Source organism: Salvelinus namaycush, unplaced genomic scaffold (genome assembly GCF_016432855.1).
Source record: "Salvelinus namaycush isolate Seneca unplaced genomic scaffold, SaNama_1.0 Scaffold1525, whole genome shotgun sequence".
NCBI classification, from domain to species: domain Eukaryota; kingdom Metazoa; phylum Chordata; class Actinopteri; order Salmoniformes; family Salmonidae; genus Salvelinus; species Salvelinus namaycush.
In genome coordinates, this window is record NW_024058259.1 from 1 (window position 1) to 61,526 (window position 61,526).

At 43.3% G+C, this 61,526-nt stretch overlaps 1 protein-coding gene across 2 annotated transcripts; it reads right to left on the reverse strand.

Annotated features, from left to right (window-relative positions):
* Positions 1-43,087: 43,087 nt before the first annotated feature.
* LOC120036925 (microfibril-associated glycoprotein 4-like) lies at positions 43,088-56,959 on the reverse strand. 2 transcript variants are annotated; one of them, XM_038983217.1, is made up of 6 exons: positions 56,887-56,959; positions 56,509-56,577; positions 51,913-52,104; positions 51,466-51,562; positions 51,144-51,311; positions 43,088-43,779 (listed from the first exon to the last, which is right to left on the reverse strand). In XM_038983217.1, the coding sequence occupies exons 1-6, from the start codon at positions 56,911-56,913 to the stop codon at positions 43,529-43,531; spliced, it is 804 nt and encodes a 267-aa protein (XP_038839145.1). In that variant the 5' UTR covers positions 56,914-56,959; the 3' UTR covers positions 43,088-43,528. The 2 variants fall into 2 exon arrangements, with proteins under 2 accessions (XP_038839145.1, XP_038839144.1); XM_038983216.1 differs by having other exon boundaries at positions 56,852-56,948.
* Between the last annotated feature and the right edge of the window lie 4,567 nt (positions 56,960-61,526).

Genomic DNA, 61,526 nt, shown 5'->3' on the forward strand with positions numbered 1-61,526 from the left:
GCCTAGCTAACGTAATTATCACCACAGAACTACTACCAGGCCTAGCTAACGTAATTATCACCACAGAACTACTACCAGGCCTAGCTAACGTAATTATCACCACAGAACTACTACTAGGCCTAGCTAACGTAATTATCACCACAGAACTACTACTAGGCCTAGCTAACGTAATTATCACCACAGAACTACTACTAGGCCTAGCTAACGTAATTATCACCACAGAACTACTACCAGGCCTAGCTAACGTAATTATCACCACAGAACTACTAGTAGGCCTAGCTAACGTAATTATCACCACATAACTACTAGTAGGCCTAGCTAACGTAATTATCACCACAGAACTACTACTAGGCCTAGCTAACACAATTATCACCACAGAACTACTACCAGGCCTAGCTAACGTAATTATCACCACAGAACTACTACCAGGCCTAGCTAACGTAATTATCACCACAAAACTACTACTAGGCCTAGCTAACGTAATTATCACCACAGAACTACTACCAGGCCTAGCTAACATAATTATCACCACAGAACTACTACTAGGCCTAGCTAACGTAATTATCACCACAGAACTACTACTAGGCCTAGCTAACGTAATTATCACCACAGAACTACTACCAGGCCTAGCTAACGTAATTATCACCTCAGAACTACTACCAGGCCTAGCTAACGTAATTATCACCACATAACTACTACCAGGCCTAGCTAACGTAATTATCACCTCAGAATTACTACTAGGCCTAGCTAACGTAATTATCACCACATAACTACTAGTAGGCCTAGCTAACGTAATTATCACCACAGAACTACTACCAGGCCTAGCTAACGTAATTATCACCTCAGAACTACTACTAGGCCTAGCTAACGTAATTATCACCACAGAACTACTACTAGGCCTAGCTAACGTAATTATCACCACATAACTACTACTAGGCCTAGCTAATGTAATTATCACCACAGAACTACTACCAGGCCTAGCTAACGTAATTATCACCACATAACTACTACTAGGCCTAGCTAACGTAATTATCACCACATAACTACTACCAGGCCTAGCTAACGTAATTATCACCACATAACTACTACTAGGCCTAGCTAACGTAATTATCACCACATAACTACTACCAGGCCTAGCTAACGTAATTATCACCACATAACTACTACCAGGCCTAGCTAACGTAATTATCACCACATAACTACTGCCAGGCCTAGCTAACGTAATTATCACCACATAACTACTACTAGGCCTAGCTAACGTAATTATCACCACATAACTACTACCAGGCCTAGCTAACGTAATTATCACCACATAACTACTACCAGGCCTAGCTAACGTAATTATCACCACATAACTACTAGTAGGCCTAGCTAACGTAATTATCACCACATAACTACTACCAGGCCTAGCTAACGTAATTATCACCACAGAACTACTACTAGGCCTAGCTAACACAATTATCACCACAGAACTACTACCAGGCCTAGCTAACGTAATTATCACCACATAACTACTAGTAGGCCTAGCTAACGTAATTATCACCACATAACTACTACCAGGCCTAGCTAACGTAATTATCACCACATAACTACTACCAGGCCTAGCTAACGTAATTATCACCACAGAACTACTACCAGGCCTAGCTAACGTAATTATCACCACATAACTACTACCAGGCCTAGCTAACGTAATTATCACCACATAACTACTACCAGGCCTAGCTAACGTTAGAGAACTGAAATACATAGAAAATTACACCTACACTTGTTTACTTGACTTTTACACTCTAGAAAAGGACTCGTTGCAGTAATTCTCTCTAGCGAGTTTTCTACCTGCACGCTGCAGGAGGTCAGATAAGTAGAGTGTTCTACCTGCACGCTGCAGGAGGTCAGATAAGTAGAGTGTTCTACCTGCACGCTGCAGGAGGTCAGATAAGCGAGTGTTCTACCTGCACGCTGCAGGAGGTCAGATAAGCGAGTGTTCTACCGGCACGCTGCAGGAGGTCAGATAAGTAGAGTGTTCTACCTGCACGCTGCAGGAGGTCAGATAAGTAGAGTGTTCTACCGGCACGCTGCAGGAGGTCAGATAAGTAGAGTGTTCTACCTGCACGCTGCAGGAGGTCAGATAAGTAGAGTGTTCTACCTGCACGCTGCAGGAGGTCAGATAAGTAGAGTGTTCTACCTGCACGCTGCAGGAGGTCAGATAAGTAGAGTGTTCTACCTGCACGCTGCAGGAGGTCAGATAAGTAGAGTGTTCTACCTGCACGCTGCAGGAGGTCAGATAAGTAGAGTGTTCTACCTGCACGCTGCAGGTGGTCAGATAAGTAGAGTGTTCTACCTGCACGCTGCAGGAGGTCAGATAAGTAGAGTGTTCTACCTGCACGCTGCAGGAGGTCAGATAAGCGAGTGTTCTACCGGCACGCTGCAGGAGGTCAGATAAGCGAGTGTTCTACCTGCACGCTGCAGGAGGTCAGATAAGCGAGTGTTCTACCTGCACGCTGCAGGAGGTCAGATAAGTAGAGTGTTCTACCTGCACGCTGCAGGAGGTCAGATAAGTAGAGTGTTCTACCTGCACGCTGCAGGAGGTCAGATAAGTAGAGTGTTCTACCGGCACGCTGCAGGAGGTCAGATAAGTAGAGTGTTCTTCCGGCACGCTGCAGGAGGTCAGATAAGCGAGTGTTCTACCGGCACGCTGCAGGAGGTCAGATAAGCGAGTGTTCTACCGGCACGCTGCAGGAGGTCAGATAAGTAGAGTGTTCTACCGGCACGCTGCAGGAGGTCAGATAAGTAGAGTGTTCTACCTGCACGCTGCAGGAGGTCAGATAAGTAGAGTGTTCTACCGGCACGCTGCAGGAGGTCAGATAAGTAGAGTGTTCTACCTGCACGCTGCAGGAGGTCAGATAAGTAGAGTGTTCTACCGGCACGCTGCAGGAGGTCAGATAAGTAGAGTGTTCTACCTGCACGCTGCAGGAGGTCAGATAAGCGAGTGTTCTACCTGCACGCTGCAGGAGGTCAGATAAGTAGAGTGTTCTACCTGCACGCTGCAGGAGGTCAGATAAGTAGAGTGTTCTACCTGCACGCTGCAGGAGGTCAGATAAGTAGAGTGTTCTACCTGCACGCTGCAGGAGGTCAGATAAGTAGAGTGTTCTACCTGCACGCTGCAGGAGGTCAGATAAGTAGAGTGTTCTACCTGCACGCTGCAGGAGGTCAGATAAGTAGAGTGTTCTACCGGCACGCTGCAGGAGGTCAGATAAGTAGAGTGTTCTACCTGCACGCTGCAGGAGGTCAGATAAGTAGAGTGTTCTACCTGCACGCTGCAGGAGGTCAGATAAGTAGAGTGTTCTACCTGCACGCTGCAGGAGGTCAGATAAGTAGAGTGTTCTACCTGCACGCTGCAGGAGGTCAGATAAGTAGAGTGTTCTACCGGCACGCTGCAGGAGGTCAGATAAGCGAGTGTTCTACCTGCACGCTGCAGGAGGTCAGATAAGTAGAGCAGAAGCCAAGTCACTTGTGTTGTTTGACTGTGTTCATAGCAACGTTCTGAATGAGGAGGGTAAAACCATTCATCTGCTGTTGGGTTCAGAAAGACACAGTCATTGTTGGTTTCCCTCTGATCTCTCTGTCAGAAAGACACAGTCATTGTTGGTTTCCCTCTGATCTCTCTGTCAGAAAGACACAGTCATTGTTGGTTTCCCTCTGATCTCTCTGTCAGAATGACACAGTCATTGTTGGTTTCCCTCTGATCTCTCTGTCAGAAAGACACAGTCATTGTTGGTTTCCCTCTGATCTCTCTGTCAGAAAGACACAGTCATTGTTGGTTTTCCTCTGATCTCTCTGTCAGAAAGACACAGTCATTATTGGTTTCCCTCTGATCTCTCTGTCAGAAAGACACAGTCATTGTTGGTTTCCCTCTGATCTCTCTGTCAGAAAGACAGTCATTGTTGGTTTCCCTCTGATCTCTCTGTCAGAAAGACACAGTCATTGTTGGTTTTCCTCTGATCTCTCTGTCAGAAAGACACAGTCATTGTTGGTTTTCCTCTGATCTCTCTGTCAGAAAGACACAGTCATTGTTGGTTTCCCTCTGATCTCTCTGTCAGAAAGACACAGTCATTGTTGGTTTCCCTCTGATCTCTCTGTCAGAAAGACACAGTCATTGTTGGTTTCCCTCTGATCTCTGTCAGAAAGACACAGTCATTGTTGGTTTCCCTCTGATCTCTCTGTCAGAAAGACACAGTCATTGTTGGTTTCCCTCTGATCTCTCTGTCAGAAAGACACAGTCATTGTTGGTTTCCCTCTGATCTCTCTGTCAGAAAGACACAGTCATTGTTGGTTTCCCTCTGATCTCTCTGTCAGAAAGACACAGTCATTATTGGTTTCCCTCTGATCTCTCTGTCAGAAAGACACAGTCATTGTTGGTTTCCCTCTGATCTCTCTGTCAGAAAGACACAGTCATTGTTGGTTTCCCTCTGATTTCTCTGTCAGAAAGACACAGTCATTGTTGGTTTCCCTCTGATCTCTCTGTCAGAAAGACACAGTCATTGTTGGTTTCCCTCTGATCTCTCTGTCAGAAAGACACAGTCATTGTTGGTTTCCCTCTGATCTCTCTGTCAGAAAGACACAGTCATTGTTGGTTTCCCTCTGATCTCTCTGTCAGAAAGACACAGTCATTGTTGGTTTCCCTCTGATCTCGCTGTCAGAAAGACACAGTCATTGTTGGTTTCCCTCTGATCTCTCTGTCAGAAAGACACAGTCATTGTTGGTTTTCCTCTGATCTCTCTGTCAGAAAGACACAGTCATTATTGGTTTCCCTCTGATCTCTCTGTCAGAAAGACACAGTCATTATTGGTTTCCCTCTGATCTCTCTGTCAGAAAGACACAGTCATTGTTGGTTTCCCTCTGATCTCTCTGTCAGAAAGACACAGTCATTGTTGGTTTCCCTCTGATCTCTCTGTCAGAATGACACAGTCATTGTTGGTTTCCCTCTGATCTCTCTGTCAGAAAGACACAGTCATTGTTGGTTTCCCTCTGATCTCTCTGTCAGAAAGACACAGTCATTGTTGGTTTTCCTCTGATCTCTCTGTCAGAAAGACACAGTCATTGTTGGTTTTCCTCTGATCTCTGTCAGAAAGACACAGTCATTGTTGGTTTCCCTCTGATCTCTCTGTCAGAAAGACACAGTCATTGTTGGTTTCCCTCTGATCTCTCTGTCAGAAAGACACAGTCATTGTTGGTTTCCCTCTGATTTCTCTGTCAGAAAGACACAGTCATTGTTGGTTTCCCTCTGATCTCTCTGTCAGAAAGACACAGTCATTGTTGGTTTTCCTCTGATCTCTCTGTCAGAAAGACACAGTCATTGTTGGTTTCCCTCTGATCTCTCTGTCAGAAAGACACAGTCATTGTTGGTTTCCCTCTGATCTCTCTGTCAGAAAGACACAGTCATTGTTGGTTTCCCTCTGATCTCTCTGTCAGAAAGACACAGTCATTGTTGGTTTCCCTCTGATCTCTCTGTCAGAAAGACACAGTCATTGTTGGTTTCCCTCTGATCTCTCTGTCAGAAAGACACAGTCATTGTTGGTTTCCCTCTGATCTCTCTGTCAGAAAGACACAGTCATTGTTGGTTTCCCTCTGATCTCTCTGTCAGAAAGACACAGTCATTGTTGGTTTCCCTCTGATTTCTCTGTCAGAAAGACACAGTCATTGTTGGTTTCCCTCTGATCTCTCTGTCAGAAAGACACAGTCATTGTTGGTTTCCCTCTGATCTCTCTGTCAGAAAGACACAGTCATTGTTGGTTTCCCTCTGATCTCTCTGTCAGAAAGACACAGTCATTGTTGGTTTCCCTCTGATCTCTCTATCAGAAAGACACAGTCATTGTTGGTTTCCCTCTGATCTCTCTGTCAGAAAGACACAGTCATTGTTGGTTTTCCTCTGATCTCTCTGTCAGAAAGACACAGTCATTGTTGGTTTCCCTCTGATCTCTCTGTCAGAAAGACACAGTCATTGTTGGTTTCCCTCTGATCTCACTGTCAGAAAGACACAGTCATTGTTGGTTTCCCTCTGATCTCTCTGTCAGAAAGACACAGTCATTGTTGGTTTCCCTCTGATCTCTCTGTCAGAAAGACACAGTCATTGTTGGTTTCCCTCTGATCTCTCTGTCAGAAAGACACAGTCATTGTTGGTTTCCCTCTGATCTCTCTGTCAGAAAGACACAGTCATTATTGGTTTCCCTCTGATCTCTCTGTCAGAAAGACACAGTCATTGTTGGTTTCCCTCTGATCTCTCTGTCAGAAAGACACAGTCATTGTTGGTTTCCCTCTGATCTCTCTGTCAGAAAGACACAGTCATTGTTGGTTTCCCTCTGATCTCCCTGTCAGAAAGACACAGTCATTGTTGGTTTCCCTCTGATCTCTCTGTCAGAAAGACACAGTCATTGTTGGTTTCCCTCTGATCTCTCTGTCAGAAAGACACAGTCATTATTGGTTTCCCTCTGATCTCTCTGTCAGAAAGACACAGTCATTATTGGTTTCCCTCTGATCTCTCTGTCAGAAAGACACAGTCATTGTTGGTTTCCCTCTGATCTCTCTGTCAGAAAGACACAGTCATTATTGGTTTCCCTCTGATCTCTCTGTCAGAAAGACACAGTCATTGTTGGTTTTCCTCTGATCTCTCTGTCAGAAAGACACAGTCATTGTTGGTTTCCCTCTGATCTCTCTGTCAGAAAGACACAGTCATTGTTGGTTTCCCTCTGATCTCTCTGTCAGAAAGACACAGTCATTGTTGGTTTTCCTCTGATCTCTCTGTCAGAAAGACACAGTCATTGTTGGTTTCCCTCTGATCTCTCTGTCAGAAAGACACAGTCATTGTTGGTTTTCCTCTGATCTCTCTGTCAGAAAGACACAGTCATTGTTGGTTTCCCTCTGATCTCTCTGTCAGAAAAACACAGTCATTGTTGGTTTCCCTCTGATCTCTCTGTCAGAAAGACACAGTCATTGTTGGTTTTCCTCTGATCTCTCTGTCAGAAAGACACAGTCATTGTTGGTTTCCCTCTGATGTCTCTGTCAGAAAGACACAGTCATTGTTGGTTTCCCTCTGATCTCTCTGTCAGAAAGACACAGTCATTGTTGGTTTTCCTCTGATCTCTCTGTCAGAAAGACACAGTCATTGTTGGTTTCCCTCTGATCTCTCTGTCAGAAAGACACAGTCATTGTTGGTTTTCCTCTGATCTCTCTGTCAGAAAGACACAGTCATTGTTGGTTTTCCTCTGATCTCTCTGTCAGAAAGACACAGTCATTGTTGGTTTTCCTCTGATCTCTCTGTCAGAAAGACACAGTCATTGTTGGTTTCCCTCTGATCTCTCTGTCAGAATGACACAGTCATTATTATATTGTTAGTTTAGTGGGAAATATGACAGATGTTGATTAGATGCATTGACAATATGGGTCAGTTTGGGTATTTAACTCTTAGTGTGTGTGTGGAGATAGCATGGCGTGTCTGTGACATCCAGGAGAAATGAAAGTGATCTAGTTGGTTAGAACGGTTTGAATTATTTGAAACCGTTGCTTTGATTGCCGTATTGCCCAACTTTGCAAACATGACTAGTCTTGTTTGGTGTTGGCAGGAACTGGGCCCTGCACTCTTCTTGTTCTGTCTGTCTGTCTGTCTGTCTGTCTGTCTGTCTGTCTGTCTGTCTGTCTGTCTGTCTGTCTGTCTGTCTGTCTGCTCTCTGTCTGTCTGTCTGTCTGTCTGTCTGTCTGTCTGTCTGTCTGTCTGTCTGTCTGTCTGTCTGCTCTCTGTCTGTCTGTCTGTCTGTCTGTCTGTCTGTCTGTCTGTCTGTCTGTCTGTCTGTCTGTCTGTCTGTCTGTCTGTCTGTCTGTCTGTCTGTCTGTCTGTCTGTCTGTCTGTCTGTCTGTCTGCTCTCTGTCTGCCAGTTCTCTGTGTCTGTCTGTCTGTGTCTGTCTGTCTGCCTGTGCTCCTCACCAACACAGTAGTTCTGGAATGATCCATCTTCCTCTCAGTACACTGATGCCACCTAGTGGAGAAGACATGAAATGCACTTTGATCCCATTTCTCTCTGATAGACGTCAACATGACTGAAGGAAACAAAGATGTGTCCAAAATGACACCCTATTCCCTACATCGTGCACTACTTTTGACCATAACCTCATGGGCCCTGTCCACCATATTCCCTACATAGTGCACTACTTTTGACCATAACCTCATGGGCCCTGTCCACCCAATTCCCTACATAGTGCACTACTTTTGACCATAACCTCATGGGCCCTGTCCACCCTATTCCCTACATCGTGCACTACTTTTGACCATAACCTCATGGGCCCTGTCCACCCTATTCCCTACATAGTGCACTACTTTTGACCATAACCTCATGGGCCCTGTCCACCCTATTCCCTACATAGTGCACTACTTTTGACCATAACCTCATGGGCCCTGTCCACCCTATTCCCTACATAGTGCACTACTTTTGACCATAACCTCATGGGCCCTGTCCACCCAATTCCCTACATAGTGCACTACTTTTGACCATAACCTCATGGGCCCTGTCCACCCTATTCCCTACATAGTGCACTACTTTTGACCATAACCTCATGGGCCCTGTCCACCATATTCCCTACATAGTGCACTACTTTTGACCATAACCTCATGGGCCCTGTCCACCCTATTCCCTACATAGTGCACTACTTTTGACCATAACCTCATGGGCCCTGTCCACCCTATTCCCTACATAGTGCACTACTTTTGACCATAACCTCATGGGCCCTGTCCACCCTATTCCCTACATAGTGCACTACTTTTGACCATAACCTCATGGGCCCTGTCCACCCTATTCCCTACATCGTGCACTACTTTTGACCATAACCTCATGGGCCCTGTCCACCCTATTCCCTACATCGTGCACTACTTTTGACCATAACCTCATGGGCCCTGGCCAAACGTAGTGCGCTGTACAGGAGATAGGGTGTCACCTGGGACGATGTCAATACTTCCCATTATTGGATTAGATTTCAGTCCACTGCAGCTCTGGAAGGATCCATCTCCACCCAGACAGGAGATGGTGCCTGAGACGCCAGTGTGTAGTGAAGGAGAGGGGATATATGTAACCTATCTCGTATAACCCTCTCTCTCCTATATCTATCCACCTAATGTTATAGCCCTGAAACCTATCTCATATAACCCTCTCTCTCCTATATATATCCACCTAATGTTATAGCCCTGAAACCTATCTCATATAACCCTCTCTCTTCTATATCTATCCACCTAATGTTATAGCCCTGAAACCTATCTCATATAACCCTCTCTCTCCTATATCTATCTCCTAATGTTATAGCCCTGAAACCTATCTCGTCTAACCCTCTCTCTCCTATATCTATCCACCTAATGTTATAGCCCTGAAACCTATCTCATATAACCCTCTCTCTTCTATATCTATCTCCTAATGTTATAGCCCTGTAACCTATCTCATATAACCCTCTCTCTCCTATATCTATCTCCTAATGTTATAGCCCTGTAACCTATCTCATATAACCCCCTCTCTCTCTCCTATATCTATCCACCTAATGTTATAGCCCTGTAACCTATCTCGTATAACCCTCTCTCCCCTATATCTATCCACCTAATGTTATAGCCCTGAAACCTATCATATAACCCTCTCTCTCCTATATCTATCCACCTAATGTTATAGCCCTGTAACCTATCTTGTCTAGCCCTCTCTCTCTCCTATATCTATCCACCTAATGTTATAGCCCTGTAACCTATCTCATCTAGCCCTCTCTCTCTCCTATATCTATCCACCTAATGTTATAGCCCTGTAACCTATCTCGTCTAGCCCTCTCTCTCTCCTATATCTATCCACCTAATGTTATAGCCCTGTAACCTATCTCATCTAGCCCTCTCTCTCCCCTATATCTATCCACCTAATGTTATAGCCCTGTAACCTATCTCGTATAACCCTCTCTCTCTCTCTCCTATATCTATCCACCTAATGTTATAGCCCTGTAACCTATCTCGTATAACCCTCTCTCTCTCTCTCCTATATCTATCCACCTAATGTTATAGCCCTGTAACCTATCTCGTCTAACCCTCTCTCTCTTATATCTATCCACCTAATGTTATAGCCCTGTAACCTATCTCATCTAGCCCTCTCTCTCCCCTATATCTATCCACCTAATGTTATAGCCCTGTAACCTATCTCGTATAACCCTCTCTCTCTCTCTCCTATATCTATCCACCTAATGTTATAGCCCTGAAACCTATCTCGTCTAACCCTCTCTCTCTTATATCTATCCACCTAATGTTATAGCTCTGTAACCTATCTCGTATAACCCTCTCTCTCTCTCTCCTATATCTATCCACCTAATGTTATAGCCCTGAAACCTATCTCGTATAACCCTCTCTCTCCTACTCAGATCATGTCAGCCATTTTGAGTGAACCCATGAGGTTACCAGTCACAGTGCCATGTTCAGAGGATGTAGTCCCGTTGTTATGATGCACTCAACCCACAGACTTGATCCTAGATCGTTCAGTAGCATGGTGCAGGTTCTCTGGATGACCACTAGAGGGACTCAGAGATCAACCCACAGACCTGATCCTAGATCGTTCAGTAGCATGGTGCAGGTTCTCTGGATGACCACTAGAGGGACTCAGAGATCAACCCACAGACCTGATCCTAGATCGTTCAGTAGCATGGTGCAGGTTCTCTGGATGACCACTAGAGGGACTCAGAGATCAACCCACAGACCTGATCCTAGATCGTTCAGTAGCATGGTGCAGGTTCTCTGGATGACCACTAGAGGGACTCAGAGATCAACCCACAGACCTGATCCTAGATCGTTCAGTAGCATGGTGCAGGTTCTCTGGATGACCACTAGAGGGACTCAGAGATCAACATTACAGTCATGAGGGTAACCGTTGTTGAAGAGTACCTTCTCTCTGAAAACTGTCTCACAAAACATACAACTACAATACAAATGTTTTATTTAACCTTTTTTAACTAGGCAAGTCAGTAAAGAACACATTCTTATTTACTTACTTAATTCTATAAAGGCTATAGCTAAGGACACAACAGCTTTTGACAAGGTAGTGACCTATCAAGCCTCAGTTAATGTCTGATCAGACACCGTGTTAAAACTGGACATCATGACTGTTTATCAGTTGATGTACTTACTATGACTGTGATATCTGGTTGTACCACCTAGCTATCTGTAGATGAATGTACTGACTATGACTGTGATATGTGGCTGTCCCACCTAGCTATCTGAAGATGAATGTACTAACTACTGTGATATGTGGTGTTCTGTTGGATCAGAGGCCTGTCCCCTATACTCTACCTCTGGCCAGGGCCCACAGGCTGTGTAGAGAGGTTTCTGTTGGATCAGAGGCCTGTCCCCTATACTCTACCTCTGACCAGGGCCCACAGGCTGTGTAGAGAGGTTTCTGTTGGATCAGAGGCCTGTCCCCTATACTCTACCTCTGACCAGGGCCCACAGGCTGTGTGTAGAGAGGTTTCTGTTGGATCGGTGTGTTTAGTATTATAACCTGCAGTACAGTAACAGTATAATACAGTGATTATCCAGCCTGGGGCCACATCATCTCAGTGTAATCTGCTGCTGCCAGAGGAAGCTCATTAAACACATAGGACCTGACAGAGCTGAGATCCCAAAGCTCTCTTTGATGTTAGAACTGTACTGTCTTTCTTTCACATCCAGAAATACCCAGAAGTCCTGTAATGCTGTGGATCCCAGTGCAGGGTGGTGAGGGACTTACAGAGACAGCAGGGATGAGCTTCTCTTTAGGTCTTCCTCTCCCCTGGTCTGTGACTTTAGTGTTACCTTCTAATCCTCTGTAGTAGCATTAGTAAGAGAAGCTCTTGTTTCTCCGAGGATTAGACAGCAGGCTCAGAGATACTGGGGTTCCTCTCTCTGGTTTTAACATCTCTGTTTCTCTGAGGATCAGACAGCAGGCTCAGAGATACTGGGGTTTCTCTCTCTGGTTTTAACATCTCTGTTTCTCCGAGGATTAGACAGCAGGCTCAGAGATACTGGGGTTTCTCTCTCTGGTTTTAACATCTCTGTTTCTCTGAGGATTAGACAGCAGGCTCAGAGATACTGGGGTTCCTCTCTCTGGTTTTAACATCTCTGTTTCTCTGAGGATCAGACAGCAGGCTCAGAGATACTGGGGTTTCTCTCTCTGGTTTTAACATCTCTGTTTCTCTGAGGATCAGACAGCAGGCTCAGAGATACTGGGGTTTCTCTCTCTGGTTTTAACATCTCTGTTTCTCTGAGGATCAGACAGCAGGCTCAGAGCTACTGGGGTTTCTCTCTCTGGTTTTAACATCTCTGTTTCTCTGAGGATTAGACAGCAGGCTCAGAGATACTGGGGTTTCTCTCTCTGGTTTTAACATCTCTGTTTCTCTGAGGATCAGACAGCAGGCTCAGAGATACTGGGGTTTCTCTCTCTGGTTTTAACATCTCTGTTTCTCTGAGGATCAGACAGCAGGCTCAGAGATACTGGGGTTTCTCTCTCTGGTTTTAACATCTCTGTTTCTCTGAGGATCAGACAGCAGGCTCAGAGCTACTGGGGTTTCTCTCTCTGGTTTTAACATCTCTGTTTCTCTGAGGATTAGACAGCAGGCTCAGAGATACTGGGGTTTCTCTCTCTGGTTTTAACATCTCTGTTTCTCTGAGGATCAGACAGCAGGCTCAGAGATACTGGGGTTTCTCTCTCTGGTTTTAACATCTCTGTTTCTCTGAGGATCAGACAGCAGGCTCAGAGATACTGGGGTTTCTCTCTCTGGTTTTAACATCTATGCCTTTATGCTTGGTGAAGTTATTATTACACTTTGGATGGAGTATCAATACACCCAGTCACTACAAATATACAGGCTTCCTTCTTTTCACCCTGTCATTTAGGTTAGTATTGTGGAGTAACTACAATGTTGTTGATCCATCCTCAGTTTTCTCTTATCACAGCCATTAAACTCTGTAACTGTTTGAAATTCACCATCGGCCTCATGGTGAAATCCCTGAGCGGTTTCCTTCCTCTCCGGCAACTGAGTTAGGAAGGACGCCTCTACAGAATACAAATATTCCAAAACATGCTTCCTGTTTGCAACAAGGAACTAAAGTAATACTGGAAGAAATGTGGCTAAGCAATTAACTTTTTGTCCTGAATACAAAGTGTTATGTTTGGGGCAAATCCAATACATTACATCACTAAGTGCCACTCTTCATATTTTCAATCATAGTTGTGGCTGCATCATGTTATGGGTATGCTTGTAATCGGTATGGACTAAGGAGTTTTTTAGGATACAAAAGAAATGGAATGGAGCTAAGCACAGGCAAAATCCCAGAGGAAAAACCTGGTTCAGTCTGCTTTCCACCAGACACTGGGAGATGAATGTTCCTTTCAGCTGTCTGCTTTATACCAGACACTGGGAAATTAATGTTCCTTTCAGCTGGACAATAACCGAAAACACAAGGCCAAATCCTAGATGGAAAACCTGGTTCAGTCTGCTTTATACCAGACACTGGGAAATTAATGTTCCTTTCAGCTGGACAATAACCGAAAACACAAGGAGTTACTTACCAAGAAGACAGTGAGTGTTCCTGAGAGGCCGAGTTACACTTTTGACTTAAATCTGCTTGAAAATCTCTGGCAAGACTTGAAAATGGTTGTCTTGCAATGAACAACAACCAATTTGACAGAGCTTGAAGAATTTGTTAAAAGATGAATATATATTGTACAATCCACGTGTGCAAAGCTCTTAGAGACTTACCCAGAAACACTCACAGCTGTAATCATTGCCAAAGGTGATTCTAACATGTATTGACTCTCTGTCCTTGCAAATCATTTACGTTACCTTGCTCCTGTTAGCATTTAGCTAATGTCCGCTATTGGGAATTCATTAGTACTTGGTTAGCATTTAGCTAATGTCCGCTATTGGGAATTCACTAGTACTTGGTTAGCATTTAGCTAGTGTCCGCTATTGGGAATTCATTAGTACTTGGTTAGTATTTAGCTAATGTCCGCTATTGGGAATTCACTAGTACTTGGTTAGCATTTAGCTAGTGTCCGCTATTGGGAATTCACTAGTACTTGGTTAGCATTTAGCTAGTGTCCGCTATTGGGAATTCACTAGTACTTGGTTAGCATTTAGCTAGTGTCCGCTATTGGGAATTCACTAGTACTTGGTTAGCATTTAGCTAGTGTCCGCTATTGGGAATTCACTAGTACTTGGTTAGCATTTAGCTAGTGTCCGCTATTGGGAATTCACTAGTACTTGGTTAGCATTTAGCTAGTGTCCGCTATTGGGAATTCACTAGTACTTGGTTAGCATTTAGCTAATGTCCGCTATTGGGAATTCACTAGTACTTGGTTAGCATTTAGCTAGTGTCCGCTATTGGGAATTCACTAGTACTTGGTTAGCATTTAGCTAATGTCCGCTATTGGGAATTCACTAGTACTTGGTTAGCATTTAGCTAATGTTCGCTATTGGGAATTCACTAGTACTTGGTTAGCATTTAGCTAATATCCGCTATTGGGAATTCACTAGTACTTGGTTAGCATTTAGCTAATGTCCGCTATTGGGAATTCACTAGTACTTGGTTAGCATTTAGCTAATGTCCGCTATTGGGAATTCAAAAGTACTTGGTTAGCATTTGTTAGCATATACTTTTTTTATTTGTTTACGTTTGGAAATAGATAGTGGCCCTTGTGTGCACTGTCTGTAATACTGTATACTCCGGGAGGTCTCTGGTAAAGGAACGGTATGAAGCTGTGTTAATGTAGATACTGTCTAGTGACAACAGTAGGATCGGTAATGTGACTAACTCACTGTCTGTAATACTGTATACTCCGGGAGGTCTCTGGTAAAGGAACGGTATAAAGCTGTGTTAATGTAGATACTGTCTAGTGACAACAGTAGGATTGGTAATGTGACTAACTCACTGTCTGTAATACTGTATACTCCGGGAGGTCTCTGGTAAAGGAACGGTATGAAGCTGTGTTAATGTAGATACTGTCTAGTGACAACAGTAGGATCGGTAATGTGACTAACTCACTGTCTGTAATACTGTATACTCCGGGAGGTCTCTGGTAAAGGAACGGTATAAAGCTGTGTTAATGTAGATACTGTCTAGTGACAACAGTAGGATCGGTAATGTGACTGACTCACTGTCTGTAATACTGTATACTCCGGGAGGTCTCTGGTAAAGGAACGGTATGAAGCTGTGTTAATGTAGATACTGTCTAGTGACAACAGTAGGATCGGTAATGTGACTGACTCACTGTCTGTAATACTGTATACTCCGGGAGGTCTCTGGTAAAGGAACGGTATGAAGCTGTGTTAATGTAGATACTGTCTAGTGACAACAGTAGGATCGGTAATGTGACTAACTCACTGTCTGTAATACTGTATACTCCGGGAGGTCTCTGGTAAAGGAACGGTATGAAGCTGTGTTAATGTAGATACTGTCTAGTGACAACAGTAGGATCGGTAATGTGACTGACTCACTGTCTGTAATACTGTATACTCCGGGAGGTCTCTGGTAAAGGAACGGTATAAAGCTGTGTTAATGTAGATACTGTCTAGTGACAACAGTAGGATCGGTAATGTGACTAACTCACTGTCTGTAATACTGTATACTCCGGGAGGTCTCTGGTAAAGGAACGGTATGAAGCTGTGTTAATGTAGATACTGTCTAGTGACAACAGTAGGATCGGTAATGTGACTAACTCACTGTCTGTAATACTGTATACTCCGGGAGGTCTCTGGTAAAGGAACGGTATGAAGCTGTGTTAATGTAGATACTGTCTAGTGACAACAGTAGGATCGGTAATGTGACTAACTCACTGTCTGTAATACTGTATACTCCGGGAGGTCTCTGGTAAAGGAACGGTATAAAGCTGTGTTAATGTAGATACTGTCTAGTGACAACAGTAGGATCGGTAATGTGACTGACTCACTGTCTGTAATACTGTATACTCCGGGAGGTCTCTGGTAAAGGAACGGTATGAAGCTGTGTTAATGTAGATACTGTCTAGTGACAACAGTAGGATCGGTAATGTGACTGACTCACTGTCTGTAATACTGTATACTCCGGGAGGTCTCTGGTAAAGGAACGGTATGAAGCTGTGTTAATGTAGATACTGTCTAGTGACAACAGTAGGATCGGTAATGTGACTAACTCACTGTCTGTAATACTGTATACTCCGGGAGGTCTCTGGTAAAGGAACGGTATGAAGCTGTGTTAATGTAGATACTGTCTAGTGACAACAGTAGGATCGGTAATGTGACTGACTCACTGTCTGTGTAGAAACCATCTGGTGCTGCCACCTCTCTGTTCTCCTCCAACTCTACCCCACTCACAGTTACATCCCAGCCAGGTAGCCAATGACAGCCTCTTTCTCTACGTGTTCCAACCAATCACAGCCTCCTCCTGCTCTTTTTACACATGGCACAGCTATGAGAGAGCCTCAGCCCCGCCTCCTCCTCATCATTAAATATTCACCCACTGCAGTCCCTGCCTCACTCTCTCAATCTCTCCGTCTCAGCCTCTGTCTCTAGCAGGGCCCATAGAGAATACGTACAGCGCTGCATGGGATGGCTGAGGATGACAACAATACATTACACTGTCTGTAGAACCAGTAATCTACCTATCCCCTCCTCTCTACCTGTCTGTAGAACCAGTAATCTACCTATCCCCTCCTCTGTCTGTAGAACCAGTAATCTACCTATCCCCTCCTCTGTACCTGTCTGTAGAACCAGTAATCTACCTATCCCCTCCTCTCTACCTGTCTGTAGAACCAGTAATCTACCTATCCCTTCCTCTGTCTGTAGAACCAGTAATCTACCTATCCCCTCCTCTGTACCTGTCTGTAGAACCAGTAATCTACCTATCCCCTCCTCTGTCTGTAGAACCAGTAATCTACCTATCCCCTCCTCTCTACCTGTCTGTAGAACCAGTAATCTACCTATCCCCTCCTCTGTCTGTAGAACCAGTAATCTACCTATCCCCTCCTCTCTACCTGTCTGTAGAACCAGTAATCTACCTATCCCCTCCTCTCTACCTGTCTGTAGAACCAGTAATCTACCTATCCCCTCCTCTCTACCTGTCTGTAGAACCAGTAATCTACCTATCCCCCTCCTCTGTATCTGTCTGTAGAACCAGTAATCTACCTATCCCTCTCCTCTGTACCTGTCTGTAGAACCAGTAATCTACCTATCCCCTCCTCTGTACCTGTCTGTAGAACCAGTAATCTACCTATCCCCTCCTCTCTACCTGTCTGTAGAACCAGTAATCTACCTATCCCCTCCTCTGTACCTGTCTGTAGAACCAGTAATCTACCTATCCCCCTCCTCTGTATCTGTCTGTAGAACCAGTAATCTACCTATCCCTCTCCTCTGTACCTGTCTGTAGAACCAGTAATCTACCTATCCCCCCCTCTCTACCTGTCTGTAGAACCAGTAATCTACCTATCCCCTCCTCTCTACCTGTCTGTAGAACCAGTAATCTACCTATCCCCTCCTCTGTACCTGTCTGTAGAACCAGTAATCTACCTATCCCCTCCCTCCTCTCTACCTGTCTGTAGAACCAGTAATCTACCTATCCCCTCCTCTGTACCTGTCTGTAGAACCAGTAATCTACCTATCCCCCTCCTCTGTATCTGTCTGTAGAACCAGTAATCTACCTATCCCTCTCCTCTGTACCTGTCTGTAGAACCAGTAATCTACCTATCCCCCCCTCTCTACCTGTCTGTAGAACCAGTAATCTACCTATCCCCTCCTCTCTACCTGTCTGTAGAACCAGTAATCTACCTATCCCCTCCTCTGTACCTGTCTGTAGAACCAGTAATCTACCTATCCCCTCCCTCCTCTCTACCTGTCTGTAGAACCAGTAATCTACCTATCCCCTCCTCTCTACCTGTCTGTAGAACCAGTAATCTACCTATCCCCTCCTCTGTACCTGTCTGTAGAACCAGTAATCTACCTATCCCCTCCTCTGTACCTGTCTGTAGAACCAGTAATCTACCTATCCCCTCCCTCCTCTCTACCTGTCTGTAGAACCAGTAATCTACCTATCCCCTCCTCTCTACCTGTCTGTAGAACCAGTAATCTACCTATCCCCCTCCTCTCTACCTGTCTGTAGAACCAGTAATCTACCTATCCCCTCCCTCCTCTCTACCTGTCTGTAGCTTGTTGCTCCATAAACTGTAGTCTTGACCTTCATACTCTTCCTCCTCCTCGTCTCTACCGTCAGATATGAGTATTTAACACTCACCTAGTTCCTCCTCGTCTCTACCGTCAGATATGAGTCTGAACACTCACCTAGCTCTCTCTCTGTCTCTCTCTCCCTGTTTGCACTGATCTGCACACAAGCATTTCCCCATCAGGAGCATCTCCGTCCCTCCCCTTCATCCTCCTCTCCCTCCTCCTCCCCCTCCTCCTCTCTCCCCTCCCTCCACCCCTTCCTTCCTTCCTTCCTTCCTTCCTTCCTTCCTTCCTTCCTTCCTTCCTTCCTTCCTTCCTTCCTTCCTTCCTTCCTTCCTTCCTTCCTTCCTTCCTTCCTTCCTTCCTTCCTTCCTTCCTTCCTTCCTTCCTTCCTTCCTTCCTCAATGAGCATCTTTGTTATCTCCTCCCCTCCTCTTCTCCTCCCCTCCCTTCCCCTCTCCTCTTCTTCCCTCTCCTCCCCTCTCCTTCACTCAGGCACTTCCAGCTGGTGGTGTAACACTGCCTCCCAGTCTCAGCTGCCTCTCTCTCTCTCTCTCTCCTTCCTACTCGATCTCTCGCTGCCCTACCTACTTCCCTTCCTCTCATTCCATTGCCTGTCCTGTCTGAGGGATGCTGCGTTGGGAGAAGGGAATGTGATGGGTAGTGGTTCAGGTAGGGCCAGGAGCCACATGAAGACATCAGCAGGCGAGAGGAGAGAGAGAGCTGGTTCTGTTTCTCTAGAGACTGATCTGGCCGTCTGTCTGCTGCCAGACTCCATCTTCCTCCTGGATACTACAACACTGGATCACACCACTCAGGGAGGAGCAGCTTGGTCTGTTTTATTTTCCCTGCTACCTACCTAGCTAGCTAGCTAGCGTTACTACCTCTGCTGCTGTCCTGAGAGAGAGCATCATCACACCATCACCACCCAGCCCTCCTCCCTGATACGACAGGAGCTGCTTCCAGACCTGGTAGGATACTATACTACAGAGAGTAGCTGCTTCCAGACCTGGTAGGATACTATACTACAGAGAGCAGCTGCTTCCAGACCTGGTAGGATACTATACTACAGAGAGGAGCTGCTTCCAGACCTGGTAGGATACTATACTACAGAGAGGAGCTGCTTCCAGACCTGGTAGGATACTATACTACAGAGAGCAGCTGCTTCCAGACCTGGTAGGATACTATACTACAGACAGGAGCTGCTTCCAGACCTGGTAGGATACTATACTACAGAGAGGAGCTGCTTCCAGACCTGGTAGGATACTATACTACAGACAGGAGCTGCTTCCAGACCTGGTAGGATACTATACTACAGATAGGAGCTGCTTCCAGACCTGGTAGGATACTATACTATAGAGAGGAGCTGTTTCCAGACCTGGTAGGTCCCTCCTGCTATCCTGCTCTATAAGGATATCAGCCAGCTCCATCACAGCTCCCCAGCACCATGGCTCAGGCTGCATCTCAGATCAAGAAGAGAGCGATTGTGGACACCTCCGTTGAGGACGAGAAGCTTAAGAAGAGGAAGATCAGACAAGCCCAACGGCAGCTGAAGAAAAAGGTACAGGAGAAGGAGAGGACAGAGAGAGGAAGAGGAGGAGAGGAGGAGGAGGAGGAACTGAGTTAAGCTCAGTGTCTCCCGGTGCTCTCATTCCTTTGTCCTGGTTCCTTTCCTCCACGGAGCTCGGCAGCATGCTTCACACCGTGTGGGTGGGCTCTTAGTGGGGAGCGGGACAGGCACGGGGGAGAAGCACGGGGGAGGAGGAGAGGCAGGGGAGGAGGAGAGACACAGGGGAGGAGGAGAGGAGGGGAGCGGGACAGGCACGGGGGAGAAGCACGGGGGAGGAGAGACATGGGAGGAGGAGAGACACAGGGGAGGAGGAGAGGAGGGGAGCGGGACAGGCACGGGGGAGAAGCACGGGGGAGGAGGAGAGGCAGGGGAGGAGGAGAGACACAGGGGAGGAGGAGAGGAGGGGAGCGGGACAGGCACGGGGGAGAAGCACGGGGGAGGAGGAGAGGCAGGGGAGGAGGAGGAGAGGAGGGGAGTGGGACAGGCACGGGGGAGAAGCACGGGGGAGGAGGAGAGGCAGGGGAGGAGGAGGAGAGGAGGGGAGCGGGACAGGCACGGGGGAGAAGCACGGGGGAGGAGGAGAGGCAGGGGAGGAGGAGAGACACAGGGGAGGAGGAGAGGAGGGGAGCGGGACAGGCACGGGGGAGAAGCACGGGGGAGGAGGAGAGGAGGGGAGGAGGAGAGACACAGGGGAGGAGGAGAGGAGGGGAGCGGGACAGGCACGGGGGAGAAGCACGGGGGAGGAGGAGAGGCAGGGGAGGAGGAGAGACACAGGGGAGGAGGAGAGGAGGGGAGCGGGACAGGCACGGGGGAGAAGCACGGGGGAGGAGGAGAGGCAGGGGAGGAGGAGAGACACAGGGGAGGAGGAGAGGAGGGGAGCGGGACAGGCACGGGGGAGAAGCACGGGGGAGGAGGAGAGGCAGGGGAGGAGGAGAGACACAGGGGAGGAGGAGAGGAGGGGAGCGGGACAGGCACGGGGGAGAAGCACGGGGGAGGAGGAGAGGCAGGGGAGGAGGAGAGACACAGGGGAGGAGGAGAGGAGGGGAGCGGGACAGGCACGGGGGAGAAGCACGGGGGAGGAGGAGAGGCAGGGGAGGAGGAGAGACACAGGGGAGGAGAGGAGGAGAGACACAGGGGAGGAGGAGAGACACGGGGGAGGAGGAGAGGCAGGGGAGGAGGAGAGACATGGGACAGTAGGACAGAGTTAGCAGGTGTAGAGAGACATGGGACAGTAGAGGGGACTGTGCTCTCTCAGTCTCTCTCAGCCTCTCTCAGCCATTCCCTCTCTCAGCCTCTCTCAGCCATTCCCTCTCTCAGCCTCTCTCAGCCATTCCTTCTCTCAGCCTCTCTCAGCCTCTTTCATTCTCTCTCTCAGCCTCTCTCAGCCATTCCCTCTCTCAGCCTCTCTCAGCCATTCCCTCTCTCAGCCTCTCTCAGCCATTCCCTCTCTCAGCCTCTCTCAGCCATTCCCTCTCTCAGCCTCTTTCAGCCTCTTTCATTCTCTCTCTCAGCCTCTCTCAGCCTCTCTCAGCCTCTCTCAGCCTCTCAGCCTCTCTCAGCCTCTCAGCGTCTCTCAGTCTCTCTCAGCCTCTTTCATTCTCTCTCAGCCTCTCTCAGCCTCTCAGCCTCTCTCTCTCAGCCTCTCCCAGCCTCTCTGTTGCTCCGTGTGGCATGGTGCTGCTTGTTTCCGTGGTATCAGCCTGAGGAATCCTCACCTGTTTATCAAAAGGTTTAGCGTGGTGGTGTGCTGTGTTGTAGTGTGGTGGATGGACTGCAGCGATGCTGGTTAGTAATATAGACGTAGCTCTCTGCCAGTAATACAGTATCACAGACACGCCTGCAGCCTCCAGGCAAATGAACAGGAGAGAGAGTTGAACAGGGCTGGTGGGTACGGCACGAGACATAGTGTGGTCTTCTATCTCCATGGTGTTCCATGTCTGTGATCTTCTAACTCCATGGTGTTCCACGTCTGTGATCTTCTATCTCCATGGTGTCCCACGTCTGTGATCTTCTATCTCCATGGTGTTCCACGTCTGTGATCTTCTATCTCCATGGTGTTCCACGTCTGTGGTCTTCTATCTCCATGGTGTCCCACGTCTGTGATCTTCTATCTCCATGGTGTTCCACGTCTGTGATCTTCTATCTCCATGGTGTTCCACGTCTGTGGTCTTCTAACTCCATGGTGTCCCACGTCTGTGATCTTCTATCTCCATGGTGTCCCACGTCTGTGATCTTCTATCTCCATGGTGTTCCACGTCTGTGGTCTTCTATCTCCATGGTGTTCCACGTCTGTGGTCTTCTATCTCCATGGTGTTCCACGTCTGTGGTCTTCTAACTCCATGGTGTTCCACGTCTGTGATCTTCTATCTCCATGGTGTTCCACGTCTGTGGTCTTCTAACTCCATGGTGTTCCACGTCTGTGATCTTCTAACTCCATGGTGTTCCACGTCTGTGGTCTCCTAACTCCATGGTGTTCCACGTCTGTGATCTTCTATCTCCATGGTGTTCCACGTCTGTGGTCTTCTAACTCCATGGTGTTCCACGTCTGTGATCTTCTAACTCCATGGTGTTCCATGTCTGTGATCTTCTATCTCCATGGTGTCCCACGTCTGTGGTCTTCTAACTCCATGGTGTTCCACGTCTGTGATCTTCTATCTCCATGGTGTTCCACGTCTGTGGTCTTCTAACTCCATGGTGTTCCACGTCTGTGATCTTCTATCTCCATGGTGTTCCACGTCTGTGATCTTCTAACTCCATGGTGTTCCACGTCTGTGGTCTTCTAACTCCATGGTGTTCCACGTCTGTGATCTTCTAACTCCATGGTGTTCCACGTCTGTGGTCTTCTATCTCCATGGTGTTCCACGTCTGTGGTCTTCTAACTCCATGGTGTTCCACGTCTGTGATCTTCTATCTCCATGGTGTTCCACGTCTGTGGTCTTCTAACTCCATGGTGTTCCACGTCTGTGATCTTCTAACTCCATGGTGTTCCATGTCTGTGATCTTCTATCTCCATGGTGTTCCACGTCTGTGGTCTTCTAACTCCATGGTGTTCCACGTCTGTGATCTTCTATCTCCATGGTGTTCCACGTCTGTGGTCTTCTAACTCCATGGTGTTCCACGTCTGTGATCTTCTATCTCCATGGTGTTCCACGTCTGTGATCTTCTAACTCCATGGTGTTCCACGTCTGTGGTCTTCTAACTCCATGGTGTTCCACGTCTGTGGTCTTCTAACTCCATGGTGTTCCACGTCTGTGATCTTCTATCTCCATGGTGTTCCATGTCTGTGGTCTTCTAACTCCATGGTGTTCCATGTCTGTGGTCTTCTAACTCCATGGTGTTCCATGTCTGTGGTCTTCTAACTCCATGGTGTTCCACGTCTGTGGTCTTCTAACTCCATGGTGTTCCACGTCTGTGATCTTCTATCTCCATGGTGTTCCACGTCTGTGATCTTCTATCTCCATGGTGTTCCACGTCTGTGGTCTTCTATCTCCATGGTGTTCCACGTCTGTGATCTTCTAACTCCATGGTGTTCCATGTCTGTGATCTTCTTCATGTTCACATTGTAATTTCCTCTTTGTCATATAGCTAGTGTGTGGTGTAAACAGACTCTTTGTCATATAGCTAGTGTGTGGTGTAAACAGACTCTTTGTCATATAGCTAGTGTGTGGTGTAAACAGACTCTTTGTCATATAGCTAGTGTGTGGTGTAAACAGACTCTTTGTCATATAGCTAGTGTGTGGTGTAAACAGACTCTTTGTCATATAGCTAGTGTGTGGTGTAAACAGGCTCTTTGTCATATAGCTAGTGTGTGGTGTAAACAGACTCTTTGTCATATAGCTAGTGTGTGGTGTAAACAGACTCTTTGTCATATAGCTAGTGTGTGGTGTAAACAGACTCTTTGTCATATAGCTAGTGTGTGGTGTAAACAGACTCTTTGTCATATAGCTAGTGTGTGGTGTAAACAGACTCTTTGTCATATAGCTAGTGTGTGGTGTAAACAGGCTCTTTGTCATATAGCTAGTGTGTGGTGTAAACAGACTCTTTGTCATATAGCTAGTGTGTGGTGTAAACAGACTGTCATATAGCTAGTGGTGTAAACAGACTCTTTGTCATATAGCTAGTGTGTGGTGTAAACAGACTCTTTGTCATATAGCTAGTGTGTGGTGTAAACAGACTCTTTGTCATATAGCTAGTGTGTGGTGTAAACAGACTCTTTGTCATATAGCTAGTGTGTGGTGTAAACAGACTCTTTGTCATATAGCTAGTGTGTGGTGTAAACAGACTCTTTGTCATATAGCTGTGTGTGGTGTAAACAGACTCTTTGTCATATAGCTAGTGTGTGGTGTAAACAGACTCTTTGTCATATAGCTAGTGTGTGGTGTTAACAGACTCTTTGTCATATAGCTAGTGTGTGGTGTAAACAGGCTCTTTGTCATATAGCTAGTGTGTGGTGTAAACAGACTCTTTGTCATATAGCTAGTGTGTGGTGTAAACTGGCTCTTTGTCATATAGCTAGTGTGTGGTGTAAACAGGCTCTTTGTCATATAGCTAGTGTGTGGTGTAAACAGACTCTTTGTCATATAGCTAGTGTGTGGTGTAAACAGACTCTTTGTCATATAGCTAGTGTGTGGTGTAAACAGACTCTTTGTCATATAGCTAGTGTGTGGTGTAAACAGACTCTTTGTCATATAGCTAGTGTGTGGTGTAAACAGACTCTTTGTCATATAGCTAGTGTGTGGTGTAAACAGACTCTTTGTCATATAGCTAGTGTGTGGTGTAAACAGGCTCTTTGTCATATAGCTAGTGTGTGGTGTAAACAGACTCTTTGTCATATAGCTAGTGTGTGGTGTAAACAGACTCTTTGTCATATAGCTAGTGTGTGGTGTAAACAGGCTCTTTGTCATATAGCTAGTGTGTGGTGTAAACAGGCTCTTTGTCATATAGCTAGTGTGTGGTGTAAACAGACTCTTTGTCATATAGCTAGTGTGTGGTGTAAACAGACTCTTTGTCATATAGCTAGTGTGTGGTGTAAACAGACTGTCATATAGCTAGTGGTGTAAACAGACTCTTTGTCGTATAGCTAGTGTGTGGTGTAAACAGACTCTTTGTCATATAGCTAGTGTGTGGTGTAAACAGGCTCTTTGTCATATAGCTAGTGTGTGGTGTAAACAGACTCTTTGTCATATAGCTAGTGTGTGGTGTAAACAGACTGTCATATAGCTAGTGGTGTAAACAGACTCTTTGTCATATAGCTAGTGTGTGGTGTAAACAGACTCTTTGTCATATAGCTAGTGTGTGGTGTAAACAGGCTCTTTGTCATATAGCTAGTGTGTGGTGTAAACAGACTCTTTGTCATATAGCTAGTGTGTGGTGTAAACAGGCTCTTTGTCATATAGCTAGTGGTGTAAACAGACTCTTTGTCATATAGCTAGTGTGTGGTGTAAACAGACTCTTTGTCATATAGCTAGTGTGTGGTGTAAACAGGCTCTTTGTCATATAGCTAGTGTGTGGTGTAAACAGACTCTTTGTCATATAGCTAGTGTGTGGTGTAAACAGACTCTTTGTCATATAGCTAGTGTGTGGTGTAAACAGACTCTTTGTCATATAGCTAGTGTGTGGTGTAAACAGGCTCTTTGTCATATAGCTAGTGTGTGGTGTAAACAGACTCTTTGTCATATAGCTAGTGTGTGGTGTAAACAGACTCTTTGTCATATAGCTAGTGTGTGGTGTAAACAGACTCTTTGTCATATAGCTAGTGTGTGGTGTAAACAGGACTCTTTGTCATATAGCTAGTGTGTGGTGTAAACAGACTCTTTGTCATATAGCTAGTGTGTGGTGTAAACAGACTCTTTGTCATATAGCTAGTGTGTGGTGTAAACAGGACTCTTTGTCATATAGCTAGTGTGTGGTGTAAACAGACTCTTTGTCATATAGCTAGTGTGTGGTGTAAACAGACTCTTTGTCATATAGCTAGTGTGTGGTGTAAACAGACTCTTTGTCATATAGCTAGTGTGTGGTGTAAACAGACTCTTTGTCATATAGCTAGTGTGTGGTGTAAACAGACTCTTTGTCATATAGCTAGTGTGTGGTGTAAACAGACTCTTTGTCATATAGCTAGTGTGTGGTGTAAACAGACTCTTTGTCATATAGCTAGTGTGTGGTGTAAACAGACTCTTTGTCATATAGCTAGTGTGTGGTGTAAACAGACTCTTTGTCATATAGCTAGTGTGTGGTGTAAACAGACTCTTTGTCATATAGCTAGTGTGTGGTGTAAACAGACTCTTTGTCATATAGCTAGTGTGTGGTGTAAACAGACTCTTTGTCATATAGCTAGTGTGTGGTGTAAACAGACTCTTTGTCATATAGCTAGTGTGTGGTGTAAACAGACTCTTTGTCATATAGCTAGTGTGTGGTGTAAACAGACTCTTTGTCATATAGCTAGTGTGTGGTGTAAACAGACTCTTTGTCATATAGCTAGTGTGTGGTGTAAACAGGCTCTTTGTCATATAGCTAGTGTGTGGTGTAAACAGACTCTTTGTCATATAGCTAGTGTGTGGTGTAAACAGACTCTTTGTCATATAGCTAGTGTGTGGTGTAAACAGACTCTTTGTCATATAGCTAGTGTGTGGTGTAAACAGACTCTTTGTCATATAGCTAGTGTGTGGTGTAAACAGACTCTTTGTCATATAGCTAGTGTGTGGTGTAAACAGACTCTTTGTCATATAGCTAGTGTGTGGTGTAAACAGGACTCTTTGTCATATAGCTAGTGTGTGGTGTAAACAGACTCTTTGTCATATAGCTAGTGTGTGGTGTAAACAGACTCTTTGTCATATAGCTAGTGTGTGGTGTAAACAGACTCTTTGTCATATAGCTAGTGTGTGGTGTAAACAGACTCTTTGTCATATAGCTAGTGTGTGGTGTAAACAGACTCTTTGTCATATAGCTAGTGTGTGGTGTAAACAGACTCTTTGTCATATAGCTAGTGTGTGGTGTAAACAGACTCTTTGTCATATAGCTAGTGTGTGGTGTAAACAGACTCTTTGTCATATAGCTAGTGTGTGGTGTAAACAGGCTCTTTGTCATATAGCTAGTGTGTGGTGTAAACAGACTCTTTGTCATATAGCTAGTGTGTGGTGTAAACAGACTCTTTGTCATATAGCTAGTGTGTGGTGTAAACAGACTCTTTGTCATATAGCTAGTGTGTGGTGTAAACAGACTCTTTGTCATATAGCTAGTGTGTGGTGTAAACAGACTCTTTGTCATATAGCTAGTGTGTGGTGTAAACAGACTCTTTGTCATATAGCTGTGTGTGGTGTAAACAGGCTCTTTGTCATATAGCTAGTGGTGTAAACAGACTCTTTGTCATATAGCTAGTGTGTGGTGTAAACAGACTCTTTGTCATATAGCTAGTGTGTGGTGTAAACAGACTCTTTGTCATATAGCTAGTGTGTGGTGTAAACAGGCTCTTTGTCATATAGCTAGTGTGTGGTGTAAACAGACTCTTTGTCATATAGCTAGTGTGTGGTGTAAACAGACTCTTTGTCATATAGCTAGTGTGTGGTGTAAACAGACTCTTTGTCATATAGCTAGTGTGTGGTGTAAACAGACTCTTTGTCATATAGCTAGTGTGTGGTGTAAACAGACTCTTTGTCATATAGCTAGTGTGTGGTGTAAACAGGCTCTTTGTCATATAGCTAGTGTGTGGTGTAAACAGACTCTTTGTCATATAGCTAGTGTGTGGTGTAAACAGACTCTTTGTCATATAGCTAGTGTGTGGTGTAAACAGACTCTTTGTCATATAGCTAGTGTGTGGTGTAAACAGACTCTTTGTCATATAGCTATAGCTAGTGTGTGGTGTAAACAGACTCTTTGTCATATAGCTAGTGTGTGGTGTAAACAGACTCTTTGTCATATAGCTAGTGTGTGGTGTAAACAGACTCTTTGTCATATAGCTAGTGTGTGGTGTAAACAGACTCTTTGTCATATAGCTAGTGTGTGGTGTAAACAGACTCTTTGTCATATAGCTAGTGTGTGGTGTAAACAGGACTCTTTGTCATATAGCTAGTGTGTGGTGTAAACAGACTCTTTGTCATATAGCTAGTGTGTGGTGTAAACAGACTCTTTGTCATATAGCTAGTGTGTGGTGTAAACAGACTCTTTGTCATATAGCTAGTGTGTGGTGTAAACAGACTCTTTGTCATATAGCTAGTGTGTGGTGTAAACAGACTCTTTGTCATATAGCTAGTGTGTGGTGTAAACAGACTCTTTGTCATATAGCTAGTGTGTGGTGTAAACAGACTCTTTGTCATATAGCTAGTGTGTGGTGTAAACAGACTCTTTGTCATATAGCTAGTGTGTGGTGTAAACAGACTCTTTGTCATATAGCTAGTGTGTGGTGTAAACAGACTCTTTGTCATATAGCTAGTGTGTGGTGTAAACAGACTCTTTGTCATATAGCTAGTGTGTGGTGTAAACAGACTCTTTGTCATATAGCTAGTGTGTGGTGTAAACAGACTCTTTGTCATATAGCTAGTGTGTGGTGTAAACAGACTCTTTGTCATATAGCTAGTGTGTGGTGTAAACAGACTCTTTGTCATATAGCTAGTGTGTGGTGTAAACAGACTCTTTGTCATATAGCTAGTGTGTGGTGTAAACAGACTCTTTGTCATATAGCTAGTGTGTGGTGTAAACAGACTCTTTGTCATATAGCTAGTGTGTGGTGTAAACAGACTCTTTGTCATATAGCTAGTGTGTGGTGTAAACAGACTCTTTGTCATATAGCTAGTGTGTGGTGTAAACAGACTCTTTGTCATATAGCTAGTGTGTGGTGTAAACAGACTCTTTGTCATATAGCTAGTGTGTGGTGTAAACAGACTCTTTGTCATATAGCTAGTGTGTGGTGTAAACAGACTCTTTGTCATATAGCTAGTGTGTGGTGTAAACAGACTCTTTGTCATATAGCTAGTGTGTGGTGTAAACAGACTCTTTGTCATATAGCTAGTGTGTGGTGTAAACAGACTCTTTGTCATATAGCTAGTGTGTGGTGTAAACAGACTCTTTGTCATATAGCTAGTGTGTGGTGTAAACAGACTCTTTGTCATATAGCTAGTGTGTGGTGTAAACAGACTCTTTGTCATATAGCTAGTGTGTGGTGTAAACAGACTCTTTGTCATATAGCTAGTGTGTGGTGTAAACAGACTCTTTGTCATATAGCTAGTGTGTGGTGTAAACAGACTCTTTGTCATATAGCTAGTGTGTGGTGTAAACAGACTCTTTGTCATATAGCTAGTGTGTGGTGTAAACAGACTCTTTGTCATATAGCTAGTGTGTGGTGTAAACAGACTCTTTGTCATATAGCTAGTGTGTGGTGTAAACAGACTCTTTGTCATATAGCTAGTGTGTGGTGTAAACAGGCTCTTTGTCATATAGCTAGTGTGTGGTGTAAACAGACTCTTTGTCATATAGCTAGTGTGTGGTGTAAACAGACTCTTTGTCATATAGCTAGTGTGTGGTGTAAACAGACTCTTTGTCATATAGCTAGTGTGTGGTGTAAACAGACTCTTTGTCATATAGCTAGTGTGTGGTGTAAACAGACTCTTTGTCATATAGCTAGTGTGTGGTGTAAACAGGCTCTTTGTCATATAGCTAGTGTGTGGTGTAAACAGACTCTTTGTCATATAGCTAGTGTGTGGTGTAAACAGACTCTTTGTCATATAGCTAGTGTGTGGTGTAAACAGACTCTTTGTCATATAGCTAGTGTGTGGTGTAAACAGACTCTTTGTCATATAGCTAGTGTGTGGTGTAAACAGACTCTTTGTCATATAGCTAGTGTGTGGTGTAAACAGACTCTTTGTCATATAGCTAGTGTGTGGTGTAAACAGACTCTTTGTCATATAGCTAGTGTGTGGTGTAAACAGACTCTTTGTCATATAGCTAGTGTGTGGTGTAAACAGACTCTTTGTCATATAGCTAGTGTGTGGTGTAAACAGGCTCTTTGTCATATAGCTAGTGTGTGGTGTAAACAGACTCTTTGTCATATAGCTAGTGTGTGGTGTAAACAGACTCTTTGTCATATAGCTAGTGTGTGGTGTAAACAGACTCTTTGTCATATAGCTAGTGTGTGGTGTAAACAGACTCTTTGTCATATAGCTAGTGTGTGGTGTAAACAGACTCTTTGTCATATAGCTAGTGTGTGGTGTAAACAGACTCTTTGTCATATAGCTGTGTGTGGTGTAAACAGGCTCTTTGTCATATAGCTAGTGGTGTAAACAGACTCTTTGTCATATAGCTAGTGTGTGGTGTAAACAGACTCTTTGTCATATAGCTAGTGTGTGGTGTAAACAGACTCTTTGTCATATAGCTAGTGTGTGGTGTAAACAGGCTCTTTGTCATATAGCTAGTGTGTGGTGTAAACAGACTCTTTGTCATATAGCTAGTGTGTGGTGTAAACAGACTCTTTGTCATATAGCTAGTGTGTGGTGTAAACAGACTCTTTGTCATATAGCTAGTGTGTGGTGTAAACAGACTCTTTGTCATATAGCTAGTGTGTGGTGTAAACAGACTCTTTGTCATATAGCTAGTGTGTGGTGTAAACAGGCTCTTTGTCATATAGCTAGTGTGTGGTGTAAACAGACTCTTTGTCATATAGCTAGTGTGTGGTGTAAACAGACTCTTTGTCATATAGCTAGTGTGTGGTGTAAACAGACTCTTTGTCATATAGCTAGTGTGTGGTGTAAACAGACTCTTTGTCATATAGCTAGTGTGTGGTGTAAACAGACTCTTTGTCATATAGCTAGTGTGTGGTGTAAACAGACTCTTTGTCATATAGCTAGTGTGTGGTGTAAACAGACTCTTTGTCATATAGCTAGTGTGTGGTGTAAACAGACTCTTTGTCATATAGCTAGTGTGTGGTGTAAACAGACTCTTTGTCATATAGCTAGTGTGTGGTGTAAACAGACTCTTTGTCATATAGCTAGTGTGTGGTGTAAACAGACTCTTTGTCATATAGCTAGTGTGTGGTGTAAACAGACTCTTTGTCATATAGCTAGTGTGTGGTGTAAACAGGCTCTTTGTCATATAGCTAGTGTGTGGTGTAAACAGACTCTTTGTCATATAGCTAGTGTGTGGTGTAAACAGACTCTTTGTCATATAGCTAGTGTGTGGTGTAAACAGACTCTTTGTCATATAGCTAGTGTGTGGTGTAAACAGGCTCTTTGTCATATAGCTAGTGTGTGGTGTAAACAGACTCTTTGTCATATAGCTAGTGTGTGGTGTAAACAGACTCTTTGTCATATAGCTAGTGTGTGGTGTAAACAGACTCTTTGTCATATAGCTAGTGTGTGGTGTAAACAGACTCTTTGTCATATAGCTAGTGTGTGGTGTAAACAGACTCTTTGTCATATAGCTAGTGTGTGGTGTAAACAGACTCTTTGTCATATAGCTAGTGTGTGGTGTAAACAGACTCTTTGTCATATAGCTAGTGTGTGGTGTAAACAGACTCTTTGTCATATAGCTAGTGTGTGGTGTAAACAGACTCTTTGTCATATAGCTAGTGTGTGGTGTAAACAGACTCTTTGTCATATAGCTAGTGTGTGGTGTAAACAGACTCTTTGTCATATAGCTAGTGTGTGGTGTAAACAGACTCTTTGTCATATAGCTAGTGTGTGGTGTAAACAGACTCTTTGTCATATAGCTAGTGTGTGGTGTAAACAGACTCTTTGTCATATAGCTAGTGTGTGGTGTAAACAGACTCTTTGTCATATAGCTAGTGTGTGGTGTAAACAGACTCTTTGTCATATAGCTAGTGTGTGGTGTAAACAGACTGTCATATAGCTAGTGGTGTAAACAGACTCTTTGTCATATAGCTAGTGTGTGGTGTAAACAGACTCTTTGTCATATAGCTAGTGTGCACATTTGTGGCCTGCTGGAGGTCATTTTGCAGGGCGCTGGCAGTGCACCTCCTTGCACAAAGGCGGAGGTAGCGGTCCTGCTGCTGGGTTGTTGCCCTCCTACGGCCTCCTCCACGTCTCCTGGTGTACTGGCCTGTCTCCTGGTAGTGCCTCCATGCTCTGGACACTACGCTGACAGACACAGCAAACCTTCTTGCCACAGCTCGCATTGATGTGCCATCCTGGATGAGCTGCACTACCTGAGCCACTTGTGTGGGTTGTAGACTCCGTCTCATGCTACCACTAGAGTGAGAGCACCGCCAGCATTCAAAAGTGACCAAAACATCAGCCAGGAAGCATAGGAACTGAGAAGTGGTCTGTGGTCACCACCTGCAGAATCACTCCTTTATTGGGGGTGTCTTGCTAATTGCCTATAATTTCCACCTTTTGTCTATTCCATTTGCACAACAGCATGTGAAATTTATTGTCAATCAGTGTTGCTTCCTAAGTGGACAGTTTGATTTCACAGAAGTGTGATTGACTTGGAGTTACATTGTGTTGTTTAAGTGTTCCCTTTATTTTTTTGAGCAGTGTATATATATATCTCTATACTACAGTCCTGTCATCGATCTACTGAGATACAGTACTGTATCAGCCCATCTGATTAACTAGTTAACTAGTCCCTTCATCGCTCTACTGAGATACAGTACTGTATCAGCCCATCTGATTAACTAGTTAACTAGTCCCTTCATCGCTCTACTGAGATACAGTACTGTATCAGCCCATCTGATTAACTAGTTAACTAGTCCCTTCATCTCTCTACTGAGATACAATACTGTATCAGCCCGTCTGGTTAACTAGTTAACTAGTCCCTTCATCTCTCTACTGAGATACAATACTGTATCAGCCCGTCTGATTAACTAGTTAACTAGTCCCTTCATCTCTCTACTGAGATACAGTACTGTATCAGCCCATCTGATTAACTAGTTAACTAGTCCCTTCATCTCTCTACTGAGATACAATACTGTATCAGCCCGTCTGATTAACTAGTTAACTAGTTAACTAGTCCCTTCATCTCTCTACTGAGATACAATACTGTATCAGCCCATCTGATTAACTAGTTAACTAGTCCCTCTGTTAAGCATCCCCTTCTTTGTTCAAGCTGAGCTGAAGCCCTTTCTCTCTGACCAGTAGAGAGGTTTGGAGGTTGGACCATGCAGGGCTCTCTCTCTCTAAAACAGAAGCACTGAGTGGAGGAAGAGACACTCTTAACACTATGACTGGCATGAATTATAGAACCCATCAGAGGAGATGAGACGAGGACAGAGGGAAGGAGAGGAGAAGAGAGAGGAGAGGAGCAAGGACAGAAGAGAGAAGGAGGATAAATGAGAGGAGAGGAAATAAGAGGAAAGGAAAGGAGCAGAGAGGAGGAGAGGAGGGTGAGGAGAGAGGAGGAGGGGAGGAAGGAGAGAGGAGGGGAGGAAGGAGAAAGAGAGGGAGAGGAGGGGAGGAAGGAGAGAGAGAGGGGGGCGAGGAGAGGAAAGGAGTGGAGAGGAGGGGAGGAAGGAGAGAGGAGGGCGAGGAGAGGAAAGGAGTGGAGGGGAGGAAGGAGAGAGGAGGAGGATAAATGAGAGGAGGAGAGGAAAGAAAAGGAGCAGAGAGGAGGGGAGGAAGGAGAGAGGAGGGAGAGGAGAGGAGAGGAGAGAGGGGGAGGGGAGAGAGGAGGGAGAGGAGAGAGGATGGGAGGAAGCAGAGAGGAGGGCGAGGAGAGGAAAGGAGTGGAGAAGAGGGGAGGAAGGAGAGATGAGGAAATGAGTGGGCAGGAGGGGAGGAGAGGAGAGAGGAGGGCGAGGAGAGGAAGGAGTTGACGGGAGGGGAGGAGAGGAGAGAGGAGGGCAAGGAGAGGAAAAGAGTTGACGGGAGGGGAGGAAGGAGAGATGAGGGCGAGGAGAGGAAAGGAGTTGACAGGAGGGGAGGAGAGGAAAGGAGTTGACGGGAGGGGAGGAAGGAGAGATGAGGGCGAGGAGAGGAAAGGAGTTGACGGGAGGGGAGGAGAGAGGAGAGGAAAGGAGTTGACGGGAGTAGAGGAGAGGGGAGGAGAGGAAGAGGAGCAGCCCCAACCTCACTGCTCCAGCACAACGCTCCACCATGCAGTGGAAACGAGGCTCTGTGATTGGTGCAGGGCCTGGCGGGGGGTAGAGAAGTATTCCACGCCCACGTACAGTAACACAGGGAGGGAGAGAGAGAAGAGGAAAGAGGGGGACAGAAGAGAGAAATGAGCTAGAGAGAGAGAGAGAGAGACAGAGAGAGAGAGAAGAGGAAAGAGGGGGACAGAAGAGAGAAATGAGCTAGAGAAAGAGAGAGAGACAGAGAGAGAGAGAAGAGGAAAGAGGGGGACAGAAGAGAGAAATGAGCTAGAGAAAGAGAGAGAGACAGAGAGAGAGAGAAGAGGAAAGAGGGGGACAGAAGAGAGAAATGAGCTAGAGAGAGAGAGAGAGACAGAGAGAGAGAGAGAGAGAGAGAGAAGAGGAAAGAGGGGGACAGAAGAGAGAAATGAGCTAGAGAGAGAGAGAGAGAGACAGAGAGAGAGACAGAGAGAGAGAGAAGAGGAAAGAGGGGGACAGAAGAGAGAAATGAGCTAGAGAGAGAGAGAGAGACAGAGAGAGAGAGAGAGAGAGAGAGAAGAGGAAAGAGGGGGACAGAAGAGAGAAATGAGCTAGAGAGAGAGAGAGAGAGAGAAGAGGAAAGAGGGGGACAGAAGAGAGAAATGAGCTAGAGAGAGAGAGAGAGAGAGAGAGAGAAGAGGAAAGGGGGGGACAGAAGAGAGAAATGAGCTAGAGAGAGAGAGAGAGAAATGAGCTAGAGAAAGAGAGAGAGAGAGAGAAATGAGCTAGAGAGAGACAGAGAGACAGAGAGGAGTGTGTGGTAATCAAGGTGCTGGTATTTTGGGGGAAACTGAATGTGAAGTCGTTTATCCTGCTGCAGGGCTTGTCTCTTTACTGCATCAACACAGAGAGAATAGAACTAACTAGGACAGCTTCAGCATTTACATAGAGGGGCTCATTATGATTACACTGTATCACTATCAAACACACTGAGGGTTCTGGACCCTTCTTAATGGGTTGATAACACGCTGTGTCACATGTTCAGAGGGTTCTGGATCCTTCTTAAAGGGTTGATAACACACTGTGTCACATGTTCCGAGGGTTCTGGATCCTTCTTAAAGGGTTGATAACACACTGTGTCACATGTTCTGTCGCGATAGCGGAGGTAAAGGACGCCGTTGTTCAGCCTGTCGCGATAGCGGAGGTAAAGGATGTCGTTGTTCAGCCTGTCGCGATAGCGGAGGTAAAGGATGTCGTTGTTCAGCCTGTCGCGATAGCGGAGGTAAAGGATGCCGTTGTTCAGCCTGTCGCGATAGCGGAGGTAAAGGATGCCGTTGTTCAGCCTGTCGCGATAGCGGAGGTAAAGGACGCCGTTGTTCAGCCTGTCGCGATAGCGGAGGTAAAGGATGTCGTTGTTCAGCCTGTCGCGATAGCGGAGGTAAAGGACACCGTTGTTCAGCCTGTCGCGATAGCGGAGGTAAAGGATGCCGTTGTTCAGCCTGTCGTGATAGCGGAGGTAAAGGATGCCGTTGTTCAGCCTGTCGTGATAGCGGAGGTAAAGGACACCGTTGTTCAGCCTGTCGCGATAGCGGAGGTAAAGGATGCCGTTGTTCAGCCTGTCGCGATAGCGGAGGTAAAGGATGCCGCTGTTCAGCCTGTCACGATAGCGGAGGTAAAGGATGCCGTTGTTCAGCCTGTCGCGATAGCGGAGGTAAAGGATGCCGTTGTTCAGCCTGTCGTGATAGCGGAGGTAAAGGATGCCGTTGTTCAGCCTGTCGCGATAGCGGAGGTAAAGGATGCCGTTGTTCAGCCTGTCGCGATAGCGGAGGTAAAGGATGCCGTTGTTCAGCCTGTCGCGATAGCGGAGGTAAAGGATGCCGTTGTTCAGCCTGTCGCGATAGCGGAGGTAAAGGATACCGTTGTTCAGCCTGTCACGATAGCGGAGGTAAAGGATGCCGCTGTTCAGCCTGTCACGATAGCGGAGGTAAAGGATGCCGTTGTTCAGCCTGTCGCGATAGCGGAGGTAAAGGATGCCGTTGTTCAGCCTGTCGCGATAGCGGAGGTAAAGGATGCCGTTGTTCAGCCTGTCGCGATAGCGGAGGTAAAGGATGCCGTTGTTCAGCCTGTCGCGATAGCGGAGGTAAAGGATGCCGTTGTTCAGCCTGTCGCGATAGCGGAGGTAAAGGATGCCGTTGTTCAGCCTGTCGCGATAGCGGAGGTAAAGGATGCCGTTGTTCAGCCTGTCGCGATAGCGGAGGTAAAGGATGTCGTTGTTCAGCCTGTCGCGATAGCGGAGGTAAAGGATGCCGCTGTTCAGCCTGTCGCGATAGCGGAGGTAAAGGATGCCGTTGTTCAGCCTGTCGCGATAGCGGAGGTAAAGGATGCCGTTGTTCAGCCTGTCGCGATAGCGGAGGTAAAGGATGCCGCTGTTCAGCCTGTCGCGATAGCGGAGGTAAAGGATGCCGTTGTTCTGGTTAGAGCCAGTTTGCTCTGTTCTGTGAAGCGTTGTACCAGATCTTCAGTTTCTTGGCAATTTCTCGCATGGAATAGTCTTCATTTCTCAGAACAAGAATAGACTGACGAGTTTCAGAAGAAAGATCTTTGTTTCTGGCCATTTTGAGTCTGTAATCGAACCCACAAATGCTGATGCTCCAGATACTCAACTAGTCTAAAGAAGTCCAGTTGTATTGCTTCTTTAATCAGAACAACAGTTTTCAGCTGTGCTAACATAATTGCAAAAGGGTTTTCTAATGATCAATTAGCCTTTTAAAATGATAAACTTGGATTATCTAACACAACGGGCCATTGGAACACAGGAGTGATGGTTGCTGATATTGGGCCTCTGTACGTAGATATTCCATGAAAAATCAGCCGTTTCCAGCTACAATAGTCATTTACAACATGAACAACGTGTACACTGTATTTCTGATCAATTTGATGTTATTTTAATGGACAAAATGTTTCATTTTCTTTAAAAAACAAGGACATTTCTAGGTGACCCCAAACTTTTGAACGGTAGTGTACTTGGAGAGCTCTAATTTGTCTCCACCCATTCAGCATCGTTCACACCCTCTTAAGCCCCACCCATCTCGTTAAGGATTCACAGAGCGAGTAGATTTCCAGACTAAAAGTGTTTCCTTGGGTGTCTGAGCTGTGTGCTGCTCGTTTAAACTGACAGCTTGGTGCTTTCTACATGTCAATACCTCTCACAAATACATGTAGTGATGAAGTCAATCTCTCCTCCACTTTGAGCCAGGAGAGGTTGACATGCATATTATTAATGTTTGCTCTCTGTGTGCATCAAACGGCCTGCCGTGCTGCCCTGTTTTGAGCCAATTGCAATTTTCCTAAGTCCCTCTTTGTGGCACCTGACCACACGACTGAACAGTAGTCCAGGTGAGACAAAACTGGAGCCTGTAGGACCTACCGTGTTGATAGTGTTGTTAAAAAGGTAGAGTAGCACTTTATTACTGACAGACTTATGCAGTCATTTCAGTCACTGTAGTAGCTGACGTTTATAGTGTTGAGTCATCCGCATACATAGACACAATGGCTTTACTCAAAGCCAGTAGCTTGTCATTAGAAAATATTGAAAAAAGTAAGGGGCCTAGACAGCTGCCCTGTGGAATTCCTGATTCTACCTGGATTATATGTGAGAGGCTTCCATTAACCTGTCTAGGACAGGGGTTCGGCTAGCGGAACTCCTCCCACATTCCACTGAAAAGGCAGAGGGCGAAATTCAAAAGATATTTTTTAGAAATATTTATCTTTCACACATTAACAAGTCCAATACAGCAAATGAAAGATACACATCTTGTGAATCCAGTCAACATGTCCGATTTTTAAAATGTTTTACAGCGAAAACACCACATATATTTATGTTAGCTCACCACCAAATACAAAAAAGGACAGACATTTTTCACAGCACAGGTAGCATGCACGAAACCAACCAAACTAATCAAGAACCAACCATACTAACCAAGAAACAACGTCATCAGATGACAGTCCTATAAGATGTTACACAATAAATCTATGTTTTGTTCGAAAAATGTGCATATTTGAGGTATAAATCAGTTTTACATTGCTGCTACCATCACAGCTACCATCAGATATAGCACCGAAGCAGCCAGAGTAATTATAGAGACCAACGTGAAATACCTAAATACTCATCATAAAACATTTCTGAAAAATCGATGGTGTACAGCAAATTAAAGACAAACATCTTGTGAATCCAGCCAATATTTCCGATTTTTTAAGTGTTTTACAGCGAAAACACAATATAGCATTATATTAGCTTACTACAATAGCCTACCACACAACCGCATTCATTCATCAAGGCACGTTAGCGTTAGCGAATAAACCAGCAAAAGATATTAATTTTCACTAACCTTCATAAACCTTCCTCAGATGACAGTCCTATAACATCAGGTTATACATACACTTATGTTTTGTTCGAAAATGTGCATATTTAGAGCTGAAATCAGTGGTTATCCATTATGCTAACGTAGCATCTTTTTCCCAGAATGTGCAGATATTTCTATTAGACTCTCACCTATTCTGACCAAATAGCTATTCATAAACATTACAAAAAAATACATGTTGTATAGGAAACGATAGATTAATTAGTTCTTAATGCAATCGCAGTGTTAGAATTCTAAAAATATCTTCATTACGACATAAGGCTTACGTTATGGCTAGAGATGCCCAAAACATGGGCGCAAAACTACTAGTACACAGTTCGACAGATATATGTAATAGCATCACAAAATGTGTCCTACTTTTGGTGATCTTCCATCAGAATGTTGTACAAGGGGTCCTTTGTCCAGAACCGTCTTTGTTTGGTATCAGAACGTCGTTTTTCCCTCTTGAATTAGCAAGCACACTGGTCAAGTGGCGCGAAGCTATCCTTCCTGAACATATGCAGACAAAGCAACACGCCTAACGTCCCGAAGAAATTTCAATAATCTAATAAAACTATATTGAAAAAACATACTTTACGATGATATTGTGACATGTATCAAATAAAATCAAAGCCGGAGATAGTATTCGCCTATAACGACAGCTTTTCAAAAGGCAATTACAGGTCCCTCCACGCGCCTTCCAGAAAACCGAAAATGGAGGACACGTCATTCCAAGAGGATTCATTCCATCTCAGACCAAGATAATCAACTCTTTTCTTCTCTCACTTCCTCTTGACATCTAGGGGAAGGTGTATGACGTGCACGTATAGTCATACGTATCATGCCCATTTATAGGCAGGTCCTTGAACAGAACATCGAATTCAGACTTTCCACTTCCTGGTCAGAAAGTGTGCTGCCAAATGAGTTCTGTTTTACCCACAGACAAAATTCAAACGGTTTTAGAAACTAGAGAGCGTTTTCTATCCAATAGTAATAATAATATGCATATTGTACGAGCAAGAATTGAGTACGAGGCCATTTAAATTGGGCACGAATTTCCCCCAAAGTGAAAACAGCGCCCTCTGTCCTCAACAGGTTAAAGAACACCCTCTGTGTTCTGTTAGACCGGCAACTCTTTATCCACATTATAGCAGGGGGTGTAAAGCCATAACACATTATAGCAGGGGGTGTAAAGCCATAACACATTATAGCAGGGGGTGTAAAGCCATAACACCCTCTGTGTTCTGTTAGACAGGTAACTCTTTATCCACATTATAGCAGGGGGTGTAAAGCCATAACACATTATAGCAGGGGGTATAAAGCCATAACACATTATAGCAGGGGGTATAAAGCCATAACACATTATAGCAGGGGGTGTAAAGCCATAACACATTATAGCAGGGGGTATAAAGCCATAACACAATATAGCAGGGGGTATAAAGCCATAACACGTACATTTTCTTAGCAGCAGACTATGATCGATAATGTCAGAAGCTGCACTGAAGTTTAACAAAACACCCCCCTCATTCTTTTTAATCATCAATTTCTCTCAGCCAATCATCAGTCATTTGTGTAAGTGATGTGCTTTTTGAATGTCCTTCCCTATAAGCGTGCTGAAAGTCTGTTTTTCAGGAAACTAGGTGTGTGTCGCAAGTCACAACTTCCCAGGAGAGCCATTTAATCAAATTGTTTTTAAATCAAAATGCATTTTTTGGCAGAAATTCCTTCTGGAACATGTGAACTTTCATGTGCCTTAATAACAAACGTGTATGCCATCTGTAAATATGAATAAAATTGATACATTTCGAGCCTTATTGGTTAAGCCACAGAGCTGCATAAGTGTTGCTCTCCATTTTCTGGAGGATTAAGTTTTGAAATCAGTAGAATTAGAGTCTGATAGCTAAGGAGATGGAGAAAACACCTTTCTCCGGATTACATCTTCAAACTAAGGGCATTGGTGGTATGGCATTCCTGACAGAGAGGTGTCCATCATGCATGATGATGTATATGGGTAAGATAGTCTAGCGTTAGCTAGCTACATTATCAGATATTACACATTTCTAAATTTGACAGGAAGTGGTTTATTTTCAAGCTGAAGTGTACTGTTAGCTAGCTAGCTAATGTTAGCTGGCTGGCTCACTAGCTAACGTTACGATTATGACATTATTATTCGTATCCCAGAGCCGTTTGCTTTGCTAGTTAGAGCCTAATGTTAGCTAGCTAACATTGAACCTGGTTGGTTAGCTCCCAGCAGATTGTTGAGCAGATTCATGCAGGATAGTAACGACATGATTTGTTCATTGTTGTTTAACTAGCTATTGTTAGCTGGCTGGCTTGTTAGCTAACGTTACGTGACGTGTGTGATCTTACATGTTGTTTACCTTGCCAGGTTCATTGTTTACCTAGCTAGCTAACATTGAACCTGGTTGGTTAGCTCCCAGCATATTCATACAGTGTAGTAACGACATGATTTGGCATTATGTTCATTGTTGTTTAACTATCTATTGTCAGCTGGCTGGCTTGTTAACTAACGTTACGTGACATTGTTTACCTAGCTAGGTTCATTGTTTACCTAGCTAGCTAGCTACATGTCCTAAGCTAAAGTGTACAACACCCGTTGAATATGGCCGGTGTCAGTAAATGTCTGCAAAAAAGCGTAATGAAATTCTTGCCAGCGGAGCTGGTTAGGCTGTGTTCATGTTATCCAGAGGTAAACAAATAATTGGCCAGAGCGTCAAGTGGGGGCTCTGAATGTTATATAAAACATCCCCATATTCTAGTAAAGGCATACATGTAGCTAATACTAGCCTCCTTCTGGCTTCAAAAGAAAAACAGGTCTTATTCCTAAAATAAAATCCCAACTTCAGCTTCAATTTTTTTTGTAAGTTGTTGAATATGCAATTTAAAAGAGAGGCCGTCATCAATTAGAATTCCAAGATATTTATATGAGGTTACAACCTCAATCTCCTTGCCCTGACAGGTAGTAATATGTTTGTATGTGACACATGTAGAAGTAGATGACAGTGCATCACACAGTGAGACCAAAACAAAGATCTACACACATGCAAGAGGCATTTCTCACTCAATTGACCTAATGTCGTGATGTATTTTTTTTTTAAGCCACTCAATAGGTCAATCTTGGAATTACTTCACCATCTTACCCACAAACTCAATTCAACACGGTTGCACATTGTTGGCTGAAGTCATCACACACATGTAACTATGCTAAAGTCCCATAGATAATAAACTGATGCTGTTTCAATATGGAGCTTAAAGTCATGTCTTTTTACCATGGCAACAAAGACCTTTGGTTCTAAACATTGCACAATAAACTGCGGGACAATTCATAATTTTGCAGGTACAGTATCTGTCTTTATTTCAAATGTTGGTGATCATAACATACAGTGGGTTGAGGTAAGAGACAGACAGAGGGTTAATTAAGGTAAGAGACAGACAGAGGGTTGAGGTAAGAGACAGACAGAGGGCTAAGGTAAGAGACAGACAGAGGGTTAAGGTAAGAGACAGATAGAGGGTTAAGGTAAGAGACAGACAGAGGGTTAAGGTAAGATACAGACAGAGGGTTAAGGTAAGAGACAGACAGAGGGTTAAGGTAAGAGACAGACAGAGGGTTAAGGTAAGAGACAGACAGAGGGGTAAGGTAAGAGACAGACAGAGGGTTAAGGTAAGAGACAGACAGAGGGGTAAGGTAAGAGACAGACAGAGGGTTAAGGTAAGATACAGACAGAGGGGTTAAGGTAAGAGACAGACAGAGGGGTAAGGTAAGAGACAGACAGAGGGTTAAGGTAAGAGACAGACAGAGGGTTAAGGTAAGAGACAGACAGAGGGTTAAGGTAAGAGACAGACAGAGGGTTAAGGTAAGAGACAGACAGAGGGTTAATTAAGGTAAGAGACAGACAGAGGGTTGAGGTAAGAGACAGAGAGGGTTAAGGTAAGAGACAGACAGAGGGTTAAGGTAAGAGACAGACAGAGGGGTAAGGTAAGAGACAGACAGAGGGTTAAGGTAAGAGACAGACAGAGGGGTAAGGTAAGAGACAGACAGAGGGTTAAGGTAAGAGACAGACAGAGGGGTAAGGTAAGAGACAGACAGAGGGGTAAGGTAAGAGACAGACAGAGGGGTAAGGTAAGAGACAGACAGAGGGTTAAGGTAAGAGACAGACAGAGGGTTAAGGTAAGAGACAGACAGAGGGGTAAGGTAAGATACAGACAGAGGGTTAAGGTAAGAGACAGACAGAGGGGTAAGGTAAGAGACAGACAGAGGGGTAAGGTAAGAGACAGACAGAGGGGTAAGGTAAGAGACAGACAGAGGGGTAAGGTAAGAGACAGACAGAGGGTTAAGGTAAGATACAGACAGAGGGTTAAGGTAAGAGACAGACAGAGGGTTAAGGTAAGAGACAGACAGAGGGTTAAGGTAAGAGACAGACAGAGGGTTATGGTAAGAGACAGACAGAGGGTTATGGTAAGAGACAGACAGAGGGTTAAGGTAAGAGACAGACAGAGGGTTAAGGTAAGAGACAGACAGAGGGTTAAGGTAAGAGACAGACAGAGGGTTAAGGTAAGAGACAGACAGAGGGTTAAGGTAAGAGACAGACAGAGGGTTAAGGTAAGAGACAGACAGAGGGTTAAGGTAAGAGACAGACAGAGGGTTAAGGTAAGAGACAGACAGAGGGGTAAGGTAAGAGACAGACAGAGGGGTAAGGTAAGAGACAGACAGAGGGTTAAGGTAAGATACAGACAGAGGGTTAAGGTAAGAGACAGACAGAGGGTTAATTAAGGTAAGAGACAGACAGAGGGTTAAGGTAAGAGACAGACAGAGGGTTAATTAAGGTAAGAGACAGACAGAGGGTTAAGGTAATAGACAGACAGAGGGCTAAGGTAAGAGACAGACAGAGGGCTAAGGTAAGAGACAGACAGAGGGTTAAGGTAAGATACAGACAGAGGGTTAAGGTAAGAGACAGACAGAGGGTTAAGGTAAGATACAGACAGAGGGTTAAGGTAAGATACAGACAGAGGGTTAAGGTAAGAGACAGAGATAGTTAAATGATGGGTCAGAGTCATATAATCCCCACTGCAGTCAGGGTTCTGTTGCTATGGTAACACTGCACATCAGAGTAGATCTGAGATCTTCTGTATCCTGCTGCACCTTCTAATCTCTGAAGACCCAAACACAGACCCTACTTAGAAATGGAAGACCCAAACACCCTACTAAAAAAAGATCCCCACCCCCCTTATAAATGGAATATGTGCATGTGCTGGAAATGTTTGTATGACAATAATTGTTATTGAAAAATCTGATTTTACAATTGTGTTAGAAATGATTGACTTCTATGCCGGGGCTGGTCTGATCTTCATGGTGATGGCTTTCAGGGAGTATGTATAGCCTTTCCATGTTTGCCAGTTGATGCCAATACCAAAGGTAGACTCGCCCCATGCATATATCCCATTGGGGTTAGTAAAATGGCAGTCGTTGTGCCAAAATCCTCCGTAGTAGACCTGGGCACAGTTGGCGGCATGAAGGTCCTGGTCTTTATCTAACGTTGTAAATTTCTGACCATTGTGATAAACCAGAGAATCTCCTGAGGAAAAGAACAGAGGAGATAAATAAGGACTCTAGGTAACCTAATGATAATACTTCCACCAGCTTTAGGTATGAACTAGTGATGCACCAATATGACATTTCTGGCCGATACCGATATCCGATATTTTCCTTGCCCCCCTTCCCCCCCCAAAAACAACGACGCAGATAACCGATATTATAAATGTTTGCGGCCTTTTAAGCCTTCTAGTACAGTTAAATAGTTAACACACACATGGGCGCAGCGGTCTAATGCATCTCAGTGCAAGAGGCGTCACTACAGTCCCTGGTTCGAGTCCCAGGCTGTATCACATCCGGCCGTGATTGAGAGTCCCATATGGTGGCGCACAATTGTCCCAGCATCGTCCGGGTTTGGCCGGGGTAGGCTGTCATTGTAAATAAGAATTTGTTCTTAACTGACTTGCCTAGTTAAATAAAGGTTACACACACACACACCACACTGACCAAAAAGTTATTTTGTTGGCATTTACGTATGTCCCCATTACCAGAAAAACGCAATAACAACCTATTTCTTTCACTTACTTGCTGTGCTGTTTCGTTGTTCATTTGTTCAGTCATTTCATTCTCTACCAGGATTTGTATGGAACGTCGTTTGGGTCTTTGCGTGTAAAAAAATATACTATTTAACACAATTGGACGTGTCAAATAACACTATTTGACGTGTCAATTAAGCTTGTTGACCAATCAGGACCTGAATATGACTGCAGTCACATAACAATTTAAGGCGTTCATCATTTTTTAAACGTAGTTATTACACATTGATTACACTATCACTCGTATTTCATATGTCACAACGATTCATCGATAAGTATGCTATGTATGAAGCTGGTAAAGTTGTCTCGCACACCTACAGTGTTGGTCATTTAAAAAAGCTAGCTCGCTCATGATGCAAACAATGTTCTTCCCCAAAAACATAAACAACATAATCTATTTCAATAGCTATAGTTCGCTAGCTAACATCTATTTCAGTAGCTATAGTTAGCTAGCTAACATCTATTTCAGTAGCTATAGTTCGCTTGTTAACATCTATTTCAGTAGCTATAGTTTGCTTGCTAACATCTATTTCAGTAGCTTTAGTTACCTAGCTAACATCTATTTCAGTAGCTTTAGTTTGCTAGCTAACATCTATTTCAGTAGCTATAGTTAGCTAGCTAACATCTATTTCAGTAGCTATAGTTCGCTTGTTAACATCTATTTCAGTAGCTATAGTTTGCTTGCTAACATCTATTTCAGTAGCTTTAGTTACCTAGCTAACATCTATTTCAGTAACTTTAGTTTGCTAGCTAACATCTATTTCAGTAGCTATAGTTAGCTAGCCAACATCTGTTTCAGTAGCTATAGTTAGCTAGCCAACATCTGTTTCAGTAGCTATAGTTAGCTAGCCAACATCTGTTTCAGTAGCTATAGTTAGCTAGCCAACATCTGTTTCAGTAGCTATAGTTAGCTAGCCAACATCTGTTTCAGTAGCTTTAGTTACCTAGCTAACATCTATTTCAGTAGCTATAGTTAGCTAGCTAACATCTGTTTCAGTAGCTTTAGTTACCTAGCTAACATCTGTTTCAGTAGCTTTAGTTACCTAGCTAACATCTGTTTCAGTAGCTGTAGTTAGCTAGCTAACATCTGTTTCAGTAGCTATAGTTAGCTAGCTAACATCTGTTTCAGTAGCTGTAGTTAGCTAGCTAACATCTATTTCAGTAGCTATAGTTAGCTAGCTAACATCTATTTCAGTAGCTATAGTTCGCTTGTTAACATCTATTTCAGTAGCTATAGTTTGCTTGCTAACATCTATTTCAGTAGCTTTAGTTACCTAGCTAACATCTATTTCAGTAACTTTAGTTTGCTAGCTAACATCTATTTCAGTAGCTATAGTTAGCTAGCTAACATCTGTTTCAATAGCTTTAGTTAGCTAGCTAACATCTATTTCAGTAGCTATAGTTAGCTAGCTAACATCTATTTCAGTAGCTATAGTTCGCTTGTTAACATCTATTTCAGTAGCTATAGTTTGCTTGCTAACATCTATTTCAGTAGCTTTAGTTACCTAGCTAACATCTATTTCAGTAACTTTAGTTTGCTAGCTAACATCTATTTCAGTAGCTATAGTTAGCTAGCTAACATCTGTTTCAGTAGCTGTAGTTAGCTAGCTAACATCTGTTTCAGTAGCTATAGTTTGCTAGCTAACATCTATTTCAGTAGCTTTAGTTTGCTAGCTAACATCTGTTTCAGTAGCTATAGTTAGCTAGCTAACATCTGTTTCAGTAGCTGTAGTTAGCTAGCTAACATCTGTTTCAGTAGCTGTAGTTAGCTAGCTAACATCTGTTTCAGTAGCTGTAGTTAGCTAGCTAACATCTGTTACCAGTAGCTGTAGTTAGCTAGCTAACATCTGTTTCAGTAGCTGTAGTTACCTAGCTAACATCTGTTTCAGTAGCTATAGTTATCTAGCTAACATCTATTTCAGTAGCTGTAGTTAGCTAGCTAACATCTATTTCAGTAGCTATAGCTAGCTAGCTAACATCTGTTTCAGTAGCTTTAGTTACCTAGCTAACATCTATTTCAGTAGCTGTAGTTACCTAGCTAACATCTGTTACCAGTAGCTTTAGTTACCTAGCTAACATCTATTTCAGTAGCTGTAGTTACCTAGCTAACATCTGTTACCAGTAGCTTTAGTTACCTAGCTAACATCTATTTCAGTAGCTGTAGTTAGCTAGCTAACATCTATTTCAGTAGCTTTAGTTACCTAGCTAACATCTGTTTCAGTAGCTTTAGTTACCTAGCTAACATCTATTTCAGTAGCTGTAGTTACCTAGCTAACATCTGTTACCAGTAGCTTTAGTTACCTAGCTAACATCTGTTTCAGTAGCTGTAGTTACCTAGCTAACATCTGTTACCAGTAGCTTTAGTTACCTAGCTAACATCTGTTTCAGTAGCTGTAGTTAGCTAGCTAACATCTGTTACCAGTAGCTGTAGTTAGCTAGCTAACTATATAGCTAGGTGTCATCATCTAAAATAACCCTAATTTATAAGACAGTTCTTATTTGATTATTCGTCGGACCCATCTATGTGAAGCTAGCCACAATAAGGATTAACCACAATAGTGGACTTTGCGGTTAGCCTTCAAAATAAAAGTATGTCATCATTCTACTATTTGTATTTATTTGCATCACTGTCAATGACATACTTTTATTTTGAAGGCAAACCGCAAATTCCACTATTGTGCCTAATCCTTATTGTGGCTAGCTTCACAACTCATAACCCTGTGTGGTTGAGCCTCACTAGCTAGCTAGCTGCCTGCTTATAACGTTAGCTTTGGGCAACAGGGTTAAGTGGCTGACTAGCTATTTATTTTCATGAACTGAAGTTCAATTTCAATAGGCGAACAACAAGTGGCAACCTAGCTAATACTAACTCACAAGGAATCCTAAATCATTGCCAAGAAAAATTAAAATGACTGCAGTTTCTACTGGTCATTGTTTTCAGGCTGGTTGTATTGGTGCTAGCTAAGTACCAAGCTAATGCTAGCTACCCCAGAAGTTGCGATCGACCAATGATGCTTTATTACCAACGCGGTATTGAAAACACATCGGTCATGCCCGGTGTTCGCTTGTTTGCAGAATTTTTTGTTCAGCTTTGACAGTGCTACTGTATCTTTTTTGACACACAAAGACCCAAACGGCGTTCCATAGTATGTATGTCATGAAGCTAATAGCAGTGGTGCTATTACTGTGTAACTTCGGTAGGGCAACATCTGAAAAATAGCGCCTACTTGGTAGTGTGTACCGGTGCTCGACCAGTCGACGAAAGCCAACATCACCCACTACAGAGAACAGTTGATTGTCAAGGGCAATGAATCCCATTATCTTGGCTTTCATGGATTTCGCCTTTGAGTTGTCTCTCTGAAATGTTCTTACTCTTTCAAATGACTGCCGGACTTGTTGTCTGCTCGATCCACACAGCAGACATTGCGGGCTAGGCTTGGAATGCTGTGTTGCACGTGTAGTGCAACATTTTACGTGGCGTCATTACGTCATGTATCTACTTTATATAGGTATGCACGTCACCTCTGACATCGGTTTTTCACATCAGCGTTAAACTAGACACCGGGCCGATACCGATGATGGCATTTTTAGTTAATATCGGCCGATTCCGATATGTTCACCGATAAATCTTGCATCCCTAGTATGAACCCTTGTTGACAGATTTTCTTGGACTATTTTCCTTGGAATTTTCTCTGGTACTATATTATGGTACTATACTCTAGTGCTATACTCTAGGACTATGTTCCAGTGCTATACTCTAGGACTATATTCTGGTACTATACTCTAGGACTATATTCTGGTACTATACTCTAGGACTATATTCTGGTACTATACTCTTGGACTATATTCTAGTGATATACTCTGGTACTATATTCTGGTACTATACTCTTGGACTATATTCTAGTGATATACTCTGGTACTATATTCTGGTACTATACTCTTGGACTATATTCTAGTGATATACTCTGGTACTATATTCTGGTACTATACTCTTGGACTATATTCTAGTGATATACTCTGGTACTATATTCTGGTACTATACGCTTGGACTATATTCTAGTGCTATACTCTAGGACTATATTCTGGTACTATACTCTAGTGCTATACTCTGGTACTATATTCTGGTACTATACTCTAGGACTATGTTCTAGTGATATACTCTTGGACTATGTTCTAGTGATATACTCTGGTACTATACTCTGGTACTATATTCTTGTACTATACTCTTGGACTATGTTCTAGTGCTATACTCTTGGACTATATTCTAGTGCTATATACTGGTACTATATTCTTGTACTATACTCTTGGACTATATTCTGGTACTATACTATAGTACTATATCCTGGTACTATACTCTTGGACTATGTTCTAGTGCTATACTCTTGGACTATATTCTAGTGCTATATACTGGTACTATATTCTTGTACTATACTCTTGGACTATATTCTAGTGCTATATACTGGTACTATATTCTTGTACTATACTCTTGGACTATGTTCTAGGGATATACTCATGTACTCATGTTGGATGACGTTCTGGTACTATACTATGGTACTATATTCTGGTACTATACTCTAGGACTATATCCTGGTACTATACTCTTGGACTATGTTCTAGTGCTATACTCTTGGACTATATTCTAGTGCTATATACTGGTACTATATTCTTGTACTATACTCTTGGACTATATTCTAGTGCTATACTCTGGTACTATACTCTGGTACTATATTCTGGTACTATACTCTTGGACTATATTCTAGTGCTATATGATGGTACTATACTCTGGTACTATACTCTTGGATTATATTCTGGTACTATACTCTTGTACTATATTCTGGTACTATATTATGGTACTATATTCTTGGACTATATTCAGGTGCAATATTCTGGTAGTATATTCTTGTACTATACTCTTGGACTATATTCTGGTACTATATTCTTGTACTATATTCGTGGACTATATTCTAGTGCTATATTCTTGTATTATATTCTTGGTCTATATTCAGGTGCAATATTATTGGACTATATTCTGGTGCCATATTCTGGTGCTATATTATTGGACTATATTCTGGTACTACAGTATATTCTGGTACTATATTCTGGTACTATATTCTGGTACTACAGTATATTCTGGTACTACAGTATATTCTGGTACTACAGTATATTCTGGTACTACAGTATATTATCGGACTATATTCTGGTACTACAGTATATTATTGGACTATATTCTGGTACTACAGTATATTCTGGTACTACAGTATATTCTGGTACTACAGTATATTCTGGTACTACAGTATATTCTGGTACTACAGTATATTATTGGACTATATTCTGGTACTACAGTATATTATTGGACTATATTCTGGTGCCATATTCTGGTGCTATATTATTGGACTATATTCTGGTACTACAGTATATTATTGGACTATATTCTGGTACTACAGTATATTATTGGACTATATTATGGTACTACAGTATATTATTGGACTATATTCTGGTACTACAGTATATTATTGGACTATATTCTGGTACTACAGTATATTATTGGACTATATTCTGGTACTACAGTATATTCTGGTACTACAGTATATTATTGGACTATATTCTGGTACTACAGTATATTATTGGACTATATTCTGGTACTACAGTATATTCTGGTACTACAGTATATTATTGGACTATATTCTGGTACTACAGTATATTATTGGACTATATTCTGGTACTACAGTATATTATTGGACTATATTCTGGTACTACAGTATATTCTGGTACTACAGTATATTCTGGTACTACAGTATATTCTGGTACTACAGTATATTCTGGTACTACAGTATATTATTGGACTATATTCTGGTACTACAGTATATTATTGGACTATATTCTGGTACTACAGTATATTATTGGACTATATTCTGGTACTACAGTATATTCTGGTACTACAGTATATTCTGGTACTACAGTATATTATTGGACTATATTCTGGTACTACAGTATATTCTGGTACTACAGTATATTATTGGACTATATTCTGGTACTACAGTATATTCTGGTACTACAGTATATTCTGGTACTACAGTATATTCTGGTACTACAGTATATTCTGGTACTACAGTATATTATTGGACTATATTCTGGTACTACAGTATATTCTGGTACTACAGTATATTATTGGACTATATTCTGGTACTACAGTATATTCTGGTACTACAGTATATTCTGGTACTACAGTATATTATTGGACTATATTCTGGTACTACAGTATATTATTGGACTATATTCTGGTACTACAGTATATTAATGGACTATATTCTGGTACTACAGTATATTATTGGACTATATTCTGGTACTACAGTATATTCTGGTACTACAGTATATTCTGGTACTACAGTATATTCTGGTACTACAGTATATTATTGGACTATATTCTGGTACTACAGTATATTCTGGTACTACAGTATATTCTTGGACTATATTCTGGTACTACAGTATATTCTGGTACTACAGTATATTCTGGTACTACAGTATATTCTGGTACTACAGTATATTCTGGTACTACAGTATATTCTTGGACTATATTCTGGTACTACAGTATATTCTGGTACTACACTATATTCTGGTACTACAGTATATTCTGGTACTACAGTATATTCTGGTACTACAGTATATTCTGGTACTACACTATATTCTGGTACTACAGTATATTCTGGTACTACAGTATATTCTTGGACTATATTCTGGTACTACAGTATATTCTTCAGTATAGACTTTTTTTCCTGTTATTTTTTCTTGGACAATATAAATTGTCCCCCACCTGCTCCTCCATCTTTGAATGAGCCCAGTGTTAGCAAGTATCCTTCAGCCTCTGGTCCAACGGAGAAGGACGAGTACTGAGCATAGACCTTATTCCCCTCAAAGTCCTCCATGGCCACCCTCAGCTCATAGGTTCCTTTCATAGTCAGGAGATGCATCGTCTCCAGCCCTGGAGAATGAGATCAACATAGCAATTCACTGTGTTGTCTGAATACAATGACAAATGGCCTTGAATGAACTAGGACAAACCGGATGAGGTCAGTGGTAGAACAAGGCTCTAGGAGGAGAACGTTCTGTTGGCTAGAAGTTAAACCCGTTCTTACCCAGCCAGTACTCTCCAGCTGCGCTCCCAAAACCACTCTTGTACTGATCCCACTTCCTGTGGAAGTTCACTGATCCATCCTGTCGGCTCTGAATCAGCTGATTTAGAGAGAGATTGTTTAATTGACAGATTAAGAGAGAGATTGATTCAATGACAGATTAAGAGAGAGATATTGTTTTATTGACAGATTAAGAGAGAGATATTGTTTAATTTACAGATTAAGATAGAGAGAGATTGTTTAATTGACAGATTCATATAGAGAGATTGTTTAATTGACAGATTAAGAGAGAGAGAAATTGTTTAATTGACAGATTAAGAGAGAGCGCAATTGTTTAATTGTCAGATTAAGAGAGAGAGAAATTGTTTAATTGACAGATTAGGAGAGAGAGAGACAGTTCATGGTAAATTAGTCTTTAAGTGTATTTCAATAACACAAATTGAAACTGACCGTCCACTTTCCTAGATGTGCACTTTCCAACCCCATGTCACAGAACACCTGGACAGGTGAGGTAGGTCCTGCAGGGTAGATGGTGTAGACCCCGTTTTGTCCAGAACCTGATCTATAGACCTCATCACAGTCCACTGGATGCAGGGAGGACTGCACCATCCCAGGCACCAGTAGAGCCAGCAGCAAGATGGACTGCAGCACAGGGTAGATGGATATAGCAGTTTTAATGCAAAAACTGTCTACTGTTGGTTCATTTGTATTTTGTATTTATTATGGATCCCCATTAGCTGCTGCAAAAGCAGCAGTTACTCTTCCTGGGTTCCAGCAAATTAAGGCAGTTTATACCGTTTTAAAAACATTACAATACATTCACAGATTTCACAACACACTGTGGGCCCTCAGGCTCCTACTCCACCACTACCACATATCTACAGTACTAAATCCATCTGTATGTATGTTATTGTGTGTGTGTGTGTGTGTGTGTGTGTGTGTGTGTGTGTGTGTGTGTGTGTGTGTGTGTGTGTGTGTGTGTGTGTGTGTGTGTGTGTGTGTGTGTGTGTGTGTGTGTGTGTGTGTGTGCATGTGTCTGTGCCAATGTGTGTGTTGCTTCACAGTCTCCGCTGTTCCATAAGGTGTATTTTTATCTGTTTTTTAAATCTGATTTAACTGCTGCATCAGTTACCTGATGTGGAATAGAGTTCCATGTAGTCATGACTCTATGTCGTACTGTGCACCTCCCATAGTCTGTTCTGGACTTGGGGACTGTGAAGAGACCTCTGGTGGCATGTCTTGTGGGGTATCCATTGGTGTCTGAGCTGTGTGCCAGTAGTTTAGACAGACAGTTCGGTGCTTTCAACATGTCAATACCTCTCACAAACACAAGTAGTGATGAAGTCATTCTCTCCTGTACTTTGAGCCAGGAGAGGTTGACATGCATATTATTAATATTAGCTCTCTGTGTACATCCAAGGGCCAGCCGTGCTGCCCTGTTCTGAGCCAATTGCAATTTTGCTAAGTCCTTTTTTGTGGCACCTGACCACACGACTGAACAGTAGTCAAGATGCAACAAAACTAGAGCCTGTAGGACCTGCCTTGTTGATAGTGTTGTTAAGAAGGTAGAAACTAGGGCCTGTAGGACCTGCCTTGTTGATAGTGTTGTTAAGAAGGTAGAAACTAGGGCCTGTAGGACCTGCCTTGTTCATAGTGTTGTTAAGAAGGTAGAAACTAGGGCCTGTAGGACCTGCCTTGTTGATAGTGTTGTTAAGAAGGTAGAAACTAGGGCCTGTAGGACCTGCCTTGTTGATAGTGTTGTTAAGAAGGTAGAAACTAGGGCCTGTATGACCTGCCTTGTTGATAGTGTTGTTAAGAAGGTAGAAACTAGGGCCTGTAGGACCTGCCTTGTTGATAGTGTTGTTAAGAAGGTAGAAACCAGGGCCTGTATGACCTGCCTTGTTGATAGTGTTGTTAAGAAGGTAGAAACTAGGGCCTGTAGGACCTGCCTTGTTGATAGTGTTGTTAAGAAGGTAGAAACCAGGGCCTGTATGACCTGCCTTGTTGATAGTGTTGTTAAGAAGGTAGAAACTAGGGCCTGTAGGACCTGCCTTGTTGATAGTGTTGTTAAGAAGGTAGAAACTAGGGCCTGTAGGACCTGCCTTGTTGATAGTGTTGTTAAGAAGGTAGAAACTAGGGCCTGTAGGACCTGCCTTGTTGATAGTGTTGTTAAGAAGGTAGAAACTAGGGCCTGTAGGACCTGCCTTGTTGATAGTGCTGTTAAGAAGGTAGAAACTAGGGCCTGTAGGACCTGCCTTGTTGACAGTGTTGTTAAGAAGGTAGAAACTAGGGCCTGTAGGGCCTGCCTTGTTGATAGTGTTGTTAAGAAGGTAGAAACTAGGGCCTGTAGGACCTGCCTTGTTGATAGTGTTGTTAAGAAGGTAGAAACTAGGGCCTGTAGGACCTGCCTTGTTGATAGTGTTGTTAAGAAGGTAGAAACTAGGGCCTGTAGGACCTGTCTTGTTGATAGTGTTGTTAAGAAGGTAGAAACTAGGGCCTGAAGGTAGAGCATCACTTTATTATGGACAGACTTCTCCCCATCTTAGCTACTACTGCATCAACATGTTTTGACCATGACAGTTTACAATCTAGGGTTACTCCAAGCAGTTTAGTCATCTCAACTTGCTCAATTTCCACATTATTTATTACAAGATTTGTTTGAGGTTTAGGGTTTAGTGAATTATTTGTCCCAAATACAATGCTTTTAGTTTTATAAATATTTAGGACTAACTTATTCCTTGCCACCCACTCTGAAACTAACTGCAGCTCTTTCTTAAGTGTTGCAGTCATTTCAGTCTCTAGTAGCTGACCTGTATAGTGTTGAGTCATCCGCACACATAGACAAACTGGCTTTACTCAAAGCCAGTGGCATGTCGTTAGTAAAGATTGAAAAAAGTAAGGGGCCTGGACAGCTGCCCTGGGGAATTCCTGATTCTACCTGGATTATGTTGGAGAGGCTTCCATTAAAGAACACCCTCTGTGTTCTGTTAGACAGGTAACTCTTTATCCACATTATAGCAGGGGGTGTAAAGCCATAACACATTATAGCAGGGGGTGTAAAGCCATAACACATTATAGCAGGGGGTGTAAAGCCATAACACATTATAGCAGGGGGTGTAAAGCCATAACACATTATAGCAGGGGGTGTAAAGCCATAACACATTATAGCAGGGGGTGTAAAGCCATAACACATTATAGCAGGGGGTGTAAAGCCATAACACATTATAGCAGGGGGTGTAAAGCCATAACACATTATAGCAGGGGGTGTAAAGCCATAGCACATTATAGCAGGGGGTGTAAAGCCATAACACATAAGTATGTCGATAATGTCAAAAGCTGCACTGAAGTCTAACAAGACAGCCTCCACAATCATTTTATCATCAATTTCTCTCAGCCAATCCTCAGTAATTTGTGTAAGTGCTGCGCTTGTTGAGTGTCCTTCCCTATAAGCGTGCTGAAAGTCTGTGGTCAATTTGTTTACTGTGAAATAGCATTGTATCTCGTCAAACACATTTTTTCCAGAAGTTTACTAAGGATTGGTAACAGGGTGATTGTCAGCTATTTGAGCCAGTAAAGGGGGCTTTACTATTTTTATGTAGCGGAACGACTTTAGCTTCCCTCCAGGCCTGAGGGCAGATGCTCTCTAGAAGGCTTAAATTGAAGATGTGGCAAACAGGAGTGGCAATATCGTCTGCTATTATCCTCAGTAAATTTCCATCCAGATTGTCAAACACCGGTGGCTTGTCATTGTTGACAGACAATATACATTTTTGCACCTCTTCCACGCAGACTTTAAGGAATTCAAAAGTACAATTCTTGTCTTTCATAATTTGGTCCGATGTACTTGGATGTGTAGTGTCAGCGTTTCTTTGCTGGCATGTCATCACTAAGTTTGCTTATCTTGCCAATGAAAAAGTAATTTAAGTAGTTGGCAATATCAGTAGGCTTTGTGATGAATGAGCCATCTGATTCAGTGAATGATGGAGCCGGGTTGGCTAACGTTCCCCAAAGCTTTTTACGATCATTCTTTATATCATGAATCTTTGTTTCGTAGTTCCTTTTTATTGAGTTTAGTCACATGATTTCTTAATTTGCAGTACGTTTGCCAATCAGTTGGGCTGCCAGACTTAATTGCCATACCTTTTGCCTCATCCCTCTCAACCATACAATTTTTCAATTCCTCATCAATCCACGGGGATTTAACAGTTTTTACAGACATTTTCTTAATTGGTGCTTATTAGTAACTGGAATAAGTAGTTTCATAAATGCATCTGGTTGCTCCTCATTACAGACCAGCAAATATTCTTTACATCAAAAACATAGGAATCACTACATCCAAATAGGATGTAGTGATCACAATATAGTAGCCATATCTAGGAAAACCACAGTTCCAAAGGCTGGGCCTAATATAGTGTATAAGAGGTCATACAATAAGTTTTGTAAAGATGTGATCAATACATGTTGATGATTTCATTCCTGTGCTGTTTGTAACTAGCCTGGTAGGTTGACTGATAACCTGAACCAGGTTACAGGCGCTAGTTACAGTTTGAAGGGCAGCCTGATGAAAGCCAGTCAATATTTAAATCACCCAGAAAATATACCTCTCTGTTGATATCACATACATTATCATGCATTTCACATATTATCCAGATACTGACTGTTAGCACTTGGTGGTCTGTAGCAGCTTCCCACCAGAATGGGCTTTTCATTAGAGACACATGTCCTATAGTCACGTTAGTATCTCTGAATGGGCTTTTCATTAGAGACACATGTCCTATAGTCACGTTAGTATCTCTGAATGGGCTTTTCATTAGAGACACATGTCCTATAGTCACGTTAGTACCTCGGAATGGTCTTTTCATTAGAGACACATGTCCTATAGTCACGTTAGTATCTCTGAATGGTCTTTTCATTAGAGACACATGTCCTATAGTCACGTTAGTATCTCTGAATGGTCTTTTCATTAGAGACACATGTCCTATAGTCACGTTAGTATCTCAGAATGCTGTTTTCTGATCATTCTAATAATGGTTTATTAATACATACCATCGTTGTTGTGATAGATGTCTGTCTGCCTTTGAAGGAAACTTCAGAATAGTTTGTTGAATGGACGTCCTGTAATAAAAGGGAGCTCATTTACTACAGTATTGTTCAGGTCACCAGCTGTAGGTGAAATACTACCACTTACACAGTCACTCTGCCTCACTATGACAATTTACATTTTACTGTGTTAACAAACAGGATTTTAGTTAGGTCCTATGATGACTGAACAGATCGGACAATGTTACATTAGGCACCAGGAAAACCTCCCTTCCAAATTGTTTGATTTGAAATGATTTGAAATGATCTGTGTTCAGTTAAGAATAGTGAGAGACATGCATGAGCTCACCTGTATCAGTGACAGATGTGTCTTCATGAGCTCACCTGTATCAGTGACCGATGTGTCTTCATGAGCTGTTTGTCCCGACTAAGATGCACACCTCTTTATAAAGTCAACCCAGAGCACGTTGCATCACTCAGTACTTCCCCTGGTCCACACCTCTTTATAAAGTCAACCCAGAGCACGTTGCAACACTCAGTACTTCCCCTTTGTTTTCCCTAAGCGCCGGACGTCGGCCAAACAGCCGGTAACATACTTATTCTCAGCCGGCTACTTTTTCCACTTCAAAAATGAACTGCTACTTTTCATTTAAAAGTTTTAATTCGCTTGCAGACAACTCAGTTGAGACCTCTCCTGCTAGGATGAACGATATGCATCTATAGTGATCTATAGGACAGGCCATGATCTGTTGATAGGACAGGCCCATGATCTGTTGATAGGACAGGCCCGTGATCTGTTGATAGGACAGGCCCATGATCTGTTGATAGGACAGGCCGATGATCTGTTGATAGGACAGGCCCGTGATCTGTTGATAGGACAGGCCGATGATCTGTTGATAGGACAGGCCCATGATCTATTGATAGGACAGGCCGATGATCTATTAATAGGACAGGCCCGTGATCTGTTGATAGGACAGGCCCGTGATCTGTTGATAGGACAGGCCCGTGATCTGTTGATAGGACAGGCCGATGATCTGTTGATAGGACAAGCCGATGATCTGTTGATAGGACAGGCCCATGATCTGTTGATAGGACAGGCCCATGATCTGTTGATAGGACAGGCCGATGATCTGTTGATAGGACAGGCCCATGATCTGTTGATAGGACAGGCCCATGATCTGTTGATAGGACAGGCCAATGATCTGTTGATAGGACAGGCCCATGATCTGTTGATAGGACAGGCCCATGATCTGTTGATAGGACAAGCCGATGATCTGTTGATAGGACAGGCCCGTGATCTGTTGATGGGACAGGCCCGTGATCTGTTGATGGGACAGGCCCGTGATCTATTGATAGGACAGGCCCGTGATCTATTGATAGGACAGGCCCGTGATCTATTGATAGGACAGGCCCATAATCTATTGATAGGACAGGCCCGTAATCTATTGATAGGACATGCCCATGATCTGTTGATAGGACAGCCCCGTAATCTATTGATATGACAGGCCCGTAATCTATTGATAGGACAGGCCCATGATCTGTTGATAGGACAGGCCCGTAATCTATTGATAGGACAGGCCCGTAATCTATTGATAGGACAGGCCCATGATCTGTTGATAGGACAGCCCCGTAATCTATTGATATGACAGGCCCGTAATCTATTGATAGGACAGGCCCATGATCTGTTGATAGGACAGGCCCGTAATCTATTGATAGGACAGGCCCGTGATCTATTGATAGGACAGGCCCATGATCTATTGATAGGACAGGCCCATGATCTATTGATAGGACAGGCCCGTGATCTATTGATAGGACAGGCCCGTAATCTATTGATAGGACAGGCCCATGATCTATTGATAGGACAGGCCCGTGATCTATTGATAGGACAGGCCCGTGATCTATTGATAGGACAGGCCCATGATCTATTGATAGGACAGGCCCATGATCTATTGATAGGACAGGCCGATGATCTATTGATAGGACAGGCCCATGATCTATTGATAGGACAGGCCCATGATCTATTGATAGGACAGGCCCATGTCAGTCACAGCGATGACAGGGAAACACTGCTGGTTTGACAGTGGGCTGTTTGTCCCGTCTCCGTAGCTGTGTGATGTGTGGGCTGTTTGTCCCGTCTCCGTAGCTGTGTGATGTGTGGGCTGTTTGTCCCGTCTCCGTAGCTGTGTGATGTGTGGGCTGTTTGTCCGTCTCCGTAGCTGTGTGATGTGTGGGCTGTTTGTCCGTCTCCGTAGCTGTGTGATGTGTGGGCTGTTTGTCCGTCTCCGTAGCTGTGTGATGTGTGGGCTGTTTGTCCCGTCTCCGTAGCTGTGTGATGTGTGGGCTGTTTGTCCCGTCTCCGTAGCTGTGTGATGTGTGGGCTGTTTGTCCCGTCTCCGTAGCTGGTTTGACAGTGGGCTGTTTGTCCCGTCTCCGTAGCTGTGTGATGTGTGGGCTGTTTGTCCCGTCTCCGTAGCTGTGTGATGTGTGGGCTGTTTGTCCCGTCTCCGTAGCTGTGTGATGTGTGGGCTGTTTGTCCCGTCTCCGTAGCTGTGTGATGTGTGGGCTGTTTGTCCCGTCTCCGTAGCTGTGTGATGTGTGGGCTGTTTGTCCCGTCTCCGTAGCTGTGTGATGTGTGGGCGCTGTGATGGCTTGCAGTTGAATGTCTTTACACGGAGGAGGGCGAGAGGTGCTCCTTCATCGTCTCTGTGAATTTGCACATCCCATGTAATGTAAATGGTAACGACGAGTCCAAATCCACAGCCTATATATTGTTTTGTGGCACATTCATTTATTGTCTTTGGCGTGTTTCCAATAGCCAGCCGGGAGGTCATGGCGCATCGGCTTTTCACGGTGCTTTGATTGACTAGTTTATAAAAGGTGACTGAATGAAGTCCATCTCCTATAGCCTCTGGTTTTCATACGTCATACAACGTAGTTAAATACCCATAGGACAAGTAAACAAACCAATGATCTGGTTTAATATTAATACAGGTTTAATGTTAAATAACATGTTTAATATTAATACAGGTTTAATGTTAAAACAGGTTTAATGTTAATTAACAGGTTTAATGTTAAATAACAGGTTTAATGTTAAATAACAGGTTTAATGTTAAATAACAGGTTTAATGTTGAATAACAGGTTTAATGTTAAATAACAGGTTTAATGTTAAATAACATGTTTAATATTAATACAGGTTTAATGTTAAATAACAGGTTTAATGTTAAATAACAGGTTTAATGTTAAATAACAGGTTTAATGTTAATTAACAGGTTTAATATTAATACAGGTTTAATGTTAATTAACAGGTTTAATATTAAATTACAGGTTTAATGTTAAAACAGGTTTAATGTTAAATAACAGGTTTAATGTTAAATAACAGGTTTAATGTTCTCCACTTAGAAAGTAGTCCTGATCATATAGACCTCGGTCTAGACTAACCTCTTATACATTGGTAAGTCATGTCTTTCTACACAATACCACACCTCATTTCACCAATCTGGGAGGTCAACTCCCTGAAGTATTCAGTCATTGAGCTGTGTATTCAGTCATTGAGCTGTGTATTCAGTCATGAGCTGTGTATTCAGTCATTGAGCTGTGTATTCAGTCATTGAGCTGTGTATTCAGTCATTGAGCTGTGTATTCAGTCATTGAGCTGTGTATTCAGTCATTGAGCTGTGTATTCAGTCATTGAGCTGTGTATTCAGTCATTGAGCTGTGTATTCAGTCATTGAGCTGTGTATTCAGATGGACTCGAGACATTAGAATGAGGACACCAACATAGAGCTTGTTCTGCATTTCTGTTTTTATCTGGTCCAAACCTCTTTATAAACAGAACCAGAGACATGTTACATCACTCAGTACATTCTCTGGTCCAAACCTCTATATAGGACAGAACCAGAGACATGTTGCATCACTCAGTACATTCTCTGGTCCAAACCTCTATATAGACAGAACCAGGAGACATGTTGCATCACTCAGTACATTCTCTGGTCCAAACCTCTTTATAAACAGAACCAGAGACATGTTACAACACTCAGTACATTCTCTGGTCCAAACCTCTTTATAAACAGAACCAGAGACATGTTGCATCACTCAGTACATTCTCTGGTCCAACCTCTTTATAAACAGAACCAGAGACATGTTGCATCACTCAGTACATTCTCTGGTCCAAAACCTCTTTATAAACAGAACCAGAGACATGTTGCTATCACTCAGTACATTCTCTGGTCCAAACCTCTTATAAACAGAACCAGAGACATGTTACATCACTCAGTACATTCTCTGGTCCAAACCTCTTTATAAACAGAACCAGAGACATGTTACATCACTCAGTACATTCTCTGGTCCAAACCTCTTTATAAACAGAACCAGAGACATGTTACATCACTCAGTACATTCTCTGGTCCAAACCTCTTTATAGACAGAACCAGAGACATGTTACATCACTCAGTACATTCTCTGGTCCAAACCTCTTTATAAACAGAACCAGAGACATGTTACATCACTCAGTACATTCTCTGGTCCAAACCTCTTTATAAACAGAACCAGAGACATGTTACATCACTCAGTACATTCTCTGGTCCAAACCTCTTTATAAACAGAACCAGAGGACATGTTACATCACTCAGTACATTCTCTGGTCCAAAACCTCTTTATAAACAGAACCAAGACATGTTACATCACTCAGTACATTCTCTGGTCCAAACCTCTTTATAAACAGAACCAGAGACATGTTACAGCACTCAGTACATTCTCTGGTCCAAACCTCTTTATAAACAGAACCAGAGACATGTTACATCACTCAGTACATTCTCTGGTCCAAACCTCTTTATAAACAGAACCAAAGACATGTTACAACACTCAGTACATTCTCTGGTCCAAACCTCTTTATAAACAGAACCAGAGACATGTTGCATCACTCAGTACATTCTCTGGTCAAACCTCTTTATAAACGGAACCAGAGACATGTTGCATCACTCAGTACATTCTCTGGTCCAAACATCTTTATAAACGGAACCAGAGA

Bases quoted from the DNA above. Each gene is read 5' to 3' on its own strand.
- LOC120036925 (XM_038983217.1), bottom strand. From the start codon at position 56,913: ATGAAGACACATCGGTCACTGATACAG. The intron at 52,105-56,508 runs GTATGTATTAAT...CCTGTGCTGCAG, and splicing joins CATCTATCACAACAACGATG to TCCATCTTGCTGCTGGCTCT. The intron at 51,563-51,912 runs GTCAGTTTCAAT...TCTCTAAATCAG, and splicing joins CACATCTAGGAAAGTGGACG to CTGATTCAGAGCCGACAGGA.